Source organism: Lathyrus oleraceus, chromosome 2 (assembly GCF_024323335.1).
Source record: "Lathyrus oleraceus cultivar Zhongwan6 chromosome 2, CAAS_Psat_ZW6_1.0, whole genome shotgun sequence".
NCBI lineage: Eukaryota > Viridiplantae > Streptophyta > Magnoliopsida > Fabales > Fabaceae > Lathyrus > Lathyrus oleraceus.
In genome coordinates this window covers 448,995,250-449,067,338 of record NC_066580.1, presented here as the reverse complement: position 1 = coordinate 449,067,338, position 72,089 = coordinate 448,995,250, and the positions used below count along the sequence as shown (strand labels likewise).

The following is a 72,089-nucleotide window of genomic DNA, read 5'->3' as shown; positions in this document are numbered from 1 at the left end:
TCTCTAAGAATTATGAAAGATGCATGCTTAGATGAAGATGAATGGATTCAGACTCGACTCGATCAGATAAATTTGATTGATGAAAAGAGACTTGCGGTTGTTTGTCATGGGCAGATATATCAGAAGCGCATGACCCAGGCATTTAATAAAAAAGTCAAGAGACAGGTGTATCAAATTGGCGACTTGGTGATAAAGCATATCATTCTACCACAAGGTGATCCTAGAGGCAAATGGACTCCCACATACGAAGGGCCATTTGTAGTTAAGAAGGTATTCTCTGGTGGAGCCATGATGCTTGCTACAATGGATGGCGAAGATTTCCCGCATCCCGTGAACGCGAACATAGTTAAAAAATACTACGCATAAAAGAGACCCGCTAGGTCGACATATCTAGGCAAAAGTAAGGGCATCCCGGCGAACCAAAAGGGTTCGGGCAAAAATTAGGGATAAACATATAAAAATGTACACCCGGCAAGTCGAAAACCTGAAAAGGCGGCTTGGGCAAAAAAGGGTATTCTGGTGGACTGAAAACCTGAAAAGGCGGTCCAGGCAAAAATTAGGGATTAAAGTGTATGACTATGTCCCGTTCTCAGTCAGCTTCACCAAAGTCAAAGAGACTGAACAAGCCAATCACTTTTATCCGACAGCAAGAGATGAGATGCTTGAAGACATAATAGCAGTAGTAGAATTAAAATCAATAGGACTTTTTTTCTCATAGCTGTTTCTTCTTTGCTTTCTTAACAATTTCCTCTTACTAGGATTTCTGTCTCCTTGTATTAAAATTGCTTGTTTACAGGCCCTCTTTCAAAATCAATACAATTTTATTTCCAAAAAGATACTTTTGTTTTACTTTCTCCGTTTTGTTTGCATAAACGTCCATTGATTTAATTCGAATTAATATATGCATTTGAATATAATTGATGTTTATCGAAAATACATGCATAAAATAGAAATAGCAATTACTAAAAGACTTTAGGATCAAGGATAAGATTTAACCATGCGTTCTAACAAATCCGGTTGCAAATCCTATTCCCCAGCAAAACCAGTTATTCCCAGAAGAAATTGGCACTACTAGACAGACTGGTCATCTCTTTTATACCCAGTCAGGTTTTGTTGAATATTTCTACCATCAGACAGAAATCAAATATCCCCAGCTAAGAAAGGGTCATCAATACAAATATCTCTAACCAGAATATCAGGATTTATTTTCCCATGGCAAAAAATTTCAGACGCATAATTCATTCATGCATCATTTCACAGCATATACACGCATGCAATGTTCACATTTATTTTCAAGAGCATAAAATATCTCATGCATCATGACATGGCATGAGGCTAACTCTTTTTTCTTTCCAGGTTAATTATCCTCCTGATACAGTCAAAATAAAGATTCATTCAGACGGATATCTTTATCGATTACATTCAAGATTCAGATACATCTTTCAGATATAATCCATATGAATATTCATTCTGACAAGCATTCTGATATCCTCCTAATGATGACATATTTAAGCCCATCCCAGACATTTATTGCAAAAACAACATATACAAATATTATCAGATATAGCTGTAATACCCCAAAATTTACCCTTCATTTTTCCTGGAAGCATACGCTTTACACCTCATGCATGCATTCATTTTTAGGTCATTTAACATTAGATACATTGCATTTTATCATGTCAATCAGAATTAGATCCAAGAAACTTTATTTAAAAAACAAAACGAAATAAATAAATAATAATAATAATAAAATAATAATAAATAAATAAAAGAAAAAATCTCAGACTTGGACCTCTCTCAAAAGCCCACTAAGCTGCCAATATTAGGCTATAAATACTAGAGTTTTAGTGAAACAAATATTCATTCTATTCCTATTACCCTGAGGAAAAAGATAGTGAGAGAAGAACTAACAGAGTTCAAAGCAGCCTCCAAACCCTGAAGGGAACTCAATTGCACAGAATCACCTCTGCCTCACATAAACCCTAAAGATTGTTTTGTAAACCTCACGGGTGCAACTCAATTTCAATCAAGCTCTCCAATTAGGTTTGCCCTATATCCATCATCTTTATGCCTTTAATTTGAATGCTCTAAATGTATGAGGTATTATGGGTGAATTTGATACCCTGTTGATGCATGTCCTTTTTGTGAATTTTAATGGCATGATTCATGTGGTTACATTTTGATTTGGGGGCAACCCTTGATTACCCTATTTTTTTGTCTCTAACCTGTTTATTGAGTTTTTGTGAGGGCTCACATGACTTTTGCAGGGATAACTTGCGTGGTTTTCCACTTTATTTGTGGGATACCCCCTGGAGGTTTCATTTCGATTACCTGTACTGACTCACCTTTCTTTGATGGCATTAGCTTGGGAGATCCCTAGGTTTCTTACTCCTTTAATTGCTGTTACTTCGGATCTTTATCCGTGTGGTACTTTTACATTTTCCCGTATTTTTACCGCTTTCTTAGCTGGAAGACCTCGATAGGAGACAATGTTTGTGTGTTTACTTTATGCAAGCTCCTTCGTCTAGGATTTCCCTTTTGCCTGAGCATCCCTAACCCTACCAACTCATTGATTTTTCTTCTCCTAACACGTTTACTCCTTCTACTACAGGCGAGTAAGTCTCCAAAGGTCGAGCATCTGGTAGATTGCGTAGTGACGTCGTTCGTCCAAAACCCAATCCATAACCCCGTAGTTAGCCGAACTACGGCTTGCTCTGATTCTCATTCCAGATGAGATACGTAGGCATAAGACGTGATGTCTTAGCGAGCACACATCCCCCCAACCCATAGGTTAGCCGAGCTACGAAGACTCTGATTCTCATATTCAGATGAGATATGTATGCAGTGGATGCGACATCCGCGCGAGTCATTTTCATTTAACCCTTTTTTTTTGGTAAACAACACAAGATAAACTCATACCCTTTAGACAAGAACTACAAAAGTGGATCCCGTAGAGTACTACGGATGAGTAGGGGTGTTAATACCTTCCCTTCACATAATCGACTCCCGAACCCAAGATTTGGTTGCGAGACCCCGTCTTGTCCTTTCCTTTTTCAGGTTTACTTCGAGCGTTTCCTTTCCCTCCTTTGGGATGAATAACGCACGGTGGCGACTCTTCTGTCATTTTCTTTCGCCGGTTGTTTTTTCGCGCACTGTATTTTTCAGGTTGCGACAGGCTGGCGACTCTGCTGGGGAAACTAAGAAGTTGACCTCTTGCTGGTCCATCTTCCCTAAGCGAGTCCCTCCTAGCTTGTGTGATTTCTTGTTTATTGGGTGTTCATGCTTTTGTACATTTATTTGCTTACCTGCTTGCATGCTTCTGTTGTATCTGTTGGATCTGTTTGTTTGTTTGTTGGGATGGGGTGTTCTATGAGAGATAAGCCCATTACCCAGGCTTGAGTGTACACACAGGTTTTAGAGTGGATAATCATGAGGCTTGCGTGGCGTGTTGCTACGTTAAGTCGTTCGTGAAGAACCACACCCAGACGAGGTTTCTTTTGGATATATTATGTCTTACGGGTGTTCCGTAACGGCAGGATGTTCCTCTAGAAATCGTCGACTCTGGTGACCATTTCCCGAGAACTCAGTCGAGGCCTCTCCTCCGAGACGTGATTATGTTAGCTCTGGTGGGCGCATTCTCGCTGCTTAATCCGAGGACCCCGAGACTGGGAACTTGCTATTAGGATGTCCTGTTGAGGGGAGTCAGTGGAGGTCTTTTGTCCCGTAATAATGTCAAACCTTCAGTGGTAAACGTATTATTCGCGACTGAAGGGCTGAAGCTGACGAACTTCTGTTCTTAGAACCTACCAGTGAGGGGCGGGCTAAATTCAGGAAACCTTAACCTCCGACCAACCCGGTTTTCTGGAGCAGAGATCTGATCTTATATTATATTCTTCAATGGGTTTTCATTTCACACAGTGCAACCCGACAGATGTTCAAGCAGATACAACAATCCTGATTTCCATGCCATTGCATTGCATTCACATCATTGCATCACATCATTCTGCATTCATATCATTTAACACATGTTTATCCATTTCTGTGGGGTTTATATCTTCCTCTTGATTCTAGTCGGGGTTTTTCTGGTACTTTTTAAAAGGGATATTTTATCTGATGAGAGACTGGAATCAAGGGGGTAGAATACCTTTGGAATTGATAAACATGTCATTGCATTTACATATTCATTAGCATGTCTTGCATAATAGGTACCGCCACAGTGTTCTCAGTTTGTTTGGTGTTCAATCAGCAGGATAGTTGACCCAGGCATTCACCGGTACGGTACCCGCAGAAACCAACAGAGAGTAATGGAAAGCCTACAGGCAGAGTTCGCCGAGATGAAAATCCGCATGAATCAATTCATGGAAGCGGTTCAAGGGGTGGCTCAGGGACAACAAGAGCTCAGACAGATGATGCAGAGGAATCCCGCCGCTACTCAACCAGAGACATTGGATGATCCTCCAGCTGGAGAGGCTAATGGTCCCAATGGACCGGGGCCTATCCCGATCCCACATGTCAACCTTGATCAACAGCTCGTCCATGATGATCAGGCCGATCAATTCCCCCTACTTCAGGAAGACTTTGGCATGGGCCATGGCATGGACCCCATGTTTAGAAGATTAGAGGAGAGGCTGAAAGCTGTGGAAGGACAGAATCCTCTAGGAGTAGATGTTGCTAACTTGGGGCTGGTCCCAGGTGTGAGAGTGCCACCGAAATTCAAAGTCCCGGTCTTTGACAAATACAATGGCAGCTCTTGCCCCAAAACTCACGTGCAAGCCTATTTCCGTAAAATGGTTGCATACTCTGATGACGAGAAGCTACTTATGTACTTCTTCCAAGATAGTCTAGCTGGGGCATCCTTGGAATGGTATATGAGGCTGGACAGAGCCCATATCCGCTGCTGGAGGGATTTGGCGGAGGCTTTCGTAAAGCAGTATCAGTATAATGCAGACATGGCTCCGGACAAAACTCAACTTCAGAATCTGTCTCTTAAAAGCAATGAGTGCTTCAGGGAATACGCTCAACGCTGGAGGGAGATAGCTTCCCGTGTTCAGCCTCCTATGTTGGAAAAGGAAATGGCCAACATGTTCATGAATACGCTGCCTGGACCTTATTTGGAGCGTCTGGTGGGGTGCAATGCCTCCAACTTTGTTGATGTGATCTCTACCGGAGAAAGGGTGGAGAATTACCTGAAGACCTGCAAGATCCAAAATGGAGTTGGATATTCATCAGGGGTAAAAAAGTCGTTCATTGGAGGGCATAAGCAGAGAGAGGGGGGAGTGAATTCTTTGACTTCCTATCAGAACAGAGGTGTTAGAAGGAACAGTTTCCAGAATTATCATCAACAACCGTATGTTGCGGCTGTGACCATTCCAGCTGCAGCACCACAACAACAACAACAACCACAACCTCAACCAGCTCAGTACCAACAGCAGCAACAACCGGGTAACAGACCCGCCTATCAACAGAGGCAAATGATGATGGACCGGCGTTTCGACACCCTTCCAATGTCGTACGCTCAGTTGCTTTCTAGTCTTCAACAACTACAACTTGTGCAATTGTGCACTCTGGCTCCTCCTGTTGGTAGACTTCCGGTGGGTTACGACGCCAATGCTAGGTGTAGCTTCCACTCTGGGGCACCTGGCCATAATATTGAGAACTGCAAAGCTTTTAAGCACGTAGTTCAGGACCTCATAGATTCAAAAGCCATCAACCTTGCACCGGCTCCTAATGTCGTCAACAATCCCATGCCGCAGCATGGTGGTGCAAACATTAATATGATGGAAGGAAAAGCCAAGTCCATTAAGGATGTGTTGAAGTTGAAGACTCCATTGTTGGATATCAAAGGATGCTTGCTGAAGGCCGATGTTCTCCCCGGTTGTGGGAAGGATTGTTTGGATTGTGCCACTCAGAGTGGAGGTTGTTTGAAGCTACAGCAGGGTATCCAGGCCTTGCTCGACAAAGGTATCCTCCAGGTTGAAGATTTGTCTATCCAAGAGTCTGTGGAAGGGGTTGAGGAAGAAGTGTTTGAAGATGCTACTGATGAACTCGCAGATGTTGTTCCTGTTAATTTTGTGATTCCCAGTGAGGTCTCTACGGTCAACAATGAAGATGGGGATAGTGATTGCGACATCGACAACTGGGTGCGTCCGAGGATCCCGGGTGAAGTCATCAACAATTGGTCTTCTAAGGAGATTGTCCAAGTCACTTTTCTGAAGGAGTAATTTTCTTTGTTTATTCATGCATGTCCAAGTCTTACGTTCCGCCCAGGGCATAATGACTCATTGTAGGGCTCATTGATCGCTCAACTGGGTGAGTCGAGAATGGGATACAAACTGCAAGTGCACAGTTCTATCGCGTAGTTTTAAAAGATATCGATCCCACAGGGACTTATGAATCGATATACCGTTATCTAAGGTTACTACGTAAATCTAAGGTGAAAATGTTTGATTGTTTGGGAAAAAACTAAGAGCTAAACTAATATCTAGATTAAATATTAATAAAACGGATATCGGTATGTAGTTCGTCAAAACTAGGGAATCAAGTCTTTGTCGGCTTCTTGGTTTTAAAATGAATCGTTTCGGTTAACTTTATTGGTTAAAGGTTCTATCTCAAACTCTCGCTCTGTTGAATAAACCATGATTTTATATTAATGTTGCTGTCACTTATAATTAAGTCAAAAACCATATTTTGAAAGCAATAAAGTTGCAGAAACTCTTTTTAAGAAAATACTGATCGTTTTAAACACCCTTATCTCAAACTCTCGCTCTGTTGACTTAGGTTATATAATTAAATCCAAATGCTTAACTCTCGTCCTCACATTCAATCTTTAAAAATACTTTTTGGAAAAGGTCAGAATTTAATTAACTCTAAAACTTGCTCTCGCCCTGATCTAGAATTAATGCCTAAATTACACTGTCCAGTTAAAATCTCAAACTCTCGCTCTATTGATTTTAACTTCTTTATGTCTTTTACTTTTGTAAAAAAAATCTTGTTATTAAACCTGTAAGTTGAGACCGTAAAAAGATTGATTTTGATTTTAAGTTTAGATAGACCGACTCAGTCTTGATCCCTTATTCTGCTTACTTTACATACCGATACCTAGGCAAATTAGCCAGACATGCTAAATAAATAAGAATTTATATCATGCATAAACAGACTCATTCCAGGCAGATAATATAGATAAATAATAAAACAAAATATTAAATAATGATTAAAGAACCTGAATGCGTAATACAATAGTCTTGAACACTCCACCACAAGCCGGTAGGATTTGTTCTTGGATTCTTCAATCAAACAGTAAATTAAATCAAGGAAATAAAACTGGAATATAACGTAAGGTTAAATCCAGTATAAAGTTGCACAATAGTTTCCGGTGTAGAAACTATTATGCGAAAAATATCTAAAAGCTAAAACGGGAAAGGTAAATTTGCAAGGGAAAAAGAATGTAAAGCTTGCAAAAGAAATAAATAAAATAAACAATGTTAAGTGCTGGAAAAGAAAAAAAAATAAGCAAAAGCGTGAAAAGAAAATTGGCAGAGCTTCGGCAATATGAGCGTGGAAAAACCGGAGATCCAGAAACTTCCCAATTAGCTGCTATTTATACAGCTGTTGGTGTAACTTGTAACACCCTTCTAAATACCCCAAATTAATATAATTAAAATAACAATATATTCATCAGAGTAATTATGCCCCGAAGGGTGTCACACAATCATTTCACAACAATCATCAGAATACCCTGTCATGCTCATTTATTTAATCAAAATAAGGTTCTTTTGCATAATTCGCAGCGGAGTAAAATTCAACATCAATGTAAAACATGTAACACAATACATGTAAATCATTCAGCAACCAATATCAAATTAATTAAAAACATTCCCTCCCGATGTTACATCTATCAGAGCATGACCCATAAGAAACTACTCTAAACTCCAAGCATTAGCTTCTATTCAACTCATTTCTCGTCACCTGAAAAATAGGTGTAAGGGTGAGTTCCTCAATCAATATAATAAGCATTATAGAACAATATGTAATGCCAAGTAATTAACACATTAATTCACCCTAATCAGGCTACGCGTTCAGCAACAATTCAACCTCATACTCAACAGGAGATTCTCAACCATAATCAACATCAACAACACGACACACAACAACACAACACATAACACACATATGATACTGGAATACATCCATTCATATCATATGCCATACATTCATTATGCAATGAGACTCTATGCATGCGGTACCGACTATTTGTGAACATATAGTTCAACCTCACCGTCCAAATCCAGGCACGGCTACCAAGCTCACTAGTCCCACTCATTTGAGACATAGTGACTCACTCACTAATTCCTCACCATGGGAATTAGCTACCACCCCAAATGGGCCATGAAATGCACGCTAATCACCTAGCATGCAAACATCAACAACAACAATCAAATGATCTACTCACTAATTCCTCACCATGGGAATTAGCTACCACCCCAAATGGGCCACAACATGCTTGCTAATCACCTAGCAATGCAACATCAACAATAATCAGGAATAGACACATGCTCACACTCTAAGCCATAATACAGTCTATTCACAAATGTATACATTCACATCATCATGTATACCATCACACATTATCAACATAATTAATCACAAAAGCATATCATATCATGCCACATAATCGAACACAGTATTAGCACACTCTACTAATACCTATACCACTCAAAACAACGGGAAATGATCCCTATCACATCATATCTCAGCTAAGTCGCATCACTCGGCCTAAACCACCAAAAACTGCACAACAACAGTGCAGGAAAATCCCAACTCTGCCCATACGCGTATTGCCTCTACCATACGCGTATTGCCCACGCCTGGCCAAACCCATACGCGTAATACCCACTCTCATACGCGTATTGCGCATTTCCTCGCCCAACTCATACGCGTACCACATGTCTCATACGCGTATGCTACGCGTAACAACTTCCCATTACGCGTACCAACAGAGACCAATGCACGTTCGAAAATGTCATCTTTTCCACCCATACGCGTAAGGCTTCCCCCCATACGCGTACCAACATCTCATACGCGTATTGCCTAGTGCCATACGCGTATGACCAGAGACCAGAATTCTCAGATCTGCTATGGTTTTCTCTGTTACGAAACCTATCCGATCCAACCTTCCACAGTCCAATTTACACAAATAATCGTCCATATCATCTACACGAATCATATCCTATTCGATTTCATAAATTGCTAACCTCTCTACCTCTAATTCCTACGAATTTCGTCAATTATAATCCAAATTTCGTGCATCTCAAAAGTTCACAAATTCAACATATATCATCCAAATCAGAGGTAAAACAAATGGTCTATTACTACCCAGTACATATCATCCCATAATACCCGTTAATCGATGATAAACCCCCCTTACCTGAGTTAATCCGGCAGCTTCCGAGCTCTAAGCTTCTCCTTCCTTCAACCTTCGCTCTCTGGCTTTTTGCCCTTTCTGCCTCTTTTCCCTTTTCACGTGAAAACCTTTTTCCAAAAATTGGGACTTTTTATTATTCCAGCTTATATACTCCAGTAATATTATTCCACTAAATGATTATCCCAATAATTATTATTCCGAAATAATAATAATAATAATAATAATAATCCAAATATTCTAATTAAATTAATAAACATATTATTAATTTAATTTAAATAAATACATATTATTATCGGGGTGTTACAACTCTCCCCCACTAAAAGAGTTTTCGTCCTCGAAAACATACCTCAATCGAACAACTCCGGATAAGACTCCTTCATCTGGCTCTCCAGTTCCCAAGTCACATTGCCACCTGCTGGTCCTCCCCAAGCTACCTTCACCAAGGCAATCTCTTTACCCCGCAACTGCTTCAACCCTCGATCCTCTATCCTCATAGGTGATGTTTCAACAGTCAGGTTATCTCTCACCTGTACATCATCTACTTGGACGACATGCGACGGATCATGAATGTATCTCCTCAACTGGGACACATGGAAAACATCATGCAAGTTCGCAAGCGACGGCGGTAAAGCGATACGATAGGCTACCTCCCCTATCCTCTCCAGAATCTGATAAGGACCAATAAATCGAGGTGTCAACTTCTTCGACTTCAAAGCTCGACCAACACCAGTTATCGGTGTAACACGAAGAAACACATGGTCTCCCTCTTGAAACTCAAGTGACTTCCTCCTCCTATCATGATAACTCTTCTGACGACTCTGAGCAATTCTCATCTTCTCCTGAATCATCTTAATCTTTTCCGTAGTCTGTTGAACAATCTCCGGTCCAACCACAGCACTCTCACCGGACTCATACCAACATAAAGGTGTCCGACATCTCCTACCATACAAAGCTTCAAACGGTGCCATACCAATACTCGAATGAAAACTATTGTTGTAGGTAAACTCAATCAAAGGCATATAACAATCCCAAGCACCTCCTTTTTCCAAAACACAAGCTCTCAAAAGATCCTCCAAAGACTGAATCGTCCTCTCAGTCTGACCATCAGTCTGCGGATGATATGCAGAACTCAATCTCAGCTTAGTTCCCAAAGCCTTCTGCAAGCCTTCCCAGAACTTCGATGTAAATCTAGGATCTCTGTCCGAAACAATACTAGACGGAATACCATGCAAACTCACAATCTTCTCAATATACAACTCGGCTAATCTCTCTAACGGATAATCCATTCTGATCGGAATGAAATGAGCCGACTTCGTCAATCTATCAACAATCACCCAAATAGCCTCAAAATTCTTATTTGTTCTCGGCAAACCAGAAACAAAATCCATACTGATACTGTCCCACTTCCACTCTGGAATAGCCAACGGTTGCATTAGCCCAGACGGCTTCTGATGCTCAATCTTCGACTTCTGACAAGTCAAACAGGAATACACAAAACTTGCAATTTCTCTTTTCATTCCCGGCCACCAAAACAACTTCTTCAAATCATGATACATCTTCGTAGCTCCAGGATGAATACTCAAACCACTACGATGTCCTTCTTCAAGAATACTCTTCTTAAGCTCAGTAACATCCGGAATACACACCCGATTACCAAATCTCAAAACACCATTCTCATCAACTCTGAATTCACCACCTTGACCTTGATTCACTAAAGTCAACTTATCAACCAAAAGCACATCGGATTTCTGACCTTCTCTAATCTCATCCAGAATACCACTTGTTAACTTCAACATTCCCAATTTAACACTATTGTGAGTGCTCTCACACACCAAACTCAAGTCTCTAAACTGCTCAATTAAATCCAATTCTTTAACCATTAACATAGACATATGCAATGATTTCCGACTCAATGCATCAGCCACTACATTTGCTTTACCCGGATGGTAATTCAAACCAAAATCGTAATCCTTCAGAAATTCTAACCATCTCCTCTGTCTCATATTCAGCTCTTTCTGATCAAACAAATACTTCAAACTTTTATGGTCACTGAAAACTTCAAATCTTGATCCATACAAATAATGCCTCCACAACTTAAGAACAAATACCACAGCTGCCAACTCTAAATCATGTGTCGGATAGTTCCTCTCATGAACCCTTAGCTGTCTCGAAGCATAAGCTATAACCTGCTTATTCTGCATCAACACACCACCTAAACCCAACAATGAAGCATCACAATAAACCTCAAATAATTCCGACGAACTCGGTAATATCAGAATAGGAGCAGTAGTTAACCTTCTCTTTAACTCTTGGAAACCTTCTTCACAATTTGAATCCCAAACAAACGCTTGCCCCTTTCTAGTCAACATTGTCAACGGTAATGCCAACTTGGAGAATCCCTCAATAAATTTCCTATAGTAACCTGCAAGTCCAAGAAAACTCCTTATCTCAGAAACTGACTTCGGAGCTTCCCACTTAGATACCGCTTCTATCTTAGAAGGATCAACAGCAACACCACCTCTTGAAATCACATGACCAAGAAAACTAACTTCTTCTAACCAAAATTCACATTTTGAGAGTTTAGCAAACAACTTCTTTTCTCGCAGAACTCCCAAAACCACTCTCAAATGCTCAGCATGCTCTTCTTCAGATTTCGAATACACCAAAATGTCATCGATAAACACTACCACAAACTTGTCTAGGTACGGATGGAAAATCCTATTCATATACTCCATAAATACTCCAGGCGCATTAGTCACACCAAAAGGCATTACAGAATACTCATAATGTCCATACCTTGTTCTGAAAGCAGTCTTCTGAATATCCTCAGTTTTCACACGTATCTGGTGATACCCAGATCTCAAGTCTATTTTGCTGAACACACTTGCACCAACCAACTGATCCATCAAATCATCAATCCTCGGCAACGGATACCGATTCTTGATCGTCACTTTATTCAGTTGCCTGTAGTCCACACACAACCTCATAGTACCTTCTTTCTTCTTAACCAATAACACTGGTGCACCCCACGGTGACACACTCGGATGAATAAATTTCTTATCCAACAAATCCTCCAACTGACTCTTCAATTCCGCTAACTCAACAGCAGACATACGGTACGGAGCCATCGATATCGGCTTAGTACCAGGTACCAAATCAATCGAGAACTCAACTTCACGCTCTGGCGGCAATTCGTTCACTTCTTCCGGAAACACATCAGGAAAATCACACACCACAGCTAGATTGCCAATTACCAGTTTATCTTTAGCCTCCAAAGTCGCTAACAGCATAAACAACTCTGCCCCATCAGCTACTTCCTCATTCACTTGCCTTGCTGATAGAAACAAACTCTTTCCTCCCTCAATCTCAGGAAAAATCACAGTCTTATCAAAACAATTGATAGAAACCCGGTTAAACACCAACCAGTTCATGCCCAAGATAACATCAATCTGCACTAACGGAAGACACACAAGGTCTATCCTAAAGTCCCTACCTATACTCAACGGACAACTTAAACAAACTGAAGTAGTAGTCATTGAACCCTTCGCAGGAGTATCAATCACCATACTACCAAACATCTCAGATATCTCTAACTTAAGTTTCACAGCACAATCCAAAGATATAAAAGAATGAGTCGCACCTGTGTCAATAATAGCTACAAGAGGAAAGCCATTAATATAACACGTACCTCGGATCAAACGATCATCTGCAAAAGTCTCAGAACCTGATAAAGCAAAAACCTTGCCTCCTGACTGATTTTCCTTCTTTGGCTTAGGACACTGTGGACTGATATGACCCACCTCTCCACAATTAAAGCAAGTCACAGTCTTCATCCTGCAATCCGCAGCCAAATGACCACCTTTTCCACATTTGAAACACTTCTTCTCATTACTGGTACACTCATGGATACGATGTCCAGCCTGACCACATCTGTAACACTTAACAGGAGCACTAGAATCTCCCCCACTAGGCCTCTTCATCCCACTCTGTCTCTGGAAACCCTTGCCAGCTGCATACGGTTTCCCACGATCGATCTGATTCTTACCTTTCCTATCAACCCTTTGCTGATAGCTCTCTGCTCTAGCCTTGGAATCCTGTTCAAATATTCTGCAACAGTCAACCAAATCAGAAAACACCCTGATTCGCTGATATCCAATTGCCTGCTTGATCTCGGGACGCAACCCGTTCTCAAACTTTACACACTTTGAAAATTCCCCAGCAGCCTCAGCATAGGGAGTATAATACTTTGACAGCTCTGTGAACTTCGCAGCATACTCAGTAACCGACCTGTTACCCTGTTTCAATTCCAAGAATTCTATTTCTTTCTTCCCTCTGACATCCTCTGGAAAATACTTCCTCAGGAATCTTTCCCTGAACACAGTCCAAGTAATCTCAGCATTTCCAGCAGTTTCCAACTCAGTGCGGGTAGCAACCCACCAATCATCAGCCTCCTCTGACAGCATATGTGTACCGAACCTGACCTTCTGGTTATCAGCACACTCAGTTACTCTGAAGATTCTCTCTATCTCCTTCAACCACTTCTGAGCGCCATCTGGATCGTATGCTCCTTTGAACATTGGAGGATTGTTCTTCTGGAACTCACTCAACTGACGAGCAGCTCCCATTCCCATAACATTCGGATTCCCTCCAAGTACTCCAGCTAGCATACCCAGAGCCTCAGCAATCGCAGCATCATCTCTACCTCTTCCAGCCATCTCTATTCTGAAAACCCAAACAACTAAAACAATAAGTACTGATAGGGTTAAACAACACCTATCCCGTACAGGGGAAACAGAATAATTACGACTCGACACGACCGACTATGCTCTGATACCACTAATGTAACACCCTTCTAAATACCCCAAATTAATATAATTAAAATAACAATATATTCATCAGAGTAATTATGCCCCGAAGGGTGTCACACAATCATTTCACAACAATCATCAGAATACCCTGTCATGCTCATTTATTTAATCAAAATAAGGTTCTTTTGCATAATTCGCAGCGGAGTAAAATTCAACATCAATGTAAAACATGTAACACAATACATGTAAATCATTCAGCAACCAATATCAAATTAATTAAAAACATTCCCTCCCGATGTTACATCTATCAGAGCATGACCCATAAGAAACTACTCTAAACTCCAAGCATTAGCTTCTATTCAACTCATTTCTCGTCACCTGAAAAATAGGTGTAAGGGTGAGTTCCTCAATCAATATAATAAGCATTATAGAACAATATGTAATGCCAAGTAATTAACACATTAATTCACCCTAATCAGGCTACGCGTTCAGCAACAATTCAACCTCATACTCAACAGGAGATTCTCAACCATAATCAACATCAACAACACGACACACAACAACACAACACATAACACACATATGATACTGGAATACATCCATTCATATCATATGCCATACATTCATTATGCAATGAGACTCTATGCATGCGGTACCGACTATTTGTGAACATATAGTTCAACCTCACCGTCCAAATCCAGGCACGGCTACCAAGCTCACTAGTCCCACTCATTTGAGACATAGTGACTCACTCACTAATTCCTCACCATGGGAATTAGCTACCACCCCAAATGGGCCATGAAATGCACGCTAATCACCTAGCATGCAAACATCAACAACAACAATCAAATGATCTACTCACTAATTCCTCACCATGGGAATTAGCTACCACCCCAAATGGGCCACAACATGCTTGCTAATCACCTAGCAATGCAACATCAACAATAATCAGGAATAGACACATGCTCACACTCTAAGCCATAATACAGTCTATTCACAAATGTATACATTCACATCATCATGTATACCATCACACATTATCAACATAATTAATCACAAAAGCATATCATATCATGCCACATAATCGAACACAGTATTAGCACACTCTACTAATACCTATACCACTCAAAACAACGGGAAATGATCCCTATCACATCATATCTCAGCTAAGTCGCATCACTCGGCCTAAACCACCAAAAACTGCACAACAACAGTGCAGGAAAATCCCAACTCTGCCCATACGCGTATTGCCTCTACCATACGCGTATTGCCCACGCCTGGCCAAACCCATACGCGTAATACCCACTCTCATACGCGTATTGCGCATTTCCTCGCCCAACTCATACGCGTACCACATGTCTCATACGCGTATGCTACGCGTAACAACTTCCCATTACGCGTACCAACAGAGACCAATGCACGTTCGAAAATGTCATCTTTTCCACCCATACGCGTAAGGCTTCCCCCCATACGCGTACCAACATCTCATACGCGTATTGCCTAGTGCCATACGCGTATGACCAGAGACCAGAATTCTCAGATCTGCTATGGTTTTCTCTGTTACGAAACCTATCCGATCCAACCTTCCACAGTCCAATTTACACAAAATAATCGTCCATATCATCTACACGAATCATATCCTATTCGATTTCATAAATTGCTAACCTCTCTACCTCTAATTCCTACGAATTTCGTCAATTATAATCCAAATTTCGTGCATCTCAAAAGTTCACAAATTCAACATATATCATCCAAATCAGAGGTAAAACAAATGGTCTATTACTACCCAGTACATATCATCCCATAATACCCGTTAATCGATGATAAACCCCCCTTACCTGAGTTAATCCGGCAGCTTCCGAGCTCTAAGCTTCTCCTTCCTTCAACCTTCGCTCTCTGGCTTTTTGCCCTTTCTGCCTCTTTTCCCTTTTCACGTGAAAACCTTTTTCCAAAAATTGGGACTTTTTATTATTCCAGCTTATATACTCCAGTAATATTATTCCACTAAATGATTATCCCAATAATTATTATTCCGAAATAATAATAATAATAATAATAATAATCCAAATATTCTAATTAAATTAATAAACATATTATTAATTTAATTTAAATAAATACATATTATTATCGGGGTGTTACATAACTGCTTTCCAAGGGTTTCCGTATGCGCGGTCTCTTCGTTCCGAGGGTTAAGCGTGCGTGGAAATAGCTTTCAACGTGGTCAGTTGAGTTCCTTGCGCCAAAAATATAGGGAATGGTGTGACGTCCGTCACACCATGTGTGACGCTCGTCACGAGAGGGTACTTAGTGTGACGCTCGTCACAACCTTTGTGACGCCCGTCACAGGCATAACGTGCACTTTCTTTGGGCTGGGCTTGGTCTTTGTTATTCGTTTCCTTTTTATTCCCTTTTACACCTCCTTTTCTTCCCTTTTTCACTTTTGCTTCAAAATGGATACCTGACATAAATAGTAAGGAAATACTGCATAATATCTGATAAAATGAGATAAACTAAAGTAAATGATAATATAATCTAATTGAATTAAGTCTTAAAATGTGATATAATTTCGTGTTATCAAACTCCCCCATACTTAAATCTTTGCTTGTCCTCAAGCAAAATTCAGTATAGAACTTGTTAAAAGTTTTAGCCAGATGAAATTTCAAAGCACACATCAATTCGTACTAGGTTGCAAATGGGTTTTTGTTTAGGAGGACTTGAGTTTAATCTTGACATCAACAACTACCGTTACAACTTAGATAACCCTACCTTATGCAAATCAGTTCAAGTACCCTATGATAGCTATCCTGGTTCCTTTGGTCTTATTTTACCCGTTTTCATTCTAGCGAAATCACATTAAGCCCTTTATCTTTTCGCGCACATAGTGGAGTAACCGGTTAGTGATTATGGTCCGCTTTTAGCTAGAAGTTCTGGTACATAAGTCGGATAACTTCATTATTCAGTCCATTGCAAATTGCGGGGGATCGAACCGTAGTCCGCCCTACCAAGTTCAGTACCAGATTCCTACTGAACCAACTCATAATGGATCTTTCGTATTGTGCTTTTGCATGATCTGCAACCTTTAGATTAAATGATCTGGTAAGGATCACCTAATTTACTTAGTGCATTTCTTGATATATTTATATATCTTAGGTTACTTTGGGGATCATTCACTTATATTCATCGGCTCTCCACGTAGTTTGCTATTAAGATGGTGCCGACTTCTGTATAAACTACTTGGGGTTGCCATAGAACTAAAAGTTCAAGGAATCGGTATAATAGGTACTTATCCTGATCTAACATATTGAGGTTCTCAGAGCGTTGTTATGGTAATGATTTTGTTTTGATTTCACTCAAGTTTTATAAAGTAAGCAACCTTTATACTTATTGGGTGTGTTAAAAAAAATTTTGTTATAAAATGGAAATAGGAAGAATATTGTTTCCCCCCCATACTTAAACTAAACATTGTCCTCAATGTTTTAAGGGAAAGAAATACAAAATGGAAATGCAAAGAAAATAACAACTAAGGCTGCCTTCCGCCTCTGGTTCTAGGACCTGGTGATCTTTGACGTATGTCTAAGTTGTCGAACCTGCTGAACAATTCAGTAAACCGCTGGTCGGTTATGGCATTCCGAGCATCCTGTTGCTATTGCATTTGACGCATCATCTGCATCATCTCTGCATTCTGTGCCTGCATACCATCGATAGCATCCATAATGTCGTCGTTGGTTGCAGGCCTTCTTCGTCGACGACGTTGGGAGGATGGGCCAATTGCATTACCGGAAGGGTTGAGCGGGACTGAATGTTGTGTAGGAGGATGATCACCTTGTTCCATTTCTTCAAACTCATCTGTTTGTGGGTTTGTTTGTAAAGGCTCGGTGGTTTCAGGAGCGTTTAGATCATAGAGGTGGCGGTCGGGGTTTGTGACATCAGTTAGGGCGATATTTGGTAGAACAACGCTTGGGACAGCCTGGTTGTTCACCATAAGATAATATCCTCCGCCTACTCTGTTTTTAATCAGGCGGCTGCAGCGGCAATAGCTGATATCCATAGACAGGGGAGGTAGGGATTCTAAAGTTTGGAGTTTATCCCCTAGGTTCAGGCCAAGTGCTATGGATGTTATTAATCCACCAATTATAAAGGGTTGCCGGCCTCTAGCACATAAGGTGCGGATATGATGAAAGAGAAAAGAGGCGGCGTTTACCTGAGTATCTGGTTCGAAGACGCATTGGAGGAAAAATAGCTCCTTTGAGTTGACCTTGCTGTTGTTTGGTCTTCCAAAAATTGTGTTTTGCAAGATGCGGATGAAGTACCGGATAGTGGGGTTATGTATATGGGAGAGAAGGAGTTCTTCCCAGTTGTAGGTATCTATACCGGTAATTTTCTTAAAAAGGCCAAAAACGCCAACTGTGTTCCAGTTTGAGTTTGGAGGGATTCTGGGGTGTACCTGACCTTCTATGGGAAATTGTAACATGGTACTCAATTGGTTTTGGGTTAAGGAGTACTCGGTGTTGAACATACGGAAGGTTGCGGTACCGGTTAAAAATTCGTCTTCACCGGCGGGAGTGGTGTAGTCGTATGAACTTAAGAATTCTAAGGTTAGGGATGGGTAGGTGGGTTGATTATGAGTGCAAAGGAAGGTTAAGTCGGCTAGGCGGAGCATCCATTCGATACCTTGGAGTAATCCTAATTGTTGTAAACAAGTTAAATCGGGGTACCTGGTGGAAGCGACGCCTCGCTGTTGGAAACGTTCGAATTGCTCTTGCTGATAGTTGTCATCTCCGGATCGGAAGATGATATTTCCGAAATTTTGATTTCCCGCCATTGTGATGAATTTTTGAAGGGATGATTTGGAAAGAAAAAGAAATGTATTTGATATGAGAGAATTGTTTTGTGGTGAATGAAGGGAGTTTTGGTAGGTATTTATAGGAGAAGGGTTGGAAGATAGAAAGAAAAAGTGGTTGAAGAGTAATTAAGTGTGGTTAAATGAAAAGTGAGTGGGGAATGTAAAAAGGTAAGGGGTGTAACGTTCGTCTCCAACGGCTCCCTAACGTTCACATGTCTGAGGGGCGTTACGCTCGTCACAAGGGTGTGACGTTCGTAACAGGAGTTATGCGTGCCGTTCGTCATGGAGTGTGTGACGCTCGTCACACAGTTCTTTTTGGTAGGGCATTCAGCAGCGCTTCACATAATTAATCTGGAGATGAATTTATTTTGATTATTTTGTTTTATTTGGTTTTTAGATTGTTCTATTTAATTTAGCTAATTAATTTGTGTTGCATGCTATTCTATTTCTCATAATAGTAATTCATTCTGAGTAACAGTAGAACAATAGAGAACATAGCCATTGCATAAATTAAATAAATAAAAGCTTTAATAAAATTAACATAATATAATACAGGAAGGGAAAACAATGAAATGAAAGGAAAATAAATGCGAACATGAATTCAAATAACATTAATGAAAAATCTAGCCTAAAACTAAATAACTTAGAAAGAAATAACTAAATTCCATCTATCTTCGGATCTCTGGCCGGAGGAGCAAAAGAGTTAACATGATGCCGTAACATACGTAACTGACTTGCCGTGCTGCTCATGTATTCTAGGATTTCATGTCTCAAGTTGTGGAAATCTTCCCTGAGGGCGTCTTGTTCTGACATCAAAGCTTCAATGACGGTTTTAATATCTGTTCCTGGCATATGATGTCGGAGATCAGGCATGGATGATTCTTCGGTCAGGACAGGCTGAGGAGGAGGATCAATATCATAGTAGCCGGAAGGTGTCTGAGGGTCAGATTCAGCTTGAGAGATATGGTCAGCATAGTGCTCATAGTCATCACAAATCTCATAGTCCTGGATGGATTCAGTGGATCCAGCAGGAGTTGGGGTTTCATTCAGGTTATAGAGCCAGTTCCTTTGGTTATGAACACTAGTTCTAGGATCGGGCATGGTGAATAGGCAGAGAACCTGGTTATCAATAATAAGCTCAAACTCATCAGACCCTATGTTTGCTATAAACATAGTGTTGAAGAGGAAGGGTATACTCATAGTAGTAATGCCACAAAAAGGGCTAAGGTCAAGCATAGGCTGACGTAATCCAATAGCATTACCTATCATAGTGATCAAACCGCCTATTCTAATGGGTGCTCGCTCATCCTGGATAAGGTGGTCCAAATTAGCTAACATAAAAGTAGCACCGTTTACTGGACGGTTCTGGGAAGCACAAAATATGATGAAGAGTTCATCACGTGAAACTGAAGTACTATTTGGCTTCTTCCCAAATAAAGTGTGGGTCAGGATCTTATGGAAATAGCGAAAAGCCGGGTTATGTATGTTTCCAGAGAGAAACTCATGTTCTTCGGGCTCATCATTTCCAGTCAGCTTACCCCAAAAGTGTTCAAGCTCTCTATATTCAAAAAGTTCTTCCTGGCTTACAGTGAATGTATCAAAGGAGGTAGGAAAACCCAAAAGGTTGGTGAAGTCTCTAATATTAAATTGGTACTCCATATTGAACATTCTGAACTGGATAAAACCTCTGCTAATTCCTTTTCCATGGCTGGGTAGATAGATTAATGAACTAAGGAATTCTAGTGTGAGTCTCCGGTAGGTGGTGAAATGTCTCAGGATAGGGGAGGTCTCCCATCCTATCTGATTCAGCAAAAACAGGACACTCTGTCTCAGTCCAAGGGCAGTCATAGCCCAATCATCAGCATATAAACTAGGTAGCATCTCTCTAGCGGCTAGTTCTTCAAACTTTTGTTTCTGAGCCATTCCTCTGAACTTGATACCCATACGATCAAAATGTCCCATCTGGTTAGTGTTAGCTAGAGAAAAGAAACATGAGTTTAAGTCAGGATTTGGCCAAATGCCGAAAGAAGAAAAGAATTATTATTATTATATATATATATATATATATATTTTCTTTTTTAATAAATCAATAATGAATACTAAATAGAAATTAAAAGAATAATTAAGAGAAAAATAGGGAAATGATAATAATAATAGAATAATAAAATAACAAATTAATTTGTGGGTTGTCTCCCACTAAGCGCTTTGTTTAAATGTCGCAAGCTCGACAAATAAACTGTTAAATATAGTCTATGAGTCCTGGGGGCGTTTCGTCTAAGTGTAGAATTTGCGAATCCTCGTTGGTTTCCGCATAGTGATAATGTTTCAGACGTTGCCCGTTTACGGTGAACGGTTCTGTAGATTGTCCTTTTATTTCTACCGCTCCACTGGGAAAGATTTTAGTGATATGAAAAGGTCCTGACCATCTGGATCGTAGTTTTCCCGGGAATAACTTTAGTCTAGAGTTAAATAAAAGTACTGCGTCGCCTTGCTTGAAGATTTTCCTTGATATACGCTTGTCATGCCATTGTTTTGTTCTTTCTTTATAGATTTTGGCATTTTCATAGGCGTCTCTTCTGAGTTCCTCTAATTCGTTTATGTCAAGGATTCTCTTTTCACCGGCGGCTTTATAATTCAAATTTAAATTTCTAATAGCCCAATAGGCTTTATGTTCTAATTCTACCGGGAGGTGACAGGATTTTCCATAAATGAGCTTAAATGGGGTCGTCCCTATGGGAGTTTTATAAGCAGTTCGGTATGCCCACAAAGCTTCTGGTAATTTCAATGACCAATCTTTCCTTGAAGTGGCGACCGTTTTTTCTAGTATTTGCTTGATTTCTCTGTTAGATACTTCCACTTGTCCACTGGTTTGAGGGTGGTAAGGTGTTGCTATCCTATGTCTCACTCCATATTTAAGTAGTAGTTTTTCGAGTACCTTGGATATAAAGTGTGATCCACCATCACTGACTACTATTCTTGGGGTGCCAAATCTCGGAAATATTATATTTTTAAAGAGTCTAGTTACTACTCGGGTGTCATTTGTTGGAGAAGCTATAGCTTCGATCCATTTTGATACGTAGTCAACTGCCACGAGTATGTATTTGTTACCGAAAGAGGATGGGAAAGGTCCCATGAAGTCTATCCCCCACACGTCAAAAATCTCTACTTCCAAAATACCTTTTTGTGGCATCTCGTCACGTCTAGATATGTTTCCCGTGCGTTGACATCTGTCACACTCCTTAATAGCCGCATGTACATCCTTCCATATAGTTGGCCAATAAAAGCCAGCTTGTAGGATTTTAGAGCAGGTCTTGGATGTACTTGTGTGTCCACCATAAGGCGCAGAGTGACAGTGTTGGATTATATTTTCTACCTCTTCTTCGGGTGTACATCGACGGAAAATACCATCGGGGCCTCTTTTGAAAAGTAAGGGATCATCCCAGTAATAGTGTTTTATGTCGTGGAAGAATCGTTTCTTCTGCTGGTAAGATAAAGTAGGTGGAACTATTCCGGCAGCTAAATAATTGACTAGATCAGCGTACCATGGTGTGACAGATATAGCTAAGGTGGTTTCTACTTGCATGTCGGAGTTGTTCTCTTCCAAAGTAGCTATGCGTTTATCATACGAGAAATCATCATTAATGGATGTTCTTTCCGGTTCAAGGTTCTCAAGTCTAGAGAGGTGGTCTGCTACTACGTTTTCAGTTCCTTTCTTGTCCTTGATTTCTAAGTCGAATTCTTGTAGTAACAAGATCCATCTTAGGAGTCTAGGTTTAGCATCTTTTTTTGTTAAAAGGTACCTGATAGCAGCGTGATCAGTGTAAACTATTATTTTGGCTCCTACCAGGTAAGAACGAAATTTATCTAGCGCAAATACCACTGCTAGGAGTTCTTTCTCGGTTGTGGCATAATTCATCTGTGCTTCATCCAGGGTTCTGCTAGCGTAATATATAACGTGAAGCTTTTTATCCTTTCTTTGTCCTAAAACAACACCTACAGCATAATCACTGGCATCGCACATTATTTCGAATGGTTCATTCCAGTCTGGTGTCTGCATAATGGGTGCGGAGATCAATGCTTGTTTAAGAGTTTGAAATGCTTTTAAACAGTTATCGTCGAATATGAATTCAGCATCTTTCATCAACAGTCCGGTTAAGGGTTTAGTTATCTTAGAGAAGTCTTTGATGAATCGTCGGTAAAAACCGGCGTGTCCTAAAAAACTTCGTACTTCTCTCACAGTTCTTGGGGGTTGAAGATTTTCGATTACCTCTATTTTGGCTTTGTCTACTTCAATTCCTCTGTTCGAGATGATGTGTCCTAAAACAATGCCTTCTTGTACCATAAAGTGGCACTTTTCCCAATTAAGTACTAAGTTTACTTTTACACATCGCTCCAGAACTCTTTCCAGGTTTTCAAGGCATTCTTCGAAATTTTGTCCGTATACAGAAAAGTCATCCATAAATACTTCCATGATGTTTTCGAGAAAGTCGGCGAATATTGCCATCATGCATCTTTGAAAAGTTGCAGGGGCATTACACAGACCAAACGGCATTCGTCTATACGCGAAGGTACCAAAAGGGCATGTGAATGTTGTCTTTTCTTGGTCATCAGGGTGAATTGGTATTTGAAAGAAGCCTGAATAACCGTCTAAATAACAGAAATGTGAATGTTTAGCTAATCGTTCTAACATTTGGTCAATGAATGGTAAAGGGAAATGATCTTTTCGGGTTGCTTTGTTTAGTTTCCTATAATCAATGCACATTCTCCATCCCGATTCGATTCGTTTAGTTATAGTTTCTCCTTTTTCGTTTTCAATAACGGTTATGCCTCCTTTCTTTGGTACAACGTGTACAGGACTAACCCATTTGCTATCAGATATAGGATATATAATACCTGCTTCCAATAACTTGGTTATTTCTTTCTTTACTACCTCACTTAGGATCGGATTTAGTCTTCTCTGGTGTTCCCTAGAGGTTTTACAGTCTTCTTCTAACATGATGCGGTGCATACAAATAGAAGGGCTTATTCCTTTAAGATCGGTGATGTGGTATCCTAGTGCGGTTGGATATTTTCTTAAGATATGTAGGAGTTTTTCTGTTTCGAGTCTTCCTAGATCTGCATTAACTATCACAGGTCGTTCAAGTTCTAAGTCTAGGAATTCATATCTCAGATTTTTGGGAAGTGTTTTCAAATCAGGGGTTGGTTTGTTAAGACACTGCGTAGGATCCGGTGTTATTGCTAGGCATTGTTTAGATTTGTCCTCTAAAAGATAGTCTGATGATTTGTCTTCTCCTGACTCTGCTTCTTTTATGCATTCATCAATGATATCCATGAAGTAACATGTATCTTCTATTGCAGGTGCTTTCAAGAATTGGGAAAGAATGAATTCAATTTTCTCTTCACCTACTTCGAAGGTGAGTCGTCCTCGTTTTACGTCTATGATTGCACCGGCAGTTGCTAAGAATGGTCTTCCTAGTATAATAGGTGTCGTATCATCTTCTCTAATGTCCATAATTGTGAAGTCAGTGGGAATGTAAAACTGACCTATGCGTACGGGAACGTTTTCAAGGATTCCTACAGGATATTTGATGGAACGATCTGCTAATTGCACAGACATTTTGGTCGGTCTTAATTCTCCCATTTCCAGTTTCTTACATATGGATAAAGGCATAACGCTAATTCCGGCTCCTAAATCGCATAAGGCTTTGTCGATGACAAATTTTCCTATGTGACAGGGTATAGAGAAACTACCCGGATCCTTGAGTTTAGGGGGCATGTTTTGGATTATAGCGCTACATTCGGCAGGGAGTGTAACGGTTTCGCTATCCTCAAGTTTCCTTTTATTAGAAAGAATTTCTTTTAAGAATTTAGCATATGAGGGCATCTGCGTAATAGCTTCGGTAAACGGAATTGTAACGTTTAATTGTTTAAGGAGATCAACAAATTTTCTAAATTGGCCTACATCTTTGGTTTTAACAAGCCTTTGAGGGTAAGGTATAGGTGGTTTGTAAGGTGGTGGAGGTACATAAGGTTCCTTCTTTTCTAGGGTTTCCTTATTACTCTCTTCCTTTTCCTTAGGTTCACTTTCCTCAGTAGATTTCTTAGGGTTTTGGTTTTCTATCCTTGGGTCAGACGGTCCTTCCACTTCCGTTCCACTTCTTAATATAATTGCATGAGCTTGGCTTCTCGGATTGGGTTGGGGCTGTCCAGGGAATGTACCAGTTGGTGCAGCAGTAGGTGCTTGTTGTTGAGCTACTTGAGATATTTGTGTTTCCAACATTTTGTTATGGGTAGCCAGGGCATCTACCTTGCTTGCTAGTTGTTTAAGTTGTTCGCCAGTGTGTATGTTCTGGTTTAAGAAATCTTTATTGGTTTGTTGTTGGGAAGCTATAAAGTTTTCCATCATGATTTCCAAGTTGGATTTTCTAGGGGTATTATTGTTAGGATTCGGTTTCTGATATCCCGGAGGTATAGATGGGGCTTGATTTGGAGACTGTCCAGGTGCGTATAAAGCATTATTACTCTTATATGAGAAGTTTGGATGGTTCTTCCAATTTGGGTTATAGGTATTCGAATAGGGGCTTCCTTGAGCATAGTTTACTTGCTCTGCTTGGATTCCAGTCAAGAGTTGACATTCCGCAGGAGTGTGGCCTTGGATTCCACAGACCTCGCAATTCTGAGTTATAGCAACCACGGCGGTTGGAGGTGATACGTTTAAACTTTCAATTTTCTGGACCAAAGCATCCACTTTTGCATTGACGTGATCAAGGTTACTTATCTCGTACATGCCAGTTTTCGGTTGAGGTTTTTCCACCGTTGTTCGTTCGGTTCCCCACTGATAGTGGTTTTGGGCCATGCTCTCGATAAGCTGGTAAGCATCAGCGTAAGGTTTGTTCATTAGTGCACCACCTGCAGCGGCGTCTATTGTTAACCTTGTATTGTATAAGAGACCATTATAAAATGTGTGAATTACTAACCAGTCTTCCAAACCATGGTGTGGGCAAAGTCTCATCATGTCTTTGTATCTTTCCCATGCTTCGAAAAGAGACTCGTTGTCTTTCTGTTTAAATCCGTTTATCTGGGCTCTTAACATAGCTGTTTTGCTTGGCGGAAAATATCGGGCAAGAAAAACTTTCTTCAACTCGTTCCATGTGGTGACTGAGTTGGAAGGAAGAGATTGAAGCCATCTTCTAGCGCTATCTCTTAATGAGAAAGGAAAAAGACGAAGTCGAATTGCCTCTGAAGTGACACCATTAGCTTTAACAGTATCAGCGTATTGGACAAATACGGATAAATGAAGGTTTGGATTTTCGGTAAGATTTCCAGAGAATTGGTTCTGTTGCACAGCCTGCAACAACGAAGGTTTAAGTTCAAAGTTGTTTGCTTCGATTGCGGGCGGAGCAATACTTGAATGCGGTTCATCTTGCGATGGAGCGGCGTAATCTCTAAGAGCACGAGCTGGTTCTGCCATCTCGGTTAAAGAAGGAAAATCTTTGAGATCAGGAAGGTCTATAGGAGGGAGATTGTTTTCAGCACGATATTCCCGAATTCGTCGTAAGACTCGGAGATATAGTTCGATATCGTTGATTCGTAAATAGAGCGGTTCGCCTTGAGAGCGAGTGCGTGGCATACAAATCAACGAAAGAAAGAAAATAGAAGGAAAAGAAACCTTAGTCTCTACAGCGTAACGGAAGAGTTACGATATCGATTGAATAAAAGTCCCCGGCAACGGCGCCAAAAACTTGATCGCTCAACTGGGTGAGTTGAGAATGGGATACAAACTGCAAGTGCACAGTTCTATCGCGTAGTTTTAAAAGATATCGATCCCACAGGGACTTATGAATCGATATACCGTTATCTAAGGTTACTACGTAAATCTAAGGTGAAAATGTTTGATTGTTTGGGAAAAAACTAAGAGCTAAACTAATATCTAGATTAAATATTAATAAAACGGATATCGGTATGTAGTTCGTCAAAACTAGGGAATCAAGTCTTTGTCGGCTTCTTGGTTTTAAAATGAATCGTTTCGGTTAACTTTATTGGTTAAAGGTTCTATCTCAAACTCTCGCTCTGTTGAATAAACCATGATTTTATATTAATGTTGCTGTCACTTATAATTAAGTCAAAAACCATATTTTGAAAGCAATAAAGTTGCAGAAACTCTTTTTAAGAAAATACTGATCGTTTTAAACACCCTTATCTCAAACTCTCGCTCTGTTGACTTAGGTTATATAATTAAATCCAAATGCTTAACTCTCGTCCTCACATTCAATCTTTAAAAATACTTTTTGGAAAAGGTCAGAATTTAATTAACTCTAAAACTTGCTCTCGCCCTGATCTAGAATTAATGCCTAAATTACACTGTCCAGTTAAAATCTCAAACTCTCGCTCTATTGATTTTAACTTCTTTATGTCTTTTACTTTTGTAAAAAAAATCTTGTTATTAAACCTGTAAGTTGAGACCGTAAAAAGATTGATTTTGATTTTAAGTTTAGATAGACCGACTCAGTCTTGATCCCTTATTCTGCTTACTTTACATACCGATACCTAGGCAAATTAGCCAGACATGCTAAATAAATAAGAATTTATATCATGCATAAACAGACTCATTCCAGGCAGATAATATAGATAAATAATAAAACAAAATATTAAATAATGATTAAAGAACCTGAATGCGTAATACAATAGTCTTGAACACTCCATCACAAGCCGGTAGGATTTGTTCTTGGATTCTTCAATCAAACAGTAAATTAAATCAAGGAAATAAAACTGGAATATAACGTAAGGTTAAATCCAGTATAAAGTTGCACAATAGTTTCCGGTGTAGAAACTATTATGCGAAAAATATCTAAAAGCTAAAACGGGAAAGGTAAATTTGCAAGGGAAAAAGAATGTAAAGCTTGCAAAAGAAATAAATAAAATAAACAATGTTAAGTGCTGGAAAAGAAAAAAAAATAAGCAAAAGCGTGAAAAGAAAATTGGCAGAGCTTCGGCAATATGAGCGTGGAAAAACCGGAGATCCAGAAACTTCCCAATTAGCTGCTATTTATACAGCTGCTGGTGTAACTGCTTTCCAAGGGTTTCCGTATGCGCGGTCTCTTCGTTCCGAGGGTTAAGCGTGCGTGGAAATAGCTTTCAACGTGGTCAGTTGAGTTCCTTGCGCCAAAAATATAGGGAATGGTGTGACGTCCGTCACACCATGTGTGACGCTCGTCACGAGAGGGTACTTAGTGTGACGCTCGTCACAACCTTTGTGACGCCCGTCACAGGCATAACGTGCACTTTCTTTGGGTTGGGCTTGGTCTTTGTTATTCGTTTCCTTTTTATTCCCTTTTACACCTCCTTTTCTTCCCTTTTTCACTTTTGCTTCAAAATGGATACCTGACATAAATAGTAAGGAAATACTGCATAATATCTGATAAAATGAGATAAACTAAAGTAAATGATAATATAATCTAATTGAATTAAGTCTTAAAATGTGATATAATTTCGTGTTATCACTCATCTATGTGACACTTTCATTTTTTATCATAAATAAAGGACGTCTTTTTGCATTCAAATATTTCGTTCCCTGTCTTTCTATTTTTGCAGTTTTTCAAAATAAAAAAAAATGGCAATGTTTTGTTTAGTTTCCACTTTTTTCTTTCACACTCATAAGCACATACCATCGCTCATGCAGATGCACGTCACCGGATCCTATTGATAACGGTTCTGCTATGGCTCGCTTCGACTTTGAAAATCCAATCTTTCAAGCTGAAAAAGAGGGTGATGAAGACTGTGAACTCCCTGAAGAACTTGCCAGGTTCTTAAAACAGGAAGAAAGGGTCATTCAACCGTATCAAGAGCCTACTGAAGTGATTAATCTCGGCACCGAGGACGCCAAGAGAGAAATCAAGATAGGGGCTGCTTTGGGAGATGATGTGAAGAAAGGGCTGATTGAATTGCTGCAAGAATACGTTGACATCTTCGCCTGGTCTTATCAGGACATGCCCGGGCTGGACACAGACATCATGGTACACCGCTTGCCTCTCAAAGAAGGTTGTCCTCCGGTCAAGCAGAAGCTCAGAAGAACAAGACCATAAGTGGCTGTCAAGATAAAGGAAGAAGTGCAAAAGCAGTTGGATGCAGGGTTTTTAGCAGTCACCAATTATCCGCCATGGGTTGCAAACATCGTCCCAGTACCTAAGAAGGATGGAAAGGTACAGATGTGTGTCGACTACCGGGATCTGAACAGAGCTAGCCCTAAAGATGATTTCCCATTACCTCACATCGATGTTTTGGTGGATAATACAGCTCAGTTCTCGGTATTCTCCTTCATGGATGGCTTTTCTGGCTATAACCAAATCAAGATGGCACCAGAGGACATGGAAAAGACAACTTTCATAACCCCATGGGGCACCTTCTGCTACAAGGTGATGTCGTTTGGTCTGAAAAATGTCGGAGCAACATATCAACGAGCTATGGTGACTCTGTTCCATGATATGATTCATCATGAAATCGAGGTTTATGTGGACGATATGATTGCCAAATCTCAGACAGAAGAAGAACATTTGGTGAATCTGCAGAAATTGTTTGAACGGTTAAGGAAATTCAAACTGAGACTTAATCCGAACAAGTGCACTTTCGGGGTGAGATCGGGAAAATTGTTGGGTTTTATTGTTAGCGGAAAAGGGATTGAGGTGGATCCTGACAAAGTGAAAGCAATACAGGAAATGCCTGAGCCAAGAATAGAGAAGCAAGTCCGTAGTTTCTTAGGGAGGTTGAACTACATTGCAAGGTTCATCTCTCACCTAACAACCACGTGTGAGCCAATTTTCAAATTGCTGAGGAAAGATCAGGCTATCAGGTGGAATGAAGATTGTCAAAGGGCTTTCGAGAAGATAAAAGAGTATTTGTAGAATCCTCCTATCCTTATGCCTCCAGTCCCAGGGAGACCGCTGATTATGTACTTGACAGTACTTGACAATTCTATGGGTTGTGTTCTCGGTCAACACGACGAGACAGGTAGGAAAGAACATGCCATCTACTACTTGAGTAAGAAGTTCACAGATTGCGAGTCGAGATACTCAATACATGCTGTCTCACACAACCTTACTGATCTCCAAAATGGATCCAGTCAAATACATATTCGAGAAGCCAGCTCTCACCGGAAGGGTGACTCATTGGCAAATGGTACTGACAGAGTACGATATCCAGTATACATCCCAGAAAGCCATCAAAGGGAGTATTCTATCAGACTATCTTGCTCAGCAGCCGATTGATGATTATGAGCCGATGAAGTTTGATTTTCCAGATGAAGACATCATGTTCCTCAAGATGAAAGACTGTGAAGAGCCAGTTGTTGAGGAGGGACCTGATCCAAACGAAAAGTGGACTTTGCTGTTTGATGGGGCTGTCAATGCTAGAGGAAGTGGAATTGCGCTGTCATTACTACTCCGAAAGGTGCCCACATGCCTTTCACCGCTCGTTTGACTTTTGAATGCACCAATAATGAAGCTGAGTACGAGGCCTGTATCTTGGGTATTGAGCAAGCCATTGATCTGAGAATCAAGACTCTGGACATCTTCGGAGATTCAGCTCTGGTGATCAATCAAGTAAATGGTGATTGGAATACTCTCCAACCCACTCTGGTCCCCTACAGAGATTACACGAGAAAACTGTTGACTTTCTTCACAACAGTAAAATTGTATCATATACCTCGTGATGAGAACCAGATGGCATACGCACTTGCTACTCTATCCTCCATGATCAAGGTAATTCGTTGGAACCATGCTCTCAGGATCGATGTGATGCGCCTTGACAGGGCCGCCTACGTGTTTGCTGCTGAACTGGTAGTCGATGACAAGCCCTGGTATCACGATATCAAGTGCTTTCTGAAGAATCAAGAGTACCCTGCAGGGGCATCCAACAATGACAGAAAGACTTTGAGAAGATTGGCAGGCAGTTTCTTCTTGAACAAAGACGATGTGCTGTATAAGAGGAACTTCGACATGGTTTTGCTCAGATGCGTGGACAGACACGAGGCGGACATGTTAATGCAGGAAATTCATGAAGGTTCCTTCGGTACTCATGCCGGCGGACATGCAATGGCTAAGAAATTGTTGAGAGCGGGTTATTATTGGATGACCATGGAATCAGATTGCTTCAAATATGCTCGGAAGTGTCATAAATGTCAGATTTATGCTGATAAGGTGCATGTGCCGCCAAATCCTCTGAATGTGATGACTTCGCCGTGGCCGTTTGCTATGTGGGGCATTGACATGATTGGAAAGATTGAGCCGACTACTTCCAATGGGCATCGTTTCATCCTTGTTGCCATCGACTATTTCACCAAGTGGGTCGAAGCAGCGTCGTTCGTGAATGTCACCAGACATGTGGTTGCCCGTTTCATCAAGAAAGAAATCATTTGCCGCTATGGGATTCCCGAAAGAATCATTACTGATAATGGTTCTAATCTCAACAACAAAATGATGAAGGAGTTGTGTCAGAACTTCAACATTCAGCATCACAATTCTTCCCCTTACCGCCCTAAGATGAACGGCGCTGTTGAGGCGGCAAATAAGAACATAAAGAAGATTGTGCAGAAGATGGTCGTCACGTACAGAGATTGGCATGAGATGATACCCTTCGCCTTGCATGGGTACCGTACTTCAGTACGTACGTCGATTGGGGCAACCCCTTACTCCCTGGTGTATGGTATGGAAGCAGTCCTACCTATTGAAGTGGAGATTCCTTCTCTAAGAGTCCTGTTGGATGTCAAGTTAGACGAAGCCGAATGGATTCGGACAAGGTTCAATGAGTTGAGTCTTATCGAAGAGAAGTGAATGGCAGCCATTTGTCATGGGCAGTTGTATCAGAGTCGGATGAAGAGAGCCTTTGATCAGAAAGTGCGTCCTCGCTGTTTCCAAGTCGGAGATTTAGTGTTGAAAAGGATTCTTCCTCCTCAGACAGATCACAGGGGCAAGTGGACTCCTAACTATGATGGACCGTATATTGTCACCAAGGTTTTTGATGGTGGGGCCTTAATGCTTGCAACTATGGATGGTTAAAACTTCACTTCCCCTGTGAACTCAGACGCAGTTAAAAAATACTTCGCATAAAATAGACCCGCTGGACAGTAAAAAGAATAGTCCAGGCAAAAATGGGCATCCCGACGAACCAAGAAAATGAAAAGGTTCGGTCAAAAATTAGGGATTAAAAATGAAAAGATCATACACCCGGTAAGTTGAAAACCTGAAAAGGCAACTTAGGCAAAAATGGGTATCCCGGTGGATTGAAAACCCGAAAAGGGCGATCCAGGCAAAAGTTAGGGATTAAGCGAATGACTGCGTTCTGAGTTAGTTCTGAATCTCATCTCATGTCGATGACGGAAAATTTTCGAAAGGTAGGAAACAGTCCAATCACCTTTTCAGAAGGCTGATCATCTGGAGGATCTTGAAGACGGGCAAGTCATAGCAGAATTGGAACCCAATAGAAATCCATTTCACATTGCCATTAGATTAATTTCTGTTTTTATCTTTTGTGTGATTACCTCTTTCCAGGGATTGCTTCCTGATGTAAATGCCTATTCAGAGGCCATTCAATCAATAAAATCATGTTATACGGTATATCTCTGTTTTCATTTTCATTTTACTATTTTGTTTGCAAAAATGACGTCCGAATTTTTGATAAACATTGCATCATGACACATAAGGGCTTTACAGGTACATGCTTAATCAACATTTAAAATTGTTGTAAATTTTAAGTGCTTTGGATCGTCTATTCAGAACAGATACCCTCGGGGCATTTCCTTAAAATCCCCTGCAGATGATTGTGAATATCTTCCCCAGTGAAGTCGCCAACAGACGAATCTGGTGTCTTATCCCTGCAGAGGTGATCAGAGTGTTGGATTCCTCAATCCCCAGCAGGTTCTCACCACTGTACTTCCCCAAGCGTTTGTTTCAGGACATACACTCCCCAGTAGAGTTGTTAGTGCCAAACTATATATCCCCAGCGGAGTTGACAATGTCAAACTGTATCTTCCCAGCAGAAGTGGCTGCTCCTTAGAGTTCGAGGCTAGATCGATAATCCCAATGCCAGATCCATGGTTTCTTTCCTTGAAGCAGAACCTCGGTACCGTATCAGTGTTTGCTTCCCCTGCTGAGTCATCTCTCGCAGATCGTGGTTGCCAGAACCACTATCGCTTTCCCCAACAGCAGGTTTTCAGTGTCGTTCTCTCCCCAGTCTGAATCTCGGCATTTCGTCATTGCTAGAACACCGTGTGGCGGGTCATTTCCCCACATAATTCTTTGCGCTGTGCATCTCCAGCATCCTTGCTAGGGTCCAGAAGATGGTGATCATTTCCCCAGCAGATCCCCTTGCCTCAGTTTGGCATTCTACCCAACATTTCGCATCCCTGCATGTAGAATCATATTGCATTGCATCCTTCCAAATCGCGTAGCATTTCCATTTTCATGGAGCATTACGCCATTAAAAAATTCAAACATACGCATGTAAGCATAAAACATTCTCGGTATCCCAAGTGATAAGCTAGAAGTTGTTTCCAGTACTCAGACTGAAGATTGTTCATGACTTACCTTTGTTATCCCCAGCAAGTGTCATTGGCCCATGCGCCGCCTCTATTATCTTTCCCTATTTCTGCCGATGCTGACAGGCATGAAGTTTTTCCGGTATTCAGACCGAAGTGGCATTCAGGCCAATTTTCCGGTATTTAGAACGAAGTGGCATTCAGGCCAATTTCCGATATTCAGATCGAAGTGGCGTTCAGGCCAGTTTCCGGTATTCAGACCGAAGTGGCGTTCAGGCCAGTTTTCTAATGTTCAGAACGAAGAAGTTTCCGACGTTCAGGTCGATGCAACTTGTGGCATTCAGGTCAATTTTCCGATGTTCAGATCGAAGAAGTTTCCGACGTTCAGGTCGATGCAACTTGTGGCATTCAGGCCAATTTTCCGATGTTCAGATCGAAGAAGTTTCCGACGTTCAGGTCAATGCAACTTGTGGCATTCAGGCCAGCCTCTCGGTGTTCAGACCGATATTAATAATCTCATATCTCCCGATGTTCAGATCGAAGTCATTTCCAGTATTCAGACTGATGAGCGGCATTCAGGCCGTGGTTATTTCTGTGTTACCATTTATTTTGGTATCCAAGTTAACATTCTTTTTCGGTATTCAGACTGACTCTCCCCGTACCAGACAGATTCTTCTTTCAAGACCACCTCTTTGCCGATTCTGACCGACATTGTTACTTCACTTCACTTCAGTGCAAATTTTTGGGCTTTTATTGTATTCAATCCCTTGATACCTCGAAAGCACGAAAGTCGCTATCTTCTTTCCAGGTCTCCAGTTGATTGAATAGGGGCAGCTGTAATACCCCAAAATTTACCCTTCACTTTTCCTGGAAGCATACGCTTTACACCTCATGCATGCATTCATTTTTAGGTCATTTAACATTAGATACATTGCATTTCATCATGTCAATCAGAATTAGATCCAAGAAACTTTATTTAAAAAAATAAAAAATAAAAAAATAAAAAAATAAAAAAATAAAAAAATAAAAAATAAAAAATAAAATAAAAATAAAATAAAAAATAAAAATAAAAATAAAAATAAATAAATAAAAGAAAAAATCTCAGACTTGGACCTCTCTCAAAAGCCCACTAAGCTACCAATATTAGGCTATAAATACTAGAGTTTCAGTGAAACAAATATTCATTCTATTCCTATTACCCTGAGGAAAAAGATAGTGAGAGAAGAGCTAACAGAGTTCAGAGCAGCCTCCAAACCCTGAAGGGAACTCAACTGCACAGAATCACCTCTGCCTCACATAAACCCTAAAGATTGTTTTGTAAACCTCACGGGTGCAACTCAATTTCAATCAAGCTCTCCAATTAGGTTTGCCCTATATCCATCATCTTTATGCCTTTAATTTGAATGCTCTAAATGTATGAGGTATTATGGGTGAATTTGATAACCTGTTGATGCATGTCCTTTTTGTGAATTTTAATGGCATGATTCATGTGGTTACATTTTGATTTGGGGCAACCCTTGATTACCCTATTTTTTTGTCTCTAACCTGTTTGTTGAGTTTTTGTGAGGGCTCACATGACTTTTGCAGGGATAACTTGCGTGATTTTCCACTTTATTTGTGGGATACCCCCTGGAGGTTTTATTTCGATTACCTGTACTGACTCACCTTTCTTTGATGGCATTAGCTTGGGAGATCCCTGGGTTTCTTACTCCTTTAATTGTTGTTACTTCGGATCTTTATCCGTGTGGTACTTTTACATTTTCCCGTATTTTTACCGCTTTCTTAGCTGGAAGACCTCGATAGGAGGCAATGTTTGTGTGTTTACTTTATGCAGGTTCCTTCGTCTAGGATTTCCCTTTTGCCTGAGCATCCCTAACCCTACAAACTCATTGATTTTTCTTCTCCTAACACGTTTACTCCTTCTACTACAGGCGAGTAAGTCTCCAAAGGTCGAGCATCCGGTAGATTGCGTAGTGACGTCGTTCGTCCAAAACCCAATCCATAACCCCGTAGTTAGCCGAACTACGACTTGCTCTAATTCTCATTCCAGATAAGATACGTAGGCATAAGACGCGATGTCTTAGCGAGCACACATCCCCCCAACCCATAGGTCAGCCGAGCTACGAAGACTCTGATTCTCATATTCAGATGAGATACGTATGCAGTGGATGCGACATCCGCGCGAGTCATTTTCATTTAACCCTTTTTTTTTGGTAAACAGCACAAGATAAACTCACACCCTTTAGACAAGAACTACAAAAGTGGATCCCGTAGAGTACTACAGATGCGTAGGGGTGCTAATACCTTCCCTTCACATAACCGACTCCCGAACCCAAGATTTGGTTGCGAGACCCCGTCTTGTCCTTTCCTTTTTCAGGTTTACTTCGAGCGTTTCCTTTCCCTCCTTTGGGATGAATAACGCACGGTGGCGACTCTTCTGTCATTTTCTTTCGCCGATTGTTTTTTCGCGCACTGTATTTTTCAGGTTGCGACAATAGCCTAACGTACGACTCATTTTGATTCAGCCTAACGTATGGTTCCTTCAACTGTTCCAATACGGTCTAGCGTACGACCCATTTGGATATTCATCCCCTCAGATACTACCTAGCGTATGGTACATTCTGAAATATAGTCTAGCGTATGACTACCCCTTTTATCATCAGATACAGCCTAATGGACGGCTCATTCTGCTACTTAGATACGATCTAGCGTATGATCCATTCTGATCTTTTATCCTCAGATACAGCCTAATGGACGACTCATTCTGCAACTCAGATACGGTCTAGTGTACGACCCAGTCTGGCTCTTCTTATCAGATACTACCTAGCGTACGACACTTTCTGAAATATAGTCTAGCGTACGACTACTTTTTATCGCCCGATACAGCCTAACGGACGACTCATTCTACTACTCAGATACGATATAGCGTACGATCCATTCTGATCTTTATTTCTCCAGATACAGCCTAACGGACGACTCACTCTGCTACTCAGATACGGTCTAGCGTATACCCATTCTGATCCTTATCTCATCAGGTTCAGCTCACCCTAATATCACCTAATGGATGACTCATTATACGGTTTAGCGTACGACCAAGTGTGGCACCCATGTCTTCAGATATGGTCTAATGTACGACGCACTCTGAAGCTCTCATCATCAAACTTTCTGGATGACATCTTTAAGCCCATCTCCATCAAGACTATCTTTCAATTAACAAGTGCAAATTTTTGGGGCATTCTAAGTGTTCAATAATCTTCCACCTCCAGATCACGAATGGCGTACATACCATTCTAATTCTCTCGGTTTAAGAATATTGAACAGGGGCAGCTGTCATACCCTAAAATTTGCCTGTTAATTTTCATGATAAATTGATTCATGCATGACGTTCATTTCACATTTGCATTCATTCATTAACATACATTCTCATATAAATTATAAATTTTAATTTATTTATTATGTGATACAGATATAAAAAATAATAATAATTTTGGTTATCTGTATGATATAAATAAATTATATATATATATATATAAATAAAATAGTTTTAATTTAATGATAAATAAAAATAGATTTGAATTTTAATTGTATAACTAAAATTTTAAATTAATTTTATTTGTTAAAGCTCATTAAATTATAATAACTATTTTTTATAATTTAGTGACTCATGTTCCATTTATTCATTATTTATAAATAGTATTTATTTAGTAATTCACGTTTTTACTTAATAAAATTTATTTATAAGAGTAACATTTTTTTAAAAGCCCATAAATTATAAAATAATTTTGGTTGATATAAGTAAGAATAATTTTGATTTTTTTTTAAATGATGAAAGTAAAAATAGAAATAGGTTTAAATTTTAATTCAATTATGTAACTAAAATTTAAATTAATTTTTATTTAAATTATTCATTATTTATAATAATATTTGTATTTAATAAATATTTAGCAAGGTTAAACCCTAACTCTCCTAAAGTATAGGAAGGGATCCAAATATTTAGCAATGTTAAACCCTAAAGTATAGGAAGGGATCCAAATATTTAGCAAGGTTAAACCCTAATCCACACCATTATAAATACTTCATATGGCTGCAGCGAGAGGGAGGAGAAAAAAGAGGAGAGATACAGCAGATGAAGATACACAAGGCAAGGCAGAAACAAGAAGATTCGCGGGCAGGGAAAAGAGAAACAACCATAAAGCACTCATAGCCTGAATAAGAACAACACACATACAGTGAGCAAGCAAGAAGAATCAAATCCCCAGTAAGTGTTCATTAGGGAATTTGCATCCAACATGATTACCTTGCAATACTCCTTAATTCATGCATGAATAATATTGGTTTAATATATATATTGAGATGATGTATTCATGGTTTGGTGGATGTTAATATTGCTTTATTCAAGTATGCGTCTGTTTTTGATATGTCATAGCATGTTGAAGAAATTCTGTTTGCATGATTAAAAAATTATATCTGCCATTTAATTATTATTATATGAGTGTTGTTTCTAGCATGATTATGTTTATTTCACATGCTGTTATTACATAATAATAATGATGATGATATAATGGTGATAATATAAATCCTTGGTTGTCTTTAACATGTATGTGTAATGTTTGTTTTATCATTATCACTTGCAGTAAAGAGAACTAATACATGAGTAAAATAATATAAGCTTCTTGATCTGTGCATGGCTATTTTTATTATTGCATGATGATTACATATGATTTTATTTTATGTGTGTGGTTTGATGAAGTTACAGGTTTGTTATACTCACATGAAAGAAACAGCATGAGAAAAAAATAAAGTAGCTTACCGTAAGAGAGAAAGCTGTGACATGCATGGTGGTGTTGTGTCAAAATGGAAAAATCCATGTAGAATTAATATATATTTTAATGAAGGCGAATAAATAACGAATGGACTAACATAACTCGTTGGTAGCTCCCCCCTCACTGCAATGTAGAGGTCCTGGGTTTGAGCTCCTATCTCATTTAACCTTTTAACACCATTATCACTACTTCTTTTATTCTTGTTATCTAGCCAAGATTGCTTCTTGCTTATCCACTTGTAATTGTCATCATTATTCTTCTTGACAATTTGAGTCTTGAGAGCTTGTCCTATTTATCTTTCAGAGTTTCTCTCACTCAATCTTAATTCTTGTACCTCTAAACTACTTTATAACTCTTATATTCCTATGATATTAGTGTCTTTCGTGTGTTATATGACTGCAACTATGTAATCAAACTGAGGAGTAAGTGATTTTAATATCTTTTCAATGATTGACTGCCAGGATCCATCCTACTCCTTTTGGTTGGGGAAGACTTCATGTTTTCAAGGGGAGGATGTGGTATGATGATAATAAGTATATTTTCCCTCCATAAAAATATTTTGTTGCCAAACCAAACTTATAAGTCAGATAAGTCACTTTGGTGAATATGTTCCACCTTGTCTAGAAGAGCTTTAGCCTTCACCATTAACACTTTCCTTTTTTTTTCTAATGGAAGTGGCCAAACGAGACAATCCTTTGTCCAAAAAGAACAACTCTATAAAAAAAAGGGTTAAACTCTAAAATACTCAGAGACATTGTATAAAGGCAAAACTTCATGAAAACTCTTTTGAGAAAAAAAACTCATCATCTTTAAAAGATATTTCTATAATCTAAGTAAATCTTTCATTCCATTAGTAAACTGATATGGATGATTTTTTAAAAATAAATTTTCAAATAACTTTAAATTCCCGTAATAAAATGATATGTTTAGAATAATATTTTATAAAAAATAAAAAAAAGCAAATTTTTTATTAATTTAGTTTTATAACTTGTTGTAACAAACAAAAATAAACATGTCTTTTGTCTATCAAACAAAAATATCGTATATTTGCGGCTTTAAACAAACATTGAATTCAATTGACGTGAGCAGCACGCAAAGTTGAATGATTCTATTGGCGGCTCATCAATGCCGTCTTTGTAGTGCTGTTAGTACACACCAAACCCCCATGAAAACATCATTTTACAAAATTAGCCCCTACCCCTAAATATGCCGCACCTAACGTTGCACGTCATTAAATCTAAACCGCCAACCCAAGTAATCTCAGCCGTCCATTCAACAAAAAAAACTTTATAAAAGATAGGTCTGAGAAACCTAATTATTATCGTTCAACAGCCTCTAGGGTTTCACCTTTCTTTCATCCCAATTCTCCTATTCTTCAATCTCAGATCTCAGATCTCAGATCTCGTTAGCAACATCCCCGTCCTACTTCACCCGTACCAGATCTGTTCAGATCCGATGGAGATCTACCGCCGGTGGAGGTTTTCTCCAGGTACAAACCGCTTTCTATGGTTTTTATTCTTTCCTTTAGATTTTTTGTATCGTTAACTGTGATTTATTTCGTTTTTCCCTTTTCTTATAGATCTAAATCTTCGTCCGTCAGATCTACAATTCAGAGGTGTGATCTTCACGTTCATCTTGGTGTTTGGAATCAACTATGAGATTTTTTTTGCAGGTATGGTTGTAGATCGATGAGCAGATCGTAGAATCTAATTATGCTGGTTCCACCTTGGTCACAGAAACGGATGCGTCATCTTCTGATTTCTAGAAGTGCTATGAGCTATGGTTCTAGATTGACCTCTTTCAGATCCATGTTGCAGATATCGGTTCTTGTAATTATGTATTGGATTATGATCTTTGCGGGGGGAAGTTTTATGGATGTAGGTTGTTTCAGGATTACTTAACTTGATTCGCTTAGCGATTTGAGGATTGAATCCTGATTGATCTTGTCATCCGACCTTTGCCATGTCAGGTGCGCTTGCTTGGCAGGTCAACTAATTAATATAAAAAGATTTGTTGGTTTTTGGGAGAGATCGCACGGGTTTTTTTTGCCCGGGATCTCTCCCCTGTGTGGTGTTTGCGTTTCTGCTTTTTTTTTTCTTCTCTTTATTGTTTTGTTTTATGCGTTTTACGTGCACGTGATGAATTAGAAGGATTTCTCGGACTCCATTGCGAAGCACACATCAGGTACCTATCCCATTTTATTCATATCACTTATCAAATTTAAAATATTTAATCAAAATTAATTTGAAATCGTGAATATTATCTTTTATATCAACCAAAGATACTAAAGTTCTATTACTTTTACTATTCTTTTATAAGGTCTACATGTTACAGAGGTTGAGTTATTTACATTGAAGAGAAATGTATCCCATTAGACATAATATTCTCACCGGAATAGTTATGTACTAGTATCAAGCATCAACAAATTTTCTATTTCTCAAATTTTTTGTTTCTATAATCAGTGTTACCATCGTTTTATTTATCCAGAATGTCACATACGATATACAAAACTTATTTAGTCAGTAACTGGCCGTAAATCAATTTTTGATGTAATTGTTAAAAGTCATTTGTGTTACCTACTTCTCCTTCATATCTGCCCCTACTTCTACCGGATGTAATATATGCCAACGATTGGAAGTGCTCATTTATCAACTAAGGATATGTGAAGCGGTAGCAATTTCTAGCTCTTCATATCTATGAAGAAATATGAATTAATAATAACAATTATGGATATAAAGACACGAGAGAACCATTAAATAGCATTTAATAATTGTTGGTGCAGTTTTGGCTTGGCAAATGTATCTCTACCTAATTGGATCCTTCAGTTGTGATTATATGTAACATATATCAGTTTTGATTCGAGGAAGAAGGACAAATATGAGTGGAGCATAAACATTGAATTTCTTGAAGCGTCATTTGTTCATCTGCGAGGCTTCAATCATAGTAAGGCTATTTGTGTTCTATCTAAGAAGCTTCTATCTAACAAGCTTCAATCATAGCAAGGCCATTTGTCTTCATCTAAGAAGCTTCAATCATAGCAAGGGCATTTGTTCATCTAAGAACTTCAATCATAGCAAAGCCATTTTCTCATCTAAGAAGCTCCAATCATAGTAAGGTGAAGATTGCTTTGACTCTAATTCTTTCAATTAAGTTAAATGTCTTCATTTCAGTATATTCATTTTAATTCATTCCATATTTCACATTAGACTCTTATGTGTGATGAAGTAATATCTTTTTTAAGGTTATGTATTTATTTGTGATTCTGTTACTTTTAATTATATATCATTATTTCATATCCAAGAAGGAAGGTGATATGCTATAGTTATTTATAACATTATTGTGTATTTAAACTCATGTCATTATGAATCTATTTAAGTTACTAGCTCTTGTCCTCTATTTTGGACACTTCAGTATGATTAATTTCTAATTTGTTCTCAAAATTACATTCCTGCAAAAGAAATTCTAATATTTAGCAGTTTTTGTGTAGTACTATTTAACTGTCAAGAAAAATCCATTAGTAGTTTTTAAGCAGTTAGTAGTATTTTTAAAGTAAATATCTAACCGTGATTAGGCAGGTTATATTTAGTGTGTGAGAATCTACAAAATTTGGTTAATTTCTAATTATATTAATTGCTTGCTTTTTAAAATTTATGTATTGAATAATTAAATGCCTGTTTTTTGATTACAATATTCAATAATATGGTTGTTTAAAATGATTGATTTTTATAATTTACTTGTTTTCACTCTGATTTATCTGATTGAAATTGAAACAAAACTATTGAAATTTTTTGAATTATTATAATTTATGGGATTTAGTTGAATCAAAACTTCTAATTGAGAAATGTACTATTTCTCTTTTTCGAGAATTAGTTTTATTACAGAATGGTTTTTGAAAACTAGAAATTTAAATATTTGTAATTTATGTTTTTTTAGAAAATTAGTTGTATTACACAATGGTTCTTGAAAAATAGAAATTTAAATTTTTGTAGTATTTATTTATTTAACATGAATTTAGTTGGGTATCAGTGATTACACTTGATGAAATGTAATTTTTTTTATATATTTTGTATTTAAAACTAAATTAGTATTCGTATCTAAGAAATTGGCTATTTTGAAATTTTAAGAACATTTTGTTTCACTTCAAACGTAGTTTGTTTTTAATTTTTCTTCTGTATGTTTGATTTTATTCTTAGTTTGCGTTTTGATTTTTTTTATTTAAATATTTTAGAGATGTTATTTTCATTATTTCATTTCAGGGTTGATGTTTAGTTTTATTACAACTTTAGTTATTTGAAACTAAGAAAATTAAAATGTTTGTTTGAAAGTTTTAAAACATCTAGTTTCATAACAGATTACTTTGTCTTTTTATAAAAAGTTTTCCGGTTGTATATTTGATTTTTTTTTGTCAATTTGATGGTTTTAGTCAACATAAAATTTTATTGGTAAACCGTGTAATTAAAATTAAATACTCAGAAATTTTATTTGATGGTTCTAGTAAAAAAATATTTGAAGTAATATAATATTCAGCATTATCTTTCATATCCCTTCATTTCCAACATTTTAGGAATTCTATATTTTTTTTAATAGTCATAATCTATAATGTTTTGATATTAAAAAATATTAGAGTTAGTAAGTGGGTAATTAACCAATATTGAGGCAAAAAAGGGAATTTATAAGTTTACTAATTTTAAACTTATGGAAAAATCATATTTCCTTAACTTACTAATGTAGAATTTCTAAAGTTGGTTGATACTAGTGTGTTGTCATTTTAAATTTTAATGTTGGTAATTCTTTCGGAACATGAAAGATCTGTAGCTCAAGTTGGCAGAGCGCTCTGAGTATTTTGATATAAATCTCGGAGATGTGGTGGTTCGAATCCATCCAGATCTGCAATTATTTAGTTTTTGTCTTTTGATCAAATGTTGTTGTTGCTTATCATTTTTTTGTAATACCATTGACTGAACAAGGGATAACGTATACGCCTGCATTTGATGTTTATAAACTTTAAGATCTGCTATTGTTAGTTTGTCTTTTGATCAAATGTGATTGCTGGTTATAACTGTTTTATTAATAATCTATTCACTGAAATTTATTTTTTAAATGTGAACAAGTGGATGTAGAATGTTCGAATCTGAAATGTAATAATTAATGTGAACAAGTGGAAATTTATTACTCCCTCGGTTCAGAAAAAGTAAAATGAATGTAATAAATAATTAAGAATATTATTGGTAAAAGAAGAGAAAAAGTAAAATGAATATAATAAATAATTAAAAATATTAAATATGACAATAATGATTAATTTTCTTGGTATGCGTAAAAAGTCAAAAAATAATACGTAAAAAGGAATGGAGGGAGTGATTTTTAGATAATAAAACTAAGTCAATTACTTATTCATAATTTTTAAAAATAATTAAGAAAAGTTATTATTGAGGATGCAACATCTGTTTAAGTTTATTGAGAATGCAGGGTATGTGTATTGGAGTAGAAAAAAGGATGACTCGGAAGTGGTGAGAGATATTTTGGGCACATCCTGATTCAGTTAAGTTGTTGAATATTTTTCCGATTGTGTTAGTTATGGATAACACCCACAAGACAAACAAATATAGACAACCTTTGTTTGAAATTGTTGACATGACATCGACCGAATTGACTTTTGCTGTTGGATTTGCGTATATGGAGTCTGAGCAAACAGAGAATTTTTGCTGGGTATTGGAGAAATTAAAATAGTTGTTTGTGAAGAAAGACATGTGTCCACAAGTGATTTTGACAGATAGAGATCTTGCTTTGGTGAAAGCAATTGAAGTTGTGTTTCCCAGCTCGATTAATTTGCTATGTAGATTTCACATTAACAAAAACGTTGGTGCCAAATGCAAACAACATGTGGTGAATGACCTGCAAAAGACGATAGACACATTATGGATGGAAGTTGTCTGGGCTAGTGATGAGGTTGAGTATGGTCAGCGGTTGCATCAACTTGAGCAAACATGTGTTGATTATAGTGGATTTATTAATTATGTGAAAGACACATGGTTGACTCCACATAGGCATAGATTTTAATTGGTACATCTTATAATTTTGTATGTGTTATTTTTATATCTGATATTATTTCTATGTAATTTTTATGTGTTATTTTCAATATTTTTAGGGTTGAATCTGCTCATTGGAAGTTAAAGCAGATGTTAGGAAACAGTATAGGTGATATGGTCAAATGTTGGGAAGCCATGAATAACAACTTGAGGTTACAACTGGGAAACATTAGAGCTTCTTTTCAAAAGAGTTTTTACGAAGTTGAGCACGCGCACGTAAGTCCCTTTTATGGTTATTTACGTGGTTCCGTATCTCGAGCTGCTTTGAGACGTATTGCTGAAGAGTTATTGAGAGTTGATTATGTTGGAACTAACAGGCAAATATGTGGTTGTATTCTTAGAACATCTTATGGGTTACCTTATGCTTGTGAGTTAGGAAGATACAGACTATATGGTATACCGATACCCATTGATGCTGTTCATGTTCATTGGAGGAAACTAACTATGGAAGTTGAGTTAGAGGTAGGTGAAGATGATGAATCAGAGGTGGATATGATTTCTGCAATGGATGAGTTGTGGAGACGATTTAGGTCATTAGATGTTATTGGGAAAAGGGCATTAAAGAGTAGGGTATGTGAACTAGCATACCCAACAATGACTCCATTGTGTCCACCACCTGAGAAAATAAAAACCAAAGGAGGGGTTTCCAAATGTCTCTATTTATTGCATTGGTTTTGTTAACCGCAATCATTGGGTTCAGGTACGTATTTATATGCCTAAATACAAACATTATTTCAGTTAATATTTTATGTTATATGACTTATCTTTTAATTATTTTACTTTATCAGGTTAACATGAAAGAGGGGTTTCCATTGCCACCGGTCACATTAGATTGGAAGAAATTTCGTTCTCATATAGCAACTACTTGGATGTTAGGATTTGCAGGACGTATGCAACATTGGCAATTACTTACACCTGTATTAACATGATTATGTACTCAAAACATAAATATGTAATCAAAACATGAATTTTATATTATTATGTCTATTATATTCAAAGCTTAATACATAAAATCAATGTGAACGAGAAATATGCAAAGCTTCAAATAAATAAGAAAACTGTGGATCTTCCTCTTCGGCATTAACCTGTGTCAGATAGCGATGAATCAATGTAGATACACGAGCCCAATCAGGATCAGATGGCCCGGCGTCATATACAGGAACTGGTACCTCTCTAGGAGCGTCACGATGGGGAGGGATCAACCGTGGATGGGAAACACAATAATACCACTCCAGATAACCGTCTTCTACATCAGATGGAGTGGTGGCCACGGTAGATGAACTGATCACAGCGATAACACTTTGATGGTAACTGATCCAATCAACATCAATATCCGTCGCCATCATACAATCCAGAGGTGGGGATGGAACATACTGCCTATACCCGAACTGACGTAAACATCTATCAGGCAAGTATGGAACAACTGTTTCACCCCACTTCAAACAGCCCCTGTAAAGACATATCTCATCAAATACACGCCATGCTCTATGATCCTCAAATGGTCGCCATATGACGTCGGCAGGTGTCAGCTCGTCTAAAATAGGTCGTAAATCATCGACCTTCAGGACCCCCTGCCTGTACGACCATCTCATCGCTCGAGGAAGACCACGGTTATCAACAGGTTTCCAATTCTCCCCTCTTTTTCCAACAGTTGGAAAGTACTCGTGAATCCAACACTGTTATAAAATACAAACCTAATAAATAAAACAAATTAAGTTAACATATTTTATAAAATGAATCCAACACTTAATAAACAAAATTAAATTAGATACCTGTAGGAGAGTAGGATATCCACCGAGCTGTTTGCAACTATACATGGACGCATCTCCAAGATATCTGTAGAGGATAACTAGTGCAGCTGCTCCCCAACTATATCCTGAACATCCATCCAAGTCCGTAAACAGGAGGAGGTATCGTGCCTCTACAAGTGTAAAGGTCTTATCAGCAAATATGGTGGAACCCATCAACATCAATAGATACGCTCTAGTCGCATATGCCCAGTTGGAAGCAGCTCTATGTTGTACGAATAAATCGTATAACCACTCCAACTTGTAATACGACCCCCTGCAGCTACGAACATGTGACTGTGCCTGACCCCGTGACACTCCTAGGTAGTCAACAACAAGTTCAACAGCTACCTCTTCAGTCACATCCCGAGGACTCCAGAAGATACCCTTGATGGGCAAGTGAAGTAGACATGCGACATCATCTAAAGTAATGCTCATTTCACCAAACGGCATGTGAAATGAAGATGTCTCTAGATGCCATCTTTCCACAAATGCAGAGACAAGATTTGTGTCTATCTTGTTCAAACTGGTTCTCTGCAGTGAAGATAAACCGGATCTAGATACCCAACTCTCCATCTGTGGTGGAAGAGCCAATGGAACCCTAGAAGTCAACTTCAGTCCATGTCCAGCAACCTTCAACTCTTTCTTTGGACCTCTTTCCTAAAAACAATTAAAACACATATTAGAAAACAAAATATGTTATATTCAACTATTATTCATTTTCAAATATAGCCCGTTTACTTACCTCACCGAACCATAAATGTCGAGCAACATGATGCTCGTACTTCACCAAAAGAGACGTATCGTACGACCCTCCTGGATATCCAGCCGGCTCCGCTGCAGATGAAGATGCACCCCGGTCTAACGTGCGGACTGGAATCCTACCATCTGCACCTCGTCTTCGAACCACTGCAAACAAAATATTTAAAAAATTAATTAAAATTAAAAAAAAAAAGAAAAAAAAAACGTACCGGAACACTTCAAAGAAGACTTCCGGAACACTTTCTTAAAGAGTTCCGGTATACATCATCCAAACCGGAAGTCTTTAAGAAAGACTTCCGGTATACAACAATCCAAACCGGAAGACTTTCTAAAAGACTTCCGGTTCAGTGCCCCTAAAAGGCAACAAACCGAAACTCTTTAGAGAAGTGTTCCGGTATACATTTAATGAACCGGAAGACTTACTCTGAGTGTTCCGGTTTACAATGCAAAAAAGCCAAATATTTCTCTTCTCTGGAACTCTTCAACGAAAATGATAAAAAAAAATTGAAATGGAAAATATACCCTATTTATATGAGGGTATTTTGGTCAAAAGAATTTAAATGTAGGGGTATGGGGCTAACTGTAGGGGTAAAAGGTAAAATTTTCTCAATATTAATGTCAAACAGACTAAAATAAATTGATTAAATTTAAAATTGGGCTTAAATTTTCAATTGGCCCAACTACTAAAAAATTGAGTTTACTAACCGAATCCGATTTAACCCGAAATCGAACCGTCCTAACCAATGTTTAGCCCTGGTTGACACTAAACATGGTTTGGAGACATATTGTAACTATTATATACATGCTTTTGCTGGTAGGTAGATGTCCCAATTTCACTAAGGTATGAGACTAGAGCTAGATTGTCAATTAATAAACAAACACAAATTCATTACCACATAAAAAAAACAAATCCTTCAATTTCATCATTTAAAAAAACAGTTTTACATGATTTCTCAATTAATAGCTTCAAACTAAATATTATTTTGATTACTGCTACCAAAATACCTATCATATACAAAGTAGAATCAATCAATCTATGTAACATATTGAAATCCCTATCACATATACAGTAGAATTAATCAATCATTTATACAACATGATCAAGTTGAGTTATGATTACTTCTACAAAAGTTATGATTCATGCATGCAGGTGTCACTGTTGTTCTTGCATCTTCCATGTAGAAATGTGTATAGGATTCATATTGGAGTTGTATTCATGATTCATATTATTAGTGTCCTTGAGGTGATATCTGCACATTTTATCCATTCAGTTTATAATGAGGAAGCATCTGAGAATTTCATCAACAAATTATGTCTGCATTGAATTTAGATTTCATGAACTTGGACTTGCATCGGATTTTAGAGGTCAATACTTTTAAGTTGGTTGGGATCTACACCGAGATTGTGATTTCCTAACATGAAACATAAACACAAAAGTGAAAAAAAGTTTTTTAATATGAAAAGAAATAAAATTATGAAAACTCTATTTGTTTTTAAAGATGAATTTGAATTTAGATTGGGGGATGGGAACTCCACTTTCTAATTTTTTAATTTTTCTAGGGTAGGAAAGTTAACAGAGTAAATTCTACATGTGGATATTCACGATTTAGAAATGCGAGTGAATGATGTTTACTTGAATAAGAATTATAACTTTAATTCATTAAATACTAATATTCTTTTGATTGTGTGTGACCACTTGAAAGCGCTCCCTATTTTTTTGAATTTTATGGTACTTGATTAACCTGAAAAGGCAATTTAGATAATATATATACTCACCGCGATGGTTAGAAATGACTCAACAAACTTGAATTTTTTTAGAATACAACGAACAATAACTTTTAGAAGTGGGTGTGGCATATTCATGCTCCTGAGAATGTGAAATTCTTCCTTTGGACAGTTTTACATAAGTCCCTTCCTATGAGATCGATGTTGTGTCATCGTGGTATGCTCTAAACAGATCTCTGTTCTAGATACAATCAGGACGTTGAGACGATTCTACACTGTCTGAGAGACTGTGAATTTGCTACTCGCTTTTAGAAATATATTGGCTTCCTGGATCCAATATTTTTTCAATGGGATAATTTATATGACTGGATTAGACATGGTGTGATTTTATTTTTTTGACTGCTTGCTGGTGGTTGTGGCACGCTAGAAAAAAAGGTGTCTTACTAATGAAGTGATATCTTCGTATACTTTAAAACTCATTACAGTAAATTATGCTAATTTGCTTACTAAATATTTTCTCAAGCATAATCAATCTCATCCAATAAGAAAAATCAATCGAATACATTCAAATGTAGTAATGTGATTTGAATGTTGATCACACTAGCCTCGATAATCTTGAAGTCTCGTGTTTTGGTAGATTAAACAAATAGGTAAAAAGGATACATGGTAAAAATCATGACCAATTTTGCCAATACACCAGATAAAAAAAACTGATCAAAACATAAAACATTGATGGTTAGAGTAATTGACCACAAGAGCATAACAAAACTATTTTCTGAACAAGAATTTCACCGTTCAGTTCATCAATCAATCTCAAGAATATTCACATCTCAGACATAACAGATTTACAAAACCAGAAACAAATTAAGATAACAACTTGATTAAAAACAGTCACCACCCTTGAATTGGCCAGCGTTTATCTGGATCTGGAAGCCATGAAGAACGTTTCTTCTCCTTCTTCTCCTCCACCGCCACCTCGTTCGCTTCATGGGTAGTGGAAGTTTTTGTGAGAGTTAGGACCTTACTCAGAAACCCAATAGTACCTTTTTTATTCTTCTTGTGTTCATCTTCCTCATCAAGCTTCATGGATTGTGAAAGTCTTTCATAGCCAGCGATTTTAGCACATTCTGAAGTCACAGATTCGGATGAAAGTAGTATGCGTTCTGATCTCGACATACTAAAGCTTCTTCTAAATTCCATAAACTCAAAAAGTGTTTTTTTTGTGAAACAAGAACCACCGAACGAGGATGGATCATATATGTTTGGTTAGAAATGTTGTTAGTTCGGAAAAGTTAATGATGTAATTACATGTTACATATTCTTTTTAGGAGGGAAATGATGGTCAACTATTGTGTGGACAATATTTAATAACTGTGTCATTGATGACTTTAATTTTAACTTGTTAGGTCATGCGTGCTGAGGTTGATTGAGAGAGACGTAAGAATATGGAAAACCATAGAATACAGAGCTTGGAATTTTGGAGGATTATTATTCTTTCTTTTTTGTCTATACTAGTATGTTTTTGACTTTTCTACGCGTTGCATAATTCAATGGTCAAAAAAAATTGCAAGGCAACTTATATGTTTTTTTTTTATCTCAAGAACGAGTTTTTTCATCGAGCAATCATCCTTAAAAGTTGTTGCCATATCAAGAGTTAAACTCATTAAGAACACACTTTTTGAATTTAAGATTTTTTTTTTTTTTTTGGTGTTCTTATGACCTAAGTTTTGATTGGGACACTTTTATTAACTTAAATCCGACTTAAATTTAAAAAGGATCAAATATTTCATAAGTGGTAAGACCAATGCTAAAAAAATTATCTTATGCTAACAAGCTACTTATTGTTCTGAAATCGTAAGGTATCCAAAACAGTGGATCAACCCGAGAATCTTTAGATGAAATATACAGTTTTCTTATAGTTTAATCAAAATCTCAAGTATGAACATGTGTTTGGCCATACTGCCAGATTAAAATTTTTAAAGAGTGTTTGTCTTTCAACTGTTGTGTTGCGTGAAGAGGATACACAATTAATACAGAGAAATTGAAACATCAAAGGAGTATTCAATATAAGAGTTTGGTGTCGGACTTCCAACCATTCTCTAGTCAACCTTAGATTAAATTTTGAAATAAGGGGATTCCTTCAAAAGTGTCGTATTTGATTTGGAGAATACTTCAAAAGAAAATTTCAATAAAAGATAACTTAGTTAGAAGGAGAGTGTTAGTTCAAGGGCGGGTAGGGATTGTTAGAGAATTTCGGAGTGAGGAGTTGGTTTCTCACTTTTTTTTAGTGCTCGATTTTTGAAGGTGTTTGGAGTTTCATTTGCAAGCTTGATCGGCAGAGGAAGAACATCATCTATGAAGTTAGCCGTTATTTGGATCACTTGCAAATGGAGCATTTAGAAGTACCGGAGCATTTAGAAGTAAGAGAACGATAAAGTTTTTTGAAATGAGAAGATTTAAGTTGAAAATATGGTAGAGAAGGCAAAAATATCGGCATGGAATAAAGTCAAATACATTATTTGATGACATAGTCATGCGGGGTATGAATCCTAAGGTGTGTATCTATAGCGCTGTCACACTAACATTTCTCTGAATTTTTATCTTGAGGGTGTTTTGGTTTCGAAGATCGAGCTATTGTCATTTTGCAGCTTTACTGAGTCGTGTCTTAGCTTTTCCCATTGAGGCCGGTGGTTCGCGTGTATTTCGTTCGTAGTAGCAATTATCACAGAAATGTGCTCGATTCGAGGTGTTCTGAAGGGCTGTTGCAAGCTATCTTTCTGTCTCGCCATTGTTTTGGCAATTTGCAACAGTTTGCTGTGTATTGGATTGGGGCATAAGAAATACCTGTGTTTGAATATAATTATTTTTGCCTTTTAAAAAAAAAATACAGAGAAGTTGGGATAACATCTAATACACACTAAAGAGGAACGCTAATGAGGCCCCAACAATTGCCGTTGTTGAAACAAAGACAAGATGAAGCATGTGAACAGACACTGGCACATGCAGCATCTCCAAACCTCCGTGGCACTAAGCACTAATAATGTCAACACTTATTTTCAATATTACATGAATAACTGATTCTGGTGCAACCAATCATATGCATTCGCAGTAGACAAGTCTCAACTTTTAAACAGTCTTTGAAAAACCTAATTTCCACATATGGCCTATAATGCATCTTGGACATGTTGATACTTGAACTTTAAATTCTATTTTTATTGTTTCATCTCTGAATTATAATAAGATTTTATTAGTTTTCCTAATAGTAATGCCCTATTTTGCTCCTGTAATTTGTAAGCCAGAGATCTGTCTTTGTACTACAAGAAGACAGTAAACAATGATGGTTGAAAATTGCGGCGGTTTAATTAAACCTATGTTTAAGTATTTTTGCTTACTTTTCACCTAAAATTTAACAGCTTAACATGAACTTTGAGTATGAGGGCTTGGTTAACCCACACACTGCTATACATACAGGTGCATATCTATAGTTACAGATACAAAACATATGACATAATGATTTCTAGCTTAATTTACATACATAGATACCACAAGCTGAACATGGAGCTGGGTTGGTTGGGAAGAAGAGGGAAAACCCAAAGAACTAAAGACATAATAATACTTTTTATTGCACTCATCTGCCGCTAATATCTTCACAATAGTTATTTGTTCACAGTTCATTGGAGTAGAGACACTCATCCACAAGCTGGCGTAGGTTTGGATTCTCTAAAGCGGCAGCAATTCTTTCTTTATCATTTAATTGCTTATTGACTGCGTGAAAATATTATTAGAAGTTCATGTTGTAAGAAAGAATTGGGAAAGGCTTATTCTTAGATGTTATTGTTTTAGCAAATGATTAAATTTACCTGATTCTTCATTGGCATGAGATCCTTGAGACACTTTGATGTCCACCTGCAAAGAAGAATTCGAGTAACAAATGAGATAAAAAAAAGAGAGAGAGAAGACAATTATACTATGATATAAGCAGTGTGGAAACTAAATTTTAGAATTGAGAATTGTGATTCTAAAGAAAAGAGAGAGTGTGCAGGTGAGAAGGGATTCAAGAGATGGACTCAGATTCCCTGCATTAGAATTTCCACACGATTACACACAATAGTTAACCTCGGTCATTGATTTCAAATCGGACGGTTCTAATTACATAGTCTATAAATTGATTTTAAACAATCTCAGTCATGGATTTAGATTAGACAACTGAAGTCTATAATGTAACTGCATACCACTTTCCAATAGGTACATCAAATACAGGAGAAGAATATCAAACCATGTGAACATAGGGGCAATAAGAGTTTAATGCCGCATACTTGTTTGGCATCAAAATATGCATTTATTGATACCTCAACAGAGACACTACAAACTTGCACACATACCACAGTTAAGAATCTCAGCAGCAACAACAACAACCAAGCTTTATCATACAAAGTGGAATCGACTACATGAATCAACTTTCTTCATAACTTCATTACATTGTACATGGTGCAAGAATCGCATCCCCTAGAGTCATAGCTCATAAGTCTAGTCAAGTATGATCAATGTGGAAACATAATTTGAGAACATAGCTTAATTTTACTATGTGACTCGACATATACATCTCTTCATAACATATCTTCACTTCTAGGTTACAATCTTCTAAAGAAATACTTTAATAACTTGTTTTTGTGTAAGCGTGTGTGATAGGACCCTGAGTCTGGACCTTAGTCTAGTAAGAGTTAGTTAGGATATTTCCTTTATTTTAGGGATATTCTGTTATAAAAGAGAGAGGAAGGGATTAGGGAATTCATTCAGAAATATTGTTAGAAACTTGTTAGGAGAGTTACTCTCTGGTCTAGGAGCAATTCTGCTCTAGTTAGGAGTTCATAGCACTCTGGTTTATCATTTCTTGAGCTTCAAGCTCATCTTTGACATTCAATAGAATACAGTTTGGTTATCTTGATTTTACCGTTCTATCAGTGTTACTTAGAGATCACATGTATGAGTCGTAGGATTCAGTTGGTTATAGATACAAGTAAGATTGTGTACAGTAAACCGATCCTTCTCTGATTTTATAGCACCAGGTTCATGCATTTGAATAATACTAATAATATTTAGAAAACCATGCCTTTGTTTTCACTTCTTAATGCCTCTCCTATACTCTCTTTCATTAGGTTTTTCTAACCTCCTATTCCTAGGGGAGAGTGGTCCTAGTAATCAGAAGTCTGACAAGATAGGTAAAGTCTAACGAGTAATTAATCCAACCAAGAAACAAACTTGGATACTATTGATCAAAACAATTTTAACTATAGTTCATTAGCCACTTGAGTCCAACCACTAGGTTAAAATGAAGTTTTCTTACCTTATCTCATCTCATCAATTTTTAATTTTCACAAAATTCAATTTTGCACAGCATTTGGTTTGGAATTTACTTGTATTCATGACGAAAACAAACTCTTTTCCTACTTTAAAAATGCTAAAGTTGAAAATTACTAACTCTTACAAGTCCAAAACAGCTACACTCTTTCAAGAAAAATAGTAGAGATGTTATCTTCACGTTACACATTGATGTAACTCCAACGTAAACTCAATCTCCACAAGTTTTGGGTGTTTTGAAAGTTCAGGACAGGTAAACCAATTTCCATATAAGAAATGTATGAGATTGATGTGCAATTTACATCACTCAAAGAAACACTGTATGAGTGTAAAAACCAGTTAATCAAAGTGTGTTTGGATTCACATTATGTCGGGTGGCACAAAAGTGTGCTACCGTGATTTTCCCCAAAGCTATCTATGAAACACTTGACACGTCGACACCGATAATACAACAACAACAATGACAACAGTCCGGCCTTATCCCACTAGGTGGAGCCGGCTACATGGATCAAATTATGCCATAATAAGCTATCCAAGGCCATATTTCTATCCAATTCGTTAATATCATATATTTATTAATAGCTTCGCTTATAGTTTTTTTAAGTCTTCATCTACCTCTAGTTGTTTGACTCCTCTCTATCTAATCTACTTTCCTTACAACAGAAACTACAAGTGTTCTCTCTACATGTTCAAACCACCTAAGTCTGTTTTCTAATATAGGTATTACCATAACGCTCTCTCTAATAGTGTCATTTCTAATCCTATCTCATCTAGTCTTACTACACATCCAACGCAACATCTAATCCCTGCTACACATGTGTTGGTGTCGTGTTGGACAACAAACACACCTTCACGTAGAAGTAGGTACTTCAAAGAATGTTACACTTTAGAATTTCAACCAAGTCTTAACATCACACCAAATTCGCAAAACTTACATTCAATCAAGCATTGAATAAGGTAACAAACAAACAAAAACAAAAAGCATATATCCATCCATTCACAACACATGAATACATAACAATAACTAGTGAATCAAAAGGGTTGAGTTGAGAGGGAACAAACTTTGAAATGAGGAGGGAAGTAGTGCTTGAGCTTAACTCTGAGACAAAGGCCAATCACAGTAACCATGCTACAGTGTGGAACAGTTGGCGTAAAAGTTATCCTACACAAACATAATAACTTCAAATTCATACTTCCATCAAATCAAAGCTCATAAATCTCAAAACAAAAGAAAGATTAAAACTAAAACTGACAGAATCCTCCCCAATTTGTCATCAACAGAAATTGATTCTTCAGATAGAACATTGAGCTGCTCCAAAGAATAAGGATGTTCAGGATCCCTAATATCCCTCACGAAATTTGTCAAAAATCAAAGTCAAGGATCCAAAAAACACATGCATAATTTCAATTTCAAGTCAAGTAAATAATGAAGAAAATGAATTAAAAGAAGGATATCATAAATATCGAGAGGATCAACGGAATCATCGGTGTGAGGAGGATCTTCGGAACGAGCGATTCTCTCTTTTTTGGCGTGAACCACGGGATTGGCATTGATCAAACCCAATGTCATCGTTTTCAAAAGTAACGGAATTTCTTCTTTTTTTTCAGCTTCAGTTCGGTGATAGATGAATGATGTGATGATGTTAGTCGGAATCAGTCTGCATCATTTCGCTTTTGGTCTACTTTATACATGTTTGTTCGTTAGTTCAATTTCGGTAGTATCAGATAGCCACGGTTTTCATTTCGTAAATAACTAGTAAAACACTAATGCCTATACACGTGTACTAATACGCATATTTTTTTTTTAAATAGAATAAAAATAAAATAATAAAAGGAAAAAATTGTTTATCAAAATAATATTTTTTTATATAAAAATATTTAAATTAAAAATATATCTTTTATATGATTATAATTTTATTTTAGCATTGTTTATAAAATGAATAAATAATAAATTCGATTCCATTATTATTCAATTTTTTTTATCAATAACTCTATTATTTAGATTTTATATAATTTTGTGCATTTATTTTTAAAATGTAATAAAAATAGAATGAGAAAAATACAAAATTATTTTTAAAAGAGATAATAAATTGGTTCCGTATATAAATTGACTTTACACCATCATCTAATTAAAATTAATTATTTTAACACATAAATATGGAAGATGAGAGAAAAAACGTGGAAGAACAAGTTATTAGAATAATTTAATTATAATATATTTATTTTATTTTTAATTATGATGCTTATGAGTCAAAATGATTTATTTTAATTTAATAATAATGTAAAATAGTTTTATACTGACAATGTATTCTAATTAATATATATATTTAAATAAAAAATATTTTTTCTTATATAAACATTATTTTTCTTTTCGTATTATTTATTAAAATAATTGAATCAATAGTAAATTTATTCAAATTATAATTGAATCGATAATAAATTTATTTTCGTTATTATATAATTTTTTGACCTATAACATCATTTATATCGTTTGATATAAATTTTTATATTAGGAAATAATAAAACTTATTAAATTTATAAATAAATATTATTTTCTAAATTAACTATTAAAACTTCAAGCAAACATCAAATTTTGAAATTTAATTTAAATTTTCAAATATTTATATTGAATCATATATACGAAAAATGTGAATAAAAATAATTATTTTAATTTGGTATTTTAAAAAATGATAAGTTATGATTTGGTCAAAATTTGTTTTCTATAGTTGTTCATCATGAAAAATATGAGTAACGATAAAAATCTAAAATTGACAAATAAAAATCATATATTAAGCCATTAAACTATTTGAATCAACACAATATTTTTATCCAGTATATAAATATATTATTTTATTTTTGATATTATTTATAAAAACATTTGAATCAATAATAAAAATGTATGATTTAAAGTTGTCTAAAGATTCAACTTTTATGACTTAAGCCACCTTAGATTCACTAAGGTGAAATAATCCATAAGTATTTGGGGTAAAGTAAAACACCTAAATTGTTTTTCCATGAATACTTCGGGGCATCAAGAGCAAATTGTCAAATCAAAAGAAGTTATCCAATACATGCGTCCAACAAAAGTGAGTCCTGATTTTTTTAGAGGCCTATGACAAATAATAAAAATGGTCCTTAATAAAAAATACATTTTTTTTAAAAAGAACAACTTTGTATTCGTCAAATAAAAAATGTTATTGCATTCATTTTCTACCAAATTCTTGTATTCGTCAGCATCGACATTAACTATAACTATTTCTTCCTCCAACCTGAATACTACAAAAAAAATCATAAGTCTAAATAAATAGTATAAAAAGTATTATGATCAACCTTGATATAGTTAATCATAAGTGAAAATTACTCCATTAAGATTATAAGTTAGTTATGGTAGAAGTTTTAAACAAGAAAATATAAGCAAGAGTCTTGCAATGACCACACCTAAGTACAATAACGAATTTATCAAGAAAATAAGATTCAGAAACATTGGAAAAAAATCATCATATCATAAAGTTATAGAAGATCGAGTTAATCTATAGATATCATGGTGCATCTTTTGTTTCATCTAAGACAATCATGTCAAAGTTATTATGATTAATCAAGCTTCATCAATGGTGAAGCATAACAGAAGCATGTTGTGGACTGGTGCAGAAATAACAGAAGAAGAAGAAAGAAGATGAGATGAAAAATACTGTTATATTTAATAGTGTTTGTCGCATCTCGAAAAATACGATTCCTTGCGATGGTCGCGGAAAAAATTACGTTCGAACAGAGTCGCCACCGAACTTTATTTATCCCAATGAAGAAATAGGAAAATATCGATAAAACCTTTAGGAAATGGAATAATGGTCTTCGCAACCATATTTGGGTTCGGGAGTGGATTACGTAAGGGGAAGGTATTAGCACCCCTTACGTCCGTTATACTCAACAGGAACCTTTTAGTTCTAATTTGTGTTTCGAGTGTTAATTTATGTTTGTTTGTTATCTTTGGGTTATAAAATTATTAAAAATAGAAATGGATGACAACCTTAGAAAGGGAAAGGGGAGGTTTTTTATTACTGTGCTCGCGAAGATACAACAATCTCCTGCCTACGTATCCTTAAATAAGGAAATCAGAGCATTCGTAGTTCGGGGAACTACGATTGGTTGGTGTTTTTTTTAATGAACAACTGTTTGGATCGTATCCTAAAGGCTAAACGTTGGCTTGTCTACTCTCGGCGGAGGCTTAAGCATTGGTTTATTGTGCGCATTAGAAAGGATTAACATTGTTCTTTCTGAAGAGAGTTTCAGTCACACGGGGGGTGACAAGCTGGATTAATATGTTGGATATTTTGTTTAACTGGTTTCGATCACACGAGGGCGAGGACAGATAAATTTGATGTGTTGAGACATTTTGGTTGGATGATGATTACTCGGATAGTCGAGTAAGACAACTCGTATCCTAATAGTCGGGAAAGGGAATAGAAGACTCTAGACCACTTTCTTTTTCATCCTTAATTATAGAAAGGATTTGATAATAGTTAAAGTGTTTTGAACGGATGACAAATACTCGGATAACCGAGTAAGACAACTCGTATCCTAATAATTGGGAAAGGGAATAGAAGACTCTAGACTGCTTTCTTTTTCATCTGAGTGATTACGAAAATAAGTTTGCGTATGGTTGATGTATTTTAGCATGAACGACAAAGACTTGAATGACTGAGTAAGATAACTCATATCCAAGCATTTGAGAAGAGGAATTGAAGACTCGAGACCATCTCCCTTTTCGTATAGTTCGTTATGAAAATGATTTGATTAAGTATGAGTTGGTAAAAAATGACAATTGTTCGTCTGACCGAGTAAGAGAACTCGTGTTCAAACAACTGAGGAGTGAAATTGAAAACTCAAAGTCAACTCCCTTTTCATTTAGCTTATTGTGAAAATATTACGATTTAATCGGAGTTTGGAAGTTGGTATAGGAACGACAATTATTTGACTAACCAAGTAAGAGAACTTGTATTCAAATAGTCGAGGAGAAAAAAATTGAAGACTCAAAGTTATCTCCCTTTCGGTTTCTTGTTATAGACGGATTTGATTTGTTTGTACTTAAATGATTTAGAAATGACGACCATTTGACTAACCGAGTAAGAAAACTCGTATTCAAATAATCGAGGAGAGGAGTTGAAAACTCAAAACCATCCCCCTTTTCATTTCCAAATGAAGTGTTGTTTAGATGTGATTAAGTATTTTAATTTAACTTTTGATGTCGGATCGAGGTTTTAAAATTTGCATTCTTGTGAATGAATTGAATTTATTTAGTGAATAATCCATCTAATCGATTAATTAAAACCGAATAGGTCTCATTGTAAGAAGGTCCAAGAGTAAGCCATGTGAGGTTGATGGCGATGCTTTTACAAGCGATCGACTTACAGAGGTATTTTGAAAACGGGCTCGACTTTGAATCGAGAAGTATGTGACTTATTTTGAAATCGGCTCGGATTATTTTAAAATCGATGAAAGCGACGTGATTTTGTCACAATTATAACATATCGTTTCGTGTATACTCAAGGTTCAATATAAACGAATAGATAAAGAATAATCATGCACATACACTCCTTAAGATAAATAAACATCTAAATAATGAAGGTCATTTGTGATTCTATAATCAATTAATTAATTGAATGTTTAACGAATTATTTTATTTTAATTAAATAATAAGTAGTAATAATAAAATGAATATAACCAGATAATTAAATATTAATAAAATGAATATAATTATGTATTTACTTTAAAAAAGAAATAATAATAATAATAGTAATATAATTACATATTTACTATATATATATAAAAAAATATTAACAATAGTATAATTATAATTTTTTTTTAAAAAGAATAAAATAAATAAACCAAAGTGGTGGCACACACAATTCTCATAAAAAATAATTACTTATATTTAACTAATAAATGGTGATAATGATAGTAAACTTAATTAATTAATTAAATAGTAGTAAATTATATAATTGCAAGCATTGTCTCCAACAGCTGATCCATCTTCTCTTGAATCGTATTGATGTCTGTCCTCATGATAACCTGGTTGGCCTCAACTTGTTCTAATGTCATCTTGTATTTGCTTCGCGTTTCGTACCGGTGTTGATTAGTCAGTGTGGCTGGATAAAGGGTAAAAAGGTTGGGTAAGTTTTTTTTGATTTTCATGAAGTGTGATGCATAATGAAGATGCAAATGTTATGCATATTTTATTTCCAGGGAGTCATTCGAGTTTCATTAGTTGTTAGTAATTCGAAAAAACAAAAAAATACTTAGAATAGCAATAATGGAGTAATTTTTAAACGTCATTCATTCCAATACATAACATAGAGGTCCAAAAAGGTCATAGTTCAAAAGTACATTTGTTAAAGAAACAAAATACAAGACATAAGCAAATTAAATAGCTGGCTTTCTGGCCTGAATCTCTTCTAGTTCCTCATTGAATCTCTTCAACAACCCCTTGCAGAGCAGAACGAAATTGATTATGGCTGGAGGAGTGCTATCTTCTTTCAACTCTTCGACTGCGTCTCTCAACCTCCATGGCAACTCTTTAGCTGCCCAATTACAGAATCCTACTAGCCCATCGAGTTTTGCACGAAACTTATCTCTGTCCCCTTGTAAGAAGTCTATGGTCTTCTTAAAGGATTCATAATCTTCAATCACATAGTCTCGCTCTTTCAACCATATGGAGCTGTCCTGGCGTAATGACTCTATCTGGTTCTTCCAATAGCTTACAGACTCCCTGGCATATCTTACTTCTCGACATTTCTCCTCCCATACCATGGGTGACACCCTAGAAGCTTCAGTGGCTATTTTCTTGAGTCGGCGCTCCTGATCTACTTCAGCTTTTGCATGACGAACAGAATTGGTGAGTTCTTTTATCTGAGCCCCAAGTGTATCCCTTATGGTCTTGTTCTCCTTTGTGACTATATGCCACCAACGCTCATTGTCTTGACATTCTTTCTGAGCTTGTCGTAGTTGACCCTTAAGAGTATCCAAACAGTGATCAGCCTGTTCTAATCCCACTTTGATCTTCTTTCTCTTATGCTCCTCCTTGTTAAACTTTTCCACGTGGGCTTAAAGTTGTGCCTCTTTTCTCTCAAGCTCCCACTTCATATTATTTTTCTCATTGATGGTTTGTTGGAGTTTTGTCTGCAGCTCTTCATTCTCTTTTTCTAGCTTTGCCATGGTGGTCTTGAGTTCCTCCATTTCTTCAATAGGGACATGGGTGAGCTTAGGTTCAAGAAGAGGTATAGGTGTCCGAATGACAAATGACATTTTAATCATCTGCACCCTTTCCTTTACCCACTGAAAATATTGTTCTTTTGTAATCCCATTTGCTCTCCCTAACTCAGCTTTCCCTTTTCGATTGACATTTTTCCAAGATTCTTTGATTTGCTGGAATAAGCTAGGATTCTCAGCCCCAAAGTCAAGTAATAAGAAAGCTTCCAAAGAATTTGCCTCTGGAGGGCCTTCCATTGGGTAGCCAAGTTGTCTGAGAGATAGAACTGGATTAGCATTCACACATCCTTGAGTTCCAATAAGCGGTAGATTTGGGAAATCTCCACAACTGAATATGATGTCTACATTGATATATTCTTTGGAGTACCAAGAGAGATCTTCAGATCAGAGTGATCCCAATCTCTAAGGCCAACTAACATCTGACTGTTCAACCCAAGCACCTGTCTTCGGAAGATGTTCTAGAAACCATTGATACAATAAAGGAGCACAACAAGCAATCAATCCCTTCTTCTTAGTATACCTATGACTTATGTGATAATATACATCGGCTAACAAAGTGGGTACTGGGTTCCCAGTAAGGAAAACACAAATGGCAGTCATGTTTACGAAACCATCCATATTAGGGAACAGGACGATGCCATAGATAGCCAATGCAATAGCAGAGTAACAAGCATCCCAACTTTCTGCCTTCAATAGGGTATGAGCTCTTTCCAAAAGAAAACTTAGTGAAAACCCTTTGGTATTTCCTTTGGTCTCTAAATTGTCTTTTACTTCCTTTTCATCCATGTGAAGCGCACTAGCAATGACCTCGAGGGGCAAAGATTCATCTGTCCCTTCAAATAGTGACTTGTCCTTCATAGGAATCCTAACAAGACACTCAAATTCTTCCAACGTTGGTGCTAGCTAGAAGTCTTGGAATGTGAAGCATCTTAAAGGTAAGTCATAAAATTGGGCTAAAATGACCAAGGCTGCATGGTCCACTTGTTGATTGAGGATGCTGAGCAAATTGCCATAGTTCTTTCCAAAGTTGATTCTGTATACAGGGTGCATCTGAGAGACCAAGTTACGTAAATTCTTCAGATCGGGATCCTTGAACTTGAAGGAGTAAATGTTTCTTTTGCTTGATTCCATGTTTCTTGAATTCCTGCAACTCATGATACTCAGATTCCTTGGAAATAAAATAATATGAATGCTATGCTATGAATGATATTATGCGTGTCACATATAGGTTGATATACAGGTCATGCGGGTGGGTACTCTTGGTTACTAAACAAAACCCTTTTGGTAAAATGCTAAAGGTAAGAAGTTCCCAAAGTCATCAATCAATGTTTAATAAAATTATTGTCATGATGAAAACTCATCCGCTAATAACATCCCTAAACAGAGTCTCATTTGGGTGAGGCCTTCGTATGGTCCCAAAGAGGAAAACTCCTAGTGGGCCCATACTACACAAATCTCGAGTCCAAGGTTCTAATAAGGTTCTCAGAGTCATAGATCGAGGTTGGGAATACCACTGTAAGGTAGTAATACGCCCAAGGGATCTCATCTGATTAGGGCTTTTGTATTAACCTAATAAGCCTGAGACTTTTCAGATAAATACTACATAACCGCCGGATATAATGGGTTAAAAGGTCCCTAGAGTCATTGATCCAACTTGAGAATACTATCGTCGTGACGAAAACTCGTCGGGCAATAATATTTCAAGAGAATCTCCTTTAGGCGGGGTCTTCGTTTCTTCCCAACAAGGAAGACTCCTTGTGGGCGCCCACTACGCAACCACCAACTTAATCTTATGGTTTTTCTCAGACTCTGGTGGAGAGCCTATCTCACAAAGTATCACCAACCATAGAACCCCAAATAAGAGATAATCAATAAATCACAATAATTATGACAATACAATAATAACAGAATAAATAATAAACAGATAAACAAAATTAACACACAATACATCAATTGAACTAAATTAGGCTTTACTCTCTTTTGCTTGGAGCTAGTCCCCAGCAGAGTCACCATCTGTCGCATCTCGAAAAATACGATTCCTCGCGATGGTCGCGGAAAAAATTACATTCGAACAGAGTCTCCACCGAACTTTATTTATCCCAATGAAAGAGTAGGAAAATATCGATAAAACCTTTAGGAAATGGAATAATGGTCGTCACAATCATATTCGGGTTCGGGAGTGGATTACGTAAGGGGAAGGTATTAGCACCCCTTACGTCCGTTGTACTCAACGGGAACCTTTTAGTTCTAATTTGTGTTTCGAGTGTTAATTTATGTTTGTTTGTTATCTTTGGGTTATAAAATTATTAAAAATAGAAATGGATGACAACCTCAGAAAGGGAAAGGGGAGGTTTTTTATTAGTGTGCTCGCGAAGATACAACAATCTCCTACCTACGTATCCTTAAATAAAGAAATCAGAGCATTCGTAGTTCGGGGAACTACGGTTGGTTGGTGTTTTTTTTTAATGAACAACTGTTTGGATCGCATCCTAAAGGCTAAACGTTGGCTTGTCTACTCTCGGAGGAGGCTTAAGCATTGGTTTGTTGTGCGCATTAGAAAGGATTAACAATGTTCTTTCTGAAGAGAGTTTCAGTCACACGGGGGGTGACAAGCTGGATTAATATGTTGGATATTTTGTTTAACTGGTTTCGATCGCACGAGGGCGAGGACAGATAAATTTGATGTGTTGAGACATTTTGGTTGGATGATGATTACTCGGATAGTCGAGTAAGACAACTCATATCCTAATAGTCAGGAAAGGGAATAGACAACTCTAGACCACTTTCTTTTTCATCCTTAATTATAGAAAGGATTTGATAATAGTTAAAGTGTTTTAAACGGATGACGAATACTCGGATAATCGAGTAAGACAACTCGTATCCTAATAATCGGGAAAGGGAATAGAAGACTCTAGACCGCTTTCTTTTTCATCTGAGTGATTACGAAAATAAGTTTGCGTATGGTTGATGTATTTTAGCATGAACGACAAATACTTGAATGACTGAGTAAGACAACTCATATCCAAGCATTTGAGAAGAGGAATTGAAGACTCAAGACCATCTCCCTTTTCGTATAGTTCGTTATGAAAATGATTTGATTAAGTATGAGTTGGTAAAAAATGACAATTGTCCGACTGACCGAGTAAGAGAACTCGTGTTCAAACAACTGAGGAGTGAAATTGAAATCTCAAAGTCAACTCCCTTTTCATTTAGCTTATTGTTAAAATATTACGATTTAATCGGAGTTTGGAAGTTGGTATAGGAACGACAATTATTTGACTAACCAAGTAAGAGAACCTGTATTCAAATAGTCGAGGAGAAAAAAATTGAAGACTCAAAGTTATCTCCCTTTCGGTTTCTTGTTATAAACGGATTTGATTTGTTTGTACTTAAATGATTTAGAAATGATGACCATTTGATTAACCGAGTAAGAAAACTCGTATTCAAATAATCGAGGAGAGGAGTTGAAAACTCAAAACCATCCCCCTTTTCATTTCCAAATGAAGTGTTGTTTAGATGTGATTAAGTATTTTAATTTAACTTTTGATGTCGGGTCGAGGTTTTAAAATTTGCATTCTTGTGAATGAATTGAATTTATTTAGTGAATAATCCATCTAATCGATTAATTAAAACCGAATAGGTCTCATTGTAAGAAGGTCCAAGAGTAAGCCATGTGAGGTTGATGGCGATGCTTTTACAAGCGATCGACTTACAGAGGTATTTTGAAAACGGACTCGACTTTGAATCGAGAAGTATGTGACTTATTTTGAAATCGGCTCGGATTATTTTAAAATCGATGAAAGCGACGTGATTTTGTCACAATTATAACATATCGTTTTGTGTATACTCAAGGTTCAATATAAACGAATAGATAAAGAATAATCATGCACATACACTCCTTAAGATAACTAAACATCTAAATTATGAAGGTCATTTGTGATTCTATAATCAATTAATTAACTGAATGTTTAACGAATTATTTTATTTTAATTAAATAGTAAGTAGTAATAATAAAATGAATATAACCAGATAATTAAATATTAGTAATGATAACAACCATATAATTATGTATTTACTTTAAAAAAGAAATAATAATAATAATAATAGTAATATAATTACATATTTATTATATATATAAAAAAATAATATTAACAATAATATAATTATAATTTATTTAAAAAAAAGAATAAAACAAATAAACCAGAGTGCTGGCACACACAATTCTCATAAAAAAATAATTACTTATATTTAACTAATAAATGGTGATAATGATAGTAAACTTAATTAATTAATTAAATAGTAGTAAATTATATAATTGATATTAGATGATTATGATAACAAAGTTTTAATTAATAAATAAAATTATGTTTAAATCAAATAAATCCAACAACTAATCATATGCTAGTAAAAAAAGAAATAAAGGAACTATACCAAAAACAGGTGGGCCATGAAGACCTCTGAAGCCCATTAGGGCGCAAAACAGCAATAAAGGAGAAGAGAAAACAGGGTGGGTCGAAACCCAGGAGGCCCAAGTGAGCGCCGTCCAACTCGGGTTATTTGCAACCCTAAACCGGGTCCAACAAGACCCTTCTCATTCTATCAGGAAGCGTGAAAGAGACAGTGACTCTTCAATTCTGAGAGTGAGAATAATTGTGAGGGTGGGAAACCGAAGTGGCAGTTGGCCTTGGGCAGTGAGAGAAGATTCCCTCATTAATGGCCATCAAACTCACTCAAAATAATAAAACACAGATTTAGGTCATGGCAAGGGCATTCACGCCTACATTCGCCTCTCTCTCCAAACGAAACACGCTTCTTTTTACCTTCTTTATCTCCTCCGACACCGCTCAAAAAACTTGCCTCTAATCAACCCTAAACCTTCTTCAAAATCGCAGTAATAAATCTATGTTTGGCAATCATGAATTCTATGAACCCTACTCGCAAATGAAACCCAGATACCCAAACATAAAACCAAACCAAACATTCATAGTGGTGCAAATCATGTGGGGAAGTGAAGAACTATGTATGCATTTGGTTGCATCAAAGATAATGACAAAGGATTTTACCAGATCAGGGTGCTTTGGAGCTGAACGAACAGGTATGTGATTCTCGACTTCTCCTGCTTCTCTGAGTCTTCTTCTGTTATTAGCTCCGCGTAATCCGCTTCTTTGATCGCAGTGGCTATAAGGAAGTGTTTGTGTTTTAAAAAAAAGATCCTGTTGTGTTGTTCTAGGTTTTCAAAAAAACAGATCGCTTTTCTATCCTCTGTGTGGTTTCTTTAGGTTTTTTTTTAGAAAAAAAATCTCTGTGTTCTTGCTGTTGTTGTTTTAGGGCTCTCAGAAAAAAAAAAGCTTTGTTCTTGCTATTGTGTTCTTTAGTTTTTTTTGAAAAAATCTCGGTTGTGTGTTCTTGCAAGTATTTGTCTGCTGTTGTTGTTGACTTCTCATTCATCTGTTTATGAAGAAAAAATTTTAAGTCTTGAAACACTCCCTCTTTTTTCGATTTTCCCATCCCAGATTATGTGGGATTTGATTTGTTCTTGTTTTAGACCAACTTTGACGTGCTTTTTGGATGTTTAGGTTAACCTTATGGATAAAGTTTTAATCTGAGTAAATTTTTAGTTGTTTTTCAGTTCTCTAAGTGCTTTTGAAAAGTGATTTTTAAATAAGCTGTTTTTTCTCTTTGCAGGTCACAGGTTTGAAGAGACTTTGATGGAATGGAAAAGTGGTTGTAAGAAAGCACACTTGGAGGCGCGCCCAAGTCCAAGGGGTTTTCAATTTGATTACTTGGTCTTGGTCATTAGAATTAGGAACCTGTTTTGCAGCAAATTCCACTTAGTTAAAATGTAACTATTTAGTTTAGTTTTTTTTAAGACAAAATGTGTATTTGGACTTATATGTAACTTATTGAATTAAATCTAATAGCCATTAATAACTATGTATTCAACCTTTTAAGCTTTCAAAACTTAACTCAATATTTATCCATGCTATTCAATTTCAACTTTTAAAAACAACACACTTTTAACTTAAGTACAGAGAAACCAAATATAGTGATTTTAATTTAAAAAACAACACATATTCTAATTTAAACACAAAAATCTAAATATGGAACTTTTAATTTTTAAAAAAACAACACATATTCTAATTTAAACACAAAAATCTAAATATGGAACTTTTAATTTTAAAAAACAACACATATTCTAATTTAAACACAAAAATCGAAATATGGAACTTTTAATTTAAAAAAAACAACACATATTCTAATTTAAACACAAAAATCTAAATATGGAACTTTTAATTTAAAAAAACAACACATATTCTAATTTAAACACAAAAATCTAAATATGGAACTTTTAATTTAAAAAAACAACACATATTCTAATTTCAACACGTAAATCTAAATATGGTACTTTAATTTAAAAACAAACACATACATGCCTAAAAAATGCAAATTTAATTTGGGCACCTATGAAGAACTTAGAACTTGGCATAAATATTTGGGATGTGTAAATGGACTAGTAAATAGTGATCATAGAAATAATAAGATGGCTCTTAATACTTACTAATAAAAAAATAGGTTTTGGATTAGTAGTGTAAAAATATTCAAACCACATTTTAGATTATGAACACACTTATGCAAATGGGCCTTTGAAACAAAGAGATCTCATGGGTAAACCACAAATGGCCGGACAAAATTGGGGTATGACAGCTGCCCCTATTTAATTACCTCAAATCGGTAAGTGATAATGACAGTAGCCTTTATGCATTCACGGTGGGAGATAATTAAATACAAGAAGACCCAGATTTTGTCCTAGGAAATGAAAGGAAGAAAATGCAGGAAGAAAATGCGGTGAGAAATGGCAAAAGACATCATCCCACAGTAAAATGGAACAGTCAAGACTTTCTAGAAGTCGTCAGAACAGTATCTTGGACGTCACAGTCGAGATATGTTAGCAATGGAATGACATCCCTAGCTAAAACTCAAGATTTTTCAAGATGCTAGAGCAGTATAAAGAAAATCTGGCATGAGACTCTTCATATCGATGAAACAGCATCTCAACAGTAAAAGTGAGATTCTCTGTATCGAGTCGAAACAACATCTTATATGATAAAATTAAAATATTCCAGCAAAGGAAAAATACCTTAATTGAATCTAAGACTCTCCGAGGATACTTAGAGTAGTATCTCTAAAAAAAATATGAAATGAGACTCTTCAAATTGATGAAGCAGTATCTCAAACAGTAAAAGTGAGATTCTTCGTATCGAGTCGAAACAACATCTTATATGATAGAATTAAAATATTCCAGCAAGGGAAAAATAATTTAATTGAATCTAAGACTCTCCGAGGATACTTAGAGCAGCATCTCTACAAAAATCTGAAATGAGACTCTTCATATTGATGAAGCAGCATCTCAAACAGTAAGAATGAGATTCTCTGTATCGGGTCGAAACAACATCTTATATGATAGAATTAAGACATTCCGAACAAGGGAATGATACCTTAATTGAATCTAAGACTCTTCGAGGATACTAGAGCAGTATCTCTAAAATATATCTGAAATGAGACTCTTCATATTGATAAAGCAGCATCTCAAACAACAAAAATGAGATTCTCTGTATCTAGTCGAAACAACATCTTATATGATAGAATTAAGATATTCCAGCAAGGGAAAAATACTTTAATTGAATCTAAGACTTTCCGAGGATACTTAGAGCAGTATCTGTAAAAAATATCTGAAATGAGACTCTTCATATTGATGAAACATCATCTCAAACAGCAAAAATGAAATTCTCTGTATCTAGTCGAAACAACATCTTATATGATAGAATTAAGATATTCCAGCAAGGAAAAATACCTTAATTGAATCTAAGACTCTCTGAGGACATTAGAGCAGTATCTCTAAAAGAAATCTGAAATGAGACTCTTCATATTGATGAAGCAGCGTCTCAAACAGTAAAAGTGAGATTCTCTATATCGAGTCGAAACAACATCTTATATGATAGAATTAAAATATTCCAGCAAGGGAAAAATACTTTAATTGAATCTAAGACTCTCCGAGGATACTTAGAGCAGTATCTCAAACAGAGAAATGAGATTCTTCAGATAAATGAAGCAATATCTCGAATATTCGTCTGTTGGGGGAATTTTGAGAAAAGACTCCTTTTGAGGGAGATTTACCATAAATGCTCTGCAGGGAAAAAATATCATAAGAGACTTTTTAGGGTAACCTCTGCTTGGGGAGCAATGATTGTAAAGAAAATGCTGTGAATATCATTATTAATCATAAAGTTGAGAAAAAAAATGGCTTACTGGAAAATGATTCCACGAGCACATGCAGGATAATAACTTTATTTGGAAATGAGGAATGTCTAAGATATACATGCATGACCTTGGATCCTGTTATTTTATATTTGATTCTTGCATAATGTCCCACTTTGGGTGGGAATTCCATGCATGGGATGATGCATGGGATGTATGCAAGTACGCAATTTTGCTGGGGATATTTGGCTGTGCATGTAGGAATACGAATGATTTTTATTTTGCTGAAATTCCCATTTTGTGGGAGTGTTATGCATGAGTATGCTGATGATTGATATGACTATGTTTTTTTTTGAATTCCCTTGTTTGGCAGGGAATTATGCATGAAATGATGCATGTGATGCATGTAGGAATGCACCTGGGTAATTGGATATGCCCCGGTTAAGACATTTCGCTTTGAGGTATGATACCAATAGTATGGATTTTTTTAATCATTGGGGCGATCAATGGAGATCAAATTTTAATGCCCTTGCTAGGTGGTTTAGGGAATATATTTGGGTTGTTCTGAGTCATTGAAAGGTTCAGACTTTTCAACACGCGATACTTCGTCCATGATTTATCAATGTTTCTGTTGGAAATGTGATGGAGCCTTGCCCCGGTCTGGCTATACTATGAGTACATTTATGAGAGGTATGAATCAGTAGTTGAAAGGAACATAACCGTCTGCAATCAGTCCTGCACCTTTATGAAAGACAAGAGTGAATCTTGGGGACTAAAGGATTCGCCCGCTTACTGTTTCAAAAGCAATTTTACCACTTTATTCAAACATGAATTTTATTTTCTCCAATAGTCTTTAAAAGTGATGTTTATAAAAAATAAAAGGTGCTTTGCCAACAAACAGATAAAATAAAAAATGATTTGGGCACACTTTGTTGAACAAAATTCTCTTTTATTGATTTGACCCTTAAATGGGTGATTATACATAAAGACGCAATTCCTTAATGAGGTAATTGTTGTGCATAGAAACAAAATGGCAATGAGAATTGAGTTCTTATTGAGTTTCTACACTGCTATGATCCTTATGTCTTTGATAGCCCGAGCACTTTGCTTTTGAAAAGTGAGGTAGACTGATTCTTTGTCTTCGAGGGTATGTCAGATGTCTATAAGTACAACTCTTTGCCTTTGGAATTAATCCTTAACTTTTGCTTGGACCGCCCTTTCGGGTTTTCGATCCATCGGGATACCCATTTTTGCCTGAGTCGACCTTTCGGGTTTTCAACTCAGCAGGTCAATTTTTATTTTTATCCCTAATTTTTGCCTGGATCGCCCTTTCGGGTTTTCGATCCACCGGGATAGCCATTTTTTGCCTAAATCGCCCTTTCAGGTTTTCGATGTAGCGGCTTTTATTATTCCACTTTTTTAGGCGAAGTACTTTTTAACCGCATCAGTATTGGTGGGAAGCGGCAACTCATCACCGTCCATAGTTGCTAGAATTAGAGCGCCTCCATAAAAGGCTCTAACCACCATAAATGGACCTTCATAATTTGGCGTCCATTTCCACCTGGAGTCTTTGTGAATGGGCAAGATTTTCTTCAGCACTAAATCTCCTTCTTGAAACACCATGGGACGAACTTTCTTGTCGAATTCCTTTTTAAGACGCCTCTGATAGAGTTGACCATGACCTAACGCTTTCAAGCGCTTCTCCTCAATAAGGTTGAGCTCGTCGTACCTTGATTGAACCCATTCTGCCTCGTCTAACTTAGCCTCCATCAATACTCTCATCGATGGGATCTCCACCTCTATAGGGAGAACTGCTTCCATACCATAAACCAAGGAATAAGGGGTTGCCCCTGTTGAAGTTCGTACCGACGTGCGATAACCATGTAATGCGAAAGGTAACATCTCGTGCCAATCCTTGTACGTAATAACCATCTTTTGGATGATTTTCTTGATATTTTTATTTGCAACCTCAACAGCCTCATTCATCTTAGGTTGATAGGGTGATGAGTTTTGGTGCTCGATCTTGAATGTTGCACATGACTCGTTCATGGTCTTGTTATTAAGATTGGACCCATTATCGGTGATGATTTTGTTGGGAATCCCATATCGACATATGATGTTATTTTTCAAGAAACTGGCGACTACATGCTTTGTGACATTCGCATAAGACGCGACTTCCACCCATTTGGTAAAATAATCTATGGCCACCAAGATAAATTTATGTCCATTTGACGCTTTGGGTTCTATTATTTCAATCATGTCGATGCCCCACATAGAGAAAGGCCAAGGTGATGTTATGACATTCAGCGGGGTAGGCGGTACATGTATTTTGTCAGCATATATTTGGCACTTGTGGCATGTTCTGGTGTAATGATAACAGTCGGTTTCCATTGTCAACCAGTAGTAACCTGCCCTTAGAATTTTCTTGGC

The 72,089-nt window shown here is 37.0% G+C and overlaps 2 protein-coding genes, 1 long non-coding RNA gene and 1 pseudogene across 3 annotated transcripts; 2 read left to right on the top strand and 2 right to left on the bottom strand.

The window, feature by feature from the left end:
• The first annotated feature begins 26,058 nt into the window (after positions 1 to 26,058).
• On the top strand, positions 26,059 to 26,158 carry LOC127124382 (uncharacterized; annotated as a pseudogene).
• Positions 26,159 to 39,519: 13,361 nt separating this feature from the next.
• On the top strand, positions 39,520 to 41,685 carry LOC127120254 (uncharacterized). Its single transcript, XR_007803165.1, has 2 exons — positions 39,520 to 39,911; positions 40,002 to 41,685. It is a non-coding gene; the product is annotated as an uncharacterized LOC127120254 (long non-coding RNA).
• A 4,411-nt stretch (positions 41,686 to 46,096) lies between these two features.
• On the bottom strand, positions 46,097 to 47,199 carry LOC127123667 (protein MAIN-LIKE 1-like). Its single transcript, XM_051053866.1, has 3 exons — positions 47,041 to 47,199; positions 46,489 to 46,955; positions 46,097 to 46,202 (listed from the first exon to the last, which is right to left on the bottom strand). Exons 2-3 carry the CDS (start codon positions 46,869 to 46,871, stop codon positions 46,097 to 46,099), a joined length of 489 nt encoding a protein of 162 aa, XP_050909823.1. The 5' UTR covers positions 46,872 to 46,955; positions 47,041 to 47,199.
• A 4,975-nt stretch (positions 47,200 to 52,174) lies between these two features.
• On the bottom strand, positions 52,175 to 55,875 carry LOC127120253 (protein AE7-like 1). Its single transcript, XM_051050665.1, has 5 exons — positions 55,596 to 55,875; positions 55,394 to 55,499; positions 55,203 to 55,302; positions 52,643 to 52,688; positions 52,175 to 52,547 (listed from the first exon to the last, which is right to left on the bottom strand). The coding sequence occupies exons 1-5, from the start codon at positions 55,708 to 55,710 to the stop codon at positions 52,447 to 52,449; spliced, it is 468 nt and encodes a 155-aa protein (XP_050906622.1). The 5' UTR covers positions 55,711 to 55,875; the 3' UTR covers positions 52,175 to 52,446.
• Positions 55,876 to 72,089: the final 16,214 nt, after the last annotated feature.

What these genes read in the sequence shown, in the direction of transcription:
- LOC127123667 (XM_051053866.1), bottom strand. Translation starts at nt 46,871, where the DNA reads ATGGAGAGTTGGGTATCTAGATCCGGTTTATCTTCACTGCAGAGAACC. An exon ending in TGGGCATATGCGACTAGAGC is followed by an intron (nt 46,203 to 46,488) that starts GTATCTATTGAT and finishes TTTATTTATTAG; the next exon opens with GTTTGTATTTTATAACAGTG.
- LOC127120253 (XM_051050665.1), bottom strand. Translation starts at nt 55,710, where the DNA reads ATGACATTGGGTTTGATCAATGCCAATCCCGTGGTTCACGCCAAAAAA. An exon ending in GACAAATTGGGGAGGATTCT is followed by an intron (nt 55,303 to 55,393) that starts GTCAGTTTTAGT and finishes ATGTTTGTGTAG; the next exon opens with GATAACTTTTACGCCAACTG. An exon ending in TCATGCCAATGAAGAATCAG is followed by an intron (nt 52,548 to 52,642) that starts GTAAATTTAATC and finishes ATTTTCACGCAG; the next exon opens with TCAATAAGCAATTAAATGAT.